At 38.8% G+C, this 72,089-nt stretch overlaps 1 long non-coding RNA gene across 1 annotated transcript; it reads left to right on the forward strand.

Annotated features, from left to right (window-relative positions):
- The first annotated feature begins 29,122 nt into the window (after positions 1–29,122).
- Positions 29,123–30,952, forward strand: LOC136755244 (uncharacterized). The gene is made up of 3 exons (XR_010817645.1): positions 29,123–29,346; positions 30,558–30,725; positions 30,865–30,952. It is a non-coding gene; the product is annotated as an uncharacterized LOC136755244 (long non-coding RNA).
- Positions 30,953–72,089: the final 41,137 nt, after the last annotated feature.

The raw sequence follows: 72,089 nt of genomic DNA on the forward strand, positions 1-72,089 counted from the left end.
GTAGTCAGATGAGATCTGCCCAGGAGACCAGCCGGATAGAAGATTTCCCTCCCGAAACCTGCCGGTTTATCTGGGCTAACGCTACGCACGTTTGCCTCACGAACACGCAGAAAGATGTCTCCTGGATGGCTGTGAGTCGGTGTCTCCCCACCCGAGTGTTTATGCACAGAAGGGGCATAGCTCCTTATGACACCTGCCCCTATAAGGGTTGCTTGGGGAAGGAGACGGAGGCTCACATTTTTAGTGAGTGCCCCTCCGCCCACAGGGTCTGGCTCCTGTTTTCTCCGTTCCTCCACAGGTTCGCCGTTCCTGCGCGGGCGACCGCCCAGCAGATCCTATACGGTCCGGCAAGGGGAATTTCAACATCAACCCTGAGGTGCTGGTGGCGTGTCGTCTGCGCAGTGAAGCAGGCACTGTGGGAGGGACGGAACATCTGTTTGTTCAATAAGCAGGAGCTGGACCCGATCGTCATCGCGCGGAGGGGCATGGTGTTTGTAAAAGACTACGTCAATCTGGAGGTCCATCAGAGGGGCAAGGAGGAAGCCTTTAAGAACTGGCGTATACAAGATCTGGGGGAGCTCAGGATCCCATGATGGGACCCACCTCCGGGGACGGTTAGTTCCCCCTGCTGGAGCCCGAGTCCAAGATCTTTTAAAGATCTTTTAAAGATTTTATGAATGATTGTTTTTAAAAGAAGATTTTAAATAACAAATCTTAATTGTTTTTAAAGACTTAGTTGTTTTTAAATCACAATTGTTTAGGGTTTCTGGTATAGTTTTGTTATATTTTTTTGTCAAATACATTGACCGTTTTGGGTTTAATTTAAAATGCATTAGACTTTTTTGTTTGTTTTTTATTTTTACTTTTTAATTGTTTCTTTATTTTGTCTATTGCATTTTCTGTTATCTTCAATGTATTTGACTTTTTTGTTGGTGTGCAGTTTTTGCTTTTATCACGTTTTGTTTATTTGATTTGAGCACGTTTATTTTAAAGTTTATTGTTTTAGTTTTGTTAAAAAAATCACAAGATTTTAAAAATTTTAAGTGATTTTAAGAACTGATATTTTAAACGATTTTAATCATAAGTATTAAAATTGAAATTGTTCTATTTTAAGAAATGTAAAAATACTAAACCTAATAAACAGTATTTTACTAAAATGTAAACGTTTTTGTTTCATTAAAACCAGTTAAAATACAAGGTTTAAAATACACCAAACAAACACAAACAACCAGCAAACAGTGCAGGCGAGAGGATCAGCAGTGGGGATTATAAAACCAAAGCTTTTCGTCCATTGCCCACTGTCGCTCCCCACTGCCTCTGCTCGCCCGTCCTCTCACCCGCACTGTCCCGGGAGCGGCCACCCCATGACTGGCGGCACAGGGGCTTTAAATACTCCAAATTAATAATTCAATTAAACAGCGCACTGCACGGGGACTGGAGGGGGAGAACAAAATAAAACGTGCAAATACGTGCATTTAATTGAGATCAAAGTGCAAAACGCAGTGGGCTGAGACTGCTACACAAGGAATGTGTAACATGGGACATACATTCTTCAGTTTTATAACGAGTTGAGAGGCAACTTAGTTTCTTTTAAGACGAACAAATCAGCCAGACTCAGAGTCTGTGAGTCATTGAATGAGTTTTGATGGGCAGGTCAATTGCGACGCGATCATCAGTGCTGCTCTCAGCTCGTTGCCATTGTTGACCTGATTGCTGAACACGTTTTACATTTTGTAAACATAAACACTCCCAGATCGGATGCCCATGGCAAACGCCGAGCTAAAACACCATACCTGCGTTTTAATCAGACAATGTCTAAAGTTTACATATGCGTGTCTGAGTCTGGAGCTTATAAGGAAAGGAAAGGTTATATGATGTTCAAATACTGAAGATCCAATAACCGTACAAGATGTAAGATTGATAAAGCGCACTAACTGTTTATATGAAGGACCTCAAAAACACACATATTAACAGCGTTTGTAAACAAGGGATGGCGGCTGAAGTGCATTCATCACATCTGACAAGCACAGAGCATAGTAATATAGACAGAACCCGCAACCAGTGACTGTACCGTGAGTCTCAGGCTGGCTCTCACTGTTTGCTGAGTCTCTCCGAGTCTGTCCAATCAGCGATCTCAGGCTGTTGACCACTAGACCACGACCCTAGCAGAAACGGTGCGTGGTTTTGGCATAACCGCATTAGAAAAAAATTACACTTAACAAATACAGAAACCACCCTACATAGGTCCCGTTTGGTAAAGGAAGAATATTGTTGTGTAATTCAAAAAGATGCCTCAAAGAGCAGTGTAGTCACACAATAGAATACAATTAATAAATAGGTCCATAAAATGAGCAGACAATAACATTAAAAACATTTAAACAAAAACACAACATAATTTCAATATCTCCAATATCAAAGTAGCAAAGTGCATATGCAAGGATGTATCAGTTGATATCAAAACTACTTGCCTAACTAACGTCCTAATATGCACATTTTTGGAATTGCACAGCGAGCAGCAATCTTAATAAAACCAACAAAATAAACAAAAATATAAATACATTTCTTTTTAAGAACAAAACCAAGCAAACTAATAACAAATGAACACCATAGCATGTAAACGTAAGTGAATCAAAAAGCCAGTGCAAACAATACAAAAGAAAACAAATGGAAACCCAATAGTGCAAACAGGCAGGCGACTAATTAAAATAAATGCAACATGTACAACAAAAAAACTTACATTGAGTGACCGCTGTGCGGAAATGTACGGTGGCCCTGAAGTGCAACTGCTGAAAAAATAAAGCAGCTGCTGCAGCATTTTCAGAAGCAATAACGGAAAGGGAGGGACATTGTGAAATATATTTGACTGACGCCATTGGACAGCAAGCAAGTCACGTGGGCCGAGCAGCTTCTCAGAAGAGACAACAGAATCTGAGAAACGGGCTCAACTGCGCGGAGCGAGAAGCGTCATATTAATATCGCTGTGTCTTCTGCTCTCTGTCCACCGTGCTGACATATTAAGAGTTATAGGGCTGTCCTAGCATGTATTAGAATTAATGAAAGCTTAGGTAGGAGACAGAATGGGGTTAAAAGTAGCTATATTTACTAAATTAACAACTGTACTTCATTATTACAAGGCAGTGTGACAGTGCTTTATTTTAATTATTATTCTTAAGCGCTAACAGAAAACATCCGTTAACAATTCCATCAGAAGGAGCCGTTTACTGATTCAATAGACAAGAGCAGGAGATAATTTGGAAATGCAAAATTAGAGAGACGGCTTTAACAAATATGAATATCTCCAAAAAACGAAGAAACAATAATAAACAACACATTAATATAAGATAGTATTTTTATTTTAGGGCGGCGCGGTGGCGCTGGTTCGGGTCTCGGCTCGGTGTCTGTCCATGTCCGTGTCCGTGACCAGACATTGTAATTTACATTGGATCAGGACTGCTTTACTTTTTAAACGTAAAATCTTTCAAATACAGTTAACAGAAAATAAAGCTTCTACAGTAAATTAATAACTGTAACAGAAAAAACACCAACCGAGTACATACTCACTCTAAACATGTATGATTCTTCAGCGGTTCTATCGACCCTTTGGGTTGTTCGTGAGTTAAAGGGTTCGTTTAAGACCCGTGAGCTCCGTGGTAACACAAGAGAGCATTTAAGAACCATTTTCATCATGATCGCGATTGATTTAATATACATTCAAGGTTCTGTAGGATCCTTGTTTGCAGGGAACCTTGGTAAAAGGTTCTAATAAGAACCTTAAGGATCCTCTACTGTATCAACTCTGGGAATCCAAAAAGGTTCTTATTACAACCTTCACTTCTTAGAGTTTACATATACACTCACCTAAAGGATTATTAGGAACACCATACTAATACTGTGTTTGACCCCCTTTCGCCTTCAGAACTGCCTTAATTCTACGTGGCATTGATTCAACAAGGTGCTGAAAGCATTCTTTAGAATTGTTGGCCCATATTGATAGGATAGCATCTTGCAGTTGGTGGAGATTTGTGGGATGCACATCCAGGGCACGAAGCTCCCGTTCCACCACATCCCAAAGATGCTCTATTGGGTTGAGATCTGGTGACTGTGGGGGCCAGTTTAGTACAGTGAACTCATTGTCATGTTCAAGAAACCAATTTGAAATGATTCGACCTTTGTGACATGGTGCTATGTTATCCTGCTGGAAGTAGCCATCAGAGGATGGGTACATGGTGGTCATAAAGGGATGGACATGGTCAGAAACAATGCTCAGGTAGGCCGTGGCATTTAAACGATGCCCAATTGGCACTAAGGGGCCTAAAGTGTGCCAAGAAAACATCCCCCACACCATTACACCACCACCAGCAGCCTGCACAGTGGTAACAAGGCATGATGGATCCATGTTCTCATTCTGTTTACGCCAAATTCTGACTCTACCATCTGAATGTCTCAACAGAAATCGAGACTCATCAGACCAGGCAACATTTTTCCAGTCTTCAACTGTCCAATTTTGGTGAGCTTGTGCAAATTGTAGCCTCTTTTTCCTATTTGTAGTGGAGATGAGTGGTACCCGGTGGGGTCTTCTGCTGTTGTAGCCCATCCGCCTCAAGGTTGTACGTGTTGTGGCTTCACAATTGCTTTGCTGCATACCTCGGTTGTAACGAGTGGTTATTTCAGTCAAAGTTGCTCTTCTATCAGCTTGAATCAGTCGGCCCATTCTCCTCACCTCTAGCATCAACAAGGCATTTTCGCCCACAGGACTGCCGCATACTGGATGTTTTTCCCTTTTCACACCATTCTTTGTAAACCCTAGAAATGGTTGTGCGTGAAAATCCCAGTAACTGAGCAGATTGTGAAATACCGGCCCGTCTGGCACCAACAACCATGCCACGCTCAAAATTGCTTAAATCACCTTTCTTTCCCATTCAGACATTCAGTTTGGGTTCAGGAGATTGTCTTGACCAGGACCACACCCCTAAATGCATTGAAGCAACTGCCATGTGATTGGTTGGTTAGATAATTACATTAATGAGAAATTGAACAGGTGTTCCTAATAATCCTTTAGGTGAGTGTAGGCTGAGTACTGTAATTGTATATGAAAATATACATGTTTAGTTAAATTAGTGATACCATTATCTTTCATTAATTCTAATACATGTTAGGACAGCCCTATAACTCTTAATATGTCAGCACGGTGGACAGAGAGCAGAAGACACAGCAATATTAATATGACGCTTCTCGCTCCGCGCAGTTGAGCCCGTTTCTCAGATTCTGTTGTGTCTTCTGAGAAGCTGCTCGGCCCACGTGACTTGCTTGCTGTCCAATGGCATCAGTCAAATATATTTCACAATGTCCCTCCCTTTCCGTTATTGCTTCTGAAAATGCTGCAGCAGCTGCTTTATTTTTTCAGCACTTCCAAATCTCACAGCCACTGCAAATCTCACAGCCCGCACTTTATTTTTTCAGCAGCTGTTTTATTTTTTCAGCAGTTGCACTTCAGGGCCACCGTAGAAAAGGGACCAGGACCCTTTAAAACATGGCTGCCAGGCCAGCACACTGCATTGTCCAGAATCCACTGCTCTGGCATTAGTGGAGAAGGCGGGGCCAAGCAGTATATAAGGAAGCAGTGCAGAGCAGTCAGGGTGGTGGCTGTTGGGGGAATATGGTACATAACAAAGGACTTCCCCCCAACTTTGCCAGGGGTTGGATACACAACCCCATGTTCACTGTGAGAACATTGTCGGTGAGGAGTAGTTTTGTATTTAGGTAATTGAGTTGTTTGGTGATTGTATTTTATTTTCTTTATTTATGTAAAACTGTGTTTGTCTGTTGGAGACAAGCAGGGGTGCCATTTCCTGTACTCCCCTGCTCAGTCCACACTCTCCAGCAGGGGTGCTACTTCAAATATCTGTCCAATTACCTGGGGGAAAGTACACTGTGGTGGCCCAACTATGTGTGGGTTTGTCATATTCTATTTAAATCAAAAGAGGCTGTGTGTAATTTGTAAGTGAGTATGCAAATTGGTGATGAATATGCAAAGTGGTGATGAACTGTCGCTGGAGATGAAATGCCCATGCTGAACTGTCGCTGGTGATGAACAGTGGATAATGAAAAGACTGGATCACAGCTTAGTTACCTCCTATGACATTTGGGAACTTTTTTTGTATAGTAACTGTGAAGAAAAAAATACATTTTACCTACCTATGTTGCAGTGTGGGTACTCCAAAACTCTGCTTAAGTAATCAAATAAGGTGAAGTTTGAAGTCCCCATTCTCTTTTAAAATATTGGGTTGACATACCCAGCTATAGAGGGTTAGTCATCCCCCATGACATTTGCTTTTGATTTGTTAATTGAGTACATAGTAGCTTCACAAATGTTAAGTCTTTCCAAGACACCTGAGCCTTGAGAGCTTAATTGTTTCTGGAAACAATACTGTCTTGACCCAGGTTGGTGTGGCATGTAAACCATTGTCACAGAAAAAAAAAACTTACAACATGATTAGTGAAAAACTAGGCCACAAATGCTATTGTGCACCAGCTTAATTAATCTAGCATGATTAAAGGCTTCACAGACTGAAATGTGTAAGTAATTTCTTCACCCAGTATGATTCCTTGCAATAGTCATTACTGTGTGTGTAGTTTTGACATTCTATCATGTCAAGAAGTTAATGTTGCATGCTAATTATTTGGGTCCAGCACAAGTTATGGAATGGTGATCAGATATAGTAATAAACACTAGTTACAGTTCTCTGTAACTTTTTGCAATATGTCAGTATTGAAAGCAAACCTGCAATATAAACTTGGAGAGGTAATCTATGGTGACCTGATTATTTTTGGAGCCACAATCAGAAGATATCACGGGGGCGATGGGGCATATGCAGCAGGGCCTACCGTATCTAGGAACCCCACAAGGGGTTCCACGTTCCACGATATATATATATATATATATATATATATATATATACACTCACCTAAAGGATTATTAGGAACACCTGTTCAGTTTATCATTAATGCAATTATCTAACCAACCAATCACATGGCAGTTGCTTCAATGCATTTAGGGGTGTGGTCCTGGTCAAGACAATCTCCTGAACTCCAAACTGAATGTCTGAATGGGAAAGAAAGGTGATTTAAGCAATTTTGAGCGTGGCATGGTTGTTGGTGCCAGACGGGCCGGTCTGAGTATTTCACAATCTGCTCAGTTACTGGGATTTTCACGCACAACCATTTCTAGGGTTTACAAAGAATGGTGTGAAAAGGGAAAATCATCCAGTATGCGGCAGTCCTGTGGGCGAAAATGCCTTGTTGATGCTAGAGGTCAGAGGAGAATGGGCCGACTGATTCAAGCTGATAGAAGAGCAACTTTGACTGAAATAACCACTCGTTACAACCGAGGTATGCAGCAAAGCATTTGTGAAGCCACAACACGTACAACCTTGAGGCGGATGGGCTACAACAGCAGAAGACCCCACCGGGTACCACTCATCTCCACTACAAATAGGAAAAAGAGGCTACAATTTGCACAAGCTCACCAAAATTGGACAGTTGAAGACTGGAAAAATGTTGCCTGGTCTGATGAGTCTCGATTTCTGTTGAGACATTCAGATGGTAGAGTCAGAATTTGGCGTAAACAGAATGAGAACATGGATACATCATGCCTTGTTACCACTGTGCAGGCTGGTGGTGGTGGTGTAATGGTGTGGGGGATGTTTTCTTGGCACACTTTAGGCCCCTTAGTGCCAATTGGGCATCGTTGAAATGCCATGGCCTACCTGAGCATTGTTTCTGACCATGTCCATCCCTTTATGACCACCATGTACCCATCCTCTTATGGCTACTTCCAGCAGGATAATGCACCATGTCACAAAGGTCGAATCATTTCAAATTGGTTTCTTGAACATGACAATGAGTTCTCTGTACTAAACTGGCCCCCACAGTCACCAGATCTCAACCCAATAGAGCATCTTTGGGATGTGGTGGAACGGGAGCTTCGTGCCCTGGATGTGCATCCCACAAATCTCCATCAACTGCAAGATGCTATCCTATCAATATGGGCCAACATTTCTAAAGAATGCTTTCAGCACCTTGTTGAATCAATGCCACATAGAATTAAGGCAGTTCTGAAGGCGAAAGGGGGTCAAACACAGTATTAGTATGGTGTTCCTAATAATCCTTTAGGTGAGTGTATATATATATATATATATATATATATATAAATATTACAATTATATATCAAAGAACAAATATTATTCAACAGTAAAATAATTAAAAATACGTTTTTTAAAATACTTTTGGTAATTTATGTCATACAGAATCAAAAATGATTCTGAAATTGAAAACAGATTGTTTAGTTGTTGTTTTTTCAATAAAATAATGCCCGGGTCTGTTTTAATATTTGATTGATGTGTAACCTATCCTATCAGTTGGAAAGCTCTGTGTCTGGTTTAGACTCTAGTAACTAGCCAACTAGCTATCATTAAGTTAAATATGTAAAACAATGTGATGTGTGTTGTCCTTTGTGGAGTGAGCTTACAGTGTGTTTTTAACTCCATTGCACTGTCAACCCATTTTATATGACTACCTGGAGGACCCCGCAGTTGTAGGCTTTATAGAGGGGTGGTGGATGGGGCCCACAAAGAGTGCCCCGCCCCCTCTGTGCTTAGAGTTAGTTCCGCCGCTGGTCACAATCCTTTCCTGGCAACTACTTCTACAGCCCCTCATTAAAACTAACCCAGGCTGCGCCTTTGAGATATATTTTACTGCCGTTTGCTGCTTGCTGCCTTCTTGTACTCCCAGTGCTCTACTCAGGGCCGGATCTAGGCATGGGCAGGGGTGGGCAGAGCCCACCCAAACGTCTGTCTTGCCCACCCAATCAGAATTTAGGCAAAGACAGCATTAATCTTTTATTTTGTGCAATGTGTGCATTGGTTAAAAGCACTCTGAGGCGGGCTGTGTGTTGAGAAGTCTGAGGGAGGGCTGTAGACTGCCCCAACCAATCAAAAAATAACACCAGAAAATTGCCATATTTTTCGATGCTTTTATTGTCTGAAAGCAACTGCACTCCAGACTCACGACTCGCCTTCAGTAGCGACACAAGCGATAACATTAAACGCAGGAGTATTTGCGCGCAGTGCACATTGTTGGTGCCTGTAAGGAAGTCTGTTAGCGGCTCCGGCAGCAGTGACCGTGATGTGCCCACTGTTGTTTCACAAACTCCCCAGCTCCCACTTCAGAAATAAACCCCTCTCCCTCCACCTCAGCCCCCCAAAATCACGATGCCGGTGGCAGAGCAATACTGTACCTAAATTTAAACGCACCGTCCCAGCCAATACAAATAGCTCCCCCAAACGTGCAGTTGGGTCCATATCACGGTCATTTAATGCTGGATGATACCGTTCGCATCCATGGCTACAGCGTTATGCGGGACGCATGCTTCTGTAGCACCAAAAAAAAAAAAAATCTATAAAATCTATCTATCTATCTATCTATCTATCTATCTATAAATACTACATTGTTACACCAGTAACTGTTAAACAAGTGACTGTTAAAAATGTATTTGCCATTTAATTATTCAATCAAGGGATTTGTTCAAAAATATGGTGGCTCGTTGAGGACATGAAAAAAAAAAAAAAAAGCCCCTCTGGTTATCTCATGATCACGACATAACGAGTTGTTTTGTCATGATCACAAGATAAATTACCTTGCGTTAAATCGGCTCATTATGTCGTGATCACGAGATAACATTACCTCTCGCTATCAGAGAAAGCGGAAGTGATGTCATTTTAATGAGACAGTGCTGAGACTGGGGCGGTGCTGTGTCAACACATTCGGGTTTATTTTCAATAAAGCTAATGCAGACACATTGTTTTATGCCTTTCAATAATGAAGCGATCCTGAAACTGTCGCGAACTCCATTACAACACAACTTCTTGGTTGATGTATAGGCTACCCACTGGACTGAAATTTGCGTAATGCATTTAAGCTTCTGTGAAGTTTGCTTATTCTCTCCGTATCTCGCTTCTTTTCTAAGTGTATTCTGGTTTCCTCCCATTTCCACCCAGTGCAAAGACATGCGGTTCAGGTTAATTGTCACTCAAAAGTGCCATTTGTGAGTGTGTGTCCACGGTGCCACCAGCGGTTCGGCCGAGTGGGACCACCGCGCACTGCTCTAGAGCAAACTGAATGCGCTGGCATTTGTTTTAGTTTTCTTGACACAACTCATAAAAACTATCCAAACTACAATTATAATAATCATACACATGTTCATATTAGCATATTTTACGTGTGCCTATTCGTAAATACACTCATTCTACATAATGAAAACATTACAAATGAGGTAACCCCTCAGAACAGCTTTAAAACTCCTTTATAGGAAGGTTTTATGTCGTGGTGTAGTGGACTGAACACAGTGCTGTAGAGGTGAAGATGCTCAATGAATGAGGTTTGAATCCCGAGTGGGATACCCATCATATGTGTATTTATTGTTATTACTATAATACTTATGCTTTTCCTGTCATTATTATTCCGTACAATAGTGGAGTTAAGTCTGTTCCATTGAGTATAGTTATGCCTGCTTGAAATTATATATTTTGAGCCTTCATCTGTGTACACTTGCTGAGGTCCAGACCACATGGACCGCGTAGTCTGAATCACCACTCATCTCTTTTGATAAGCATGACATTGATTGTGTATGGTTTTATACAGTTTTAACTGTTACGGTCTCAGTCCACTGTACGTTTTTCACTTTTATTACTTTGATTAAATACACCTATTTCACATTTGTACGTTTTGTGTTCTCCCCCTCCAGTCCCCGTGCAGTTCGATGTTTAATTGAATAATTGAATAGAGTATTTAAAGCCCCTATGTCGCCAGTTAAGGGGTGGCCACTCCTTTGATGTGTAGTCCTTCAATTAACCCGAATGTGTTGACAGCACTGCCCCAGTCTCAGCATTGTCTCAAGAAAATGACAACACTTCCGCTTTCTCTGATAGTGAGAGATAACGTTAACTCGTGATCACAACATAACGGCTCGTTATGTCGTGATCACGAGTTAACGCAAGGTAATTTATCTCGTGATCACGACAAAACAATTTGTTATGTTGTGATCACGAGATAACCAGAGGGGCCTTTTTTTTTGTTTTCATGTCCTCAACCAGCCACCGTACAAAAACACTGATTTATCCAGTAACGAAACCAGTGAAGTCTTTATGAGAAAGTCATTGATTCATTCATTCAAAACCGATTAAAAAAAAAATCAAATTATTGAAATATTCTTAAATAGACTGCAACAATTAACATTTTTTCAGAAACTCTAGTAAATGACATGTTTTGATTAGTTGTCTATCCAAAATAATGGGAGAATCGTGATCTGTATTAAAAAACAAAACAAAAAAAAACTCAATTTATCCCCACAATTGCCCACCCAGGATATCTGCCAGCCCACCCTTCCATAGCTGGCAAGAACCGGGCCTGGCTCTACTGCAACTAAATCAAGAAAAATAAAAGAGAACGCAGGAAGTGTCTGAAAAGAAACTGAAATACTGATTACTTGCAGACACCTGACAAAGGCTTGTGCCTGAGGGTGATGGTCCTGGGTTGAGTGCTCCTGATCAGTCTCCAATGCGGATGCCGCTGTGTCATTTGTGGGTTTTCCAGGATATCCAGGATATCCAGCCAAACTGATTTCTAGCTAAACATGAACTAAGCAAAACAAATTACAATGAATAATTATATTTAACTCATTGTCCTTATCTTGAAGAAGCAAATGCTTGAAGACTATTAATTAAGTAATTGATTACATTACCATTTTAAATGGTGATTTGCTTATCATCTTTGTCAGTGAAGATAAACTCTGAGTGTGCCGACAATAAGACTTCTAAAACCCATTAAAAAACGTTAATTGTAGACCCTGCAAATCTACCATGCTTCTGACTGCTATACCCTTTTTTAAACTGATGCTTTCCCTGTATGGGTCCTGATTCACTTGCATTTATAGACGATTAATATACATTAATATAGGCACTTAATTTACTGTATTGTTTTCCAAATATTCCAGCAGTATTGACCTATGTTGTAAATATAGTATTGTTTTTTCAATTATATTAGTGTACTCTGGAAAATAAGTCAAATTGAATAAAAGCATTTGGCAAATGCCAAATCATACAAATTAATTAAATCAATCTGTAATTCAACTGCAATTGAAGGCTTATTCACAGAGAAGGTAGCTTGTCTTGGAGATAAACATGTGCATTGTGAATTTATTTTTCTTTCAGCTTTTTAAAGTCTTTTAATGGGTGTTTTTTGTGTTGATTGTTGATTGTTCAATCTGCAAAGTACGAAAGTGTATTGCTGCCACAGAAGAAAAAAATATTTTTTGTGGGGTGTGTTGTTGCCATGAAAAAACCAAAACAAATTAGTTCAAGACCATTTGTACTTCTTATGGGTAATCTTGCAATATGACAGAACTGCACAGGAATGATAGAAACTTGCTCCTGGGAAATGTAAAAATGCTTTTAAATGTAATTCTTTATGCTTGTAAACATGTAAAAATCTCTTTAGTTGTTTGTTGTATTTCATTGTGTTGTGTTTTTCGTAAAACAAAAACAGATTGCTGCCACAAAATATACTAATTCAGTAGTTTCACAACACCAATTTGCGTTGAGGCGGGGGAATGTGATTTTATTTGATTTTGGCTTATTCTCTTGACTACGGGCATGACGGTCCAGACCCGGCTCCGGACTGTCAAACCCCCAAATGTGTGATACGGCGCAGATTTTTAAGAGCAAAATCTAGCTTGGTTAGTTGAATCTCCCGGATGTCGGATGGGATGTGATTTTGTAAGCTTTGGATGACTGAAGTCTGTGAGACTTTATCAGGTGATCTGGTATTCCTTTGTGTGCTGCAGAAGAAGATGGATATTTGATTAAATGATGAACAGATGACAAGTTATTATGCATCTGTTTTACCATTGAACAGAGTGTCAATAGGCATGACCCATGGAAGTAACAGAGTTGCGTGACAGGGTGAGAGTTCATGGGAATGAGGCAAGTTACTTTGAAATAATTTCCTGAAGGGTCCGTTGTATTTGTTTAATGGCAAATTGTTAATCTGTAGGGTGAGGAAGGAAGCCTGGAACATAGAAGCAGAGGAAGGGGTTGAAATGCGATCGAGCACTGAAAGGGGAATCTGAGAGGTGGGAGCAGTGCAGAGACATGCTGCAAGCCTTGGAGACATGAGGAATGGAGCATCCTGGATGGGGGAGGGTGTGGGGACAAGGACACTGGAGAGATGTCAGGGGCACGACAAGTGACAGGACAAATGCAGCGGGGGGGTTGGAAGACTGAGGAAGCCAAACGGTGCTGCTGGCGAAGGAAAGAGAAAGAGGGCCGTGGCAAAGAGGGTTGTGACTGTGAGGGCCACTGGCAGGGAGTGCCCCAATGGCTGCTGGAGAAGAGGGCTGCACGAGGGCTGCAAACTATGAGGACCGCAGATGAAGAGGGTTGCACGAGGGCCCCTGGTAATTAGTGGCGCTGGTGATGTGGGCTGCACGAGGGCTGCAGGCGATGAGGGCAGCATGAGGGCCATGGGTGATGGCAGGCAATGCGGTGGGGGTGTAAGAGCACCATGCAGGGCTGCAGGAGGGTAGGGAGACAGCGGGAGCCAAACAGGACTGCAGGCGAGGAGAAGATAGAGGGCTGCATGGGGGCTGCAGGATGGCGGCAATGGTCTGCATGGGGCCACAGGCGAAGAGCGCCATGGGTGAGGAGGCCACAGGTAATGAGGGCCCCTGGCGATGACGGCCCCTGGTGCTAACAGGTGGGGGGGTGCCGGTAGGTGGAATAATGCCAGCAGAGGAAAGCCAGAATAAGGATGGAGAACAGGAACAAAGAAATTATGTGAACAGCAGCAGTGGGGCACAGTGGGCAGGAGTTGCCGTGGGAGGAGGGGTGGGGAGTTTGTTGTGCTTTTGTTTGATAGGGTGTTTTTTTTTTTTTTTTTTATATTATTAAGCAAGCTGGGTGAGGCCGAAGGAATGACTGAGACATCATCAGGAGGGGACGGCTGGCGTCCTGGTGGCGGGGGGGAGGGGGGCGCAGGCTGAGCATCACTGAGTGTACCTGTGTGGAGGAAAAGACCTGAGACAGGGGAAGACGGCCAGAATGAAGAACCGCAAAACCTGGTCAGGCGAGCGACAGTCAAGTCCCCTGGAGCTGAGGAAGCAGAAGCCGGAGGGAGACAGCAGAGGTCCGAGGGCAGGAGAAAGAAGCCGGGACCAGAGCCGGACGGCGGGGAAGAACCAGGAAATAGGGCTCGTGGCGCCAAGGGATCCGGAGGCAGAGACATGCAGGGGAGTGAGGCAGAGGATTGAGGGCACAGCAAGGCGAGAAGGCGATGGAGGAACGCAGGTTCCAGGTGGAGAAAGGTGACAAATCTATGATGAAGAATCCATTGGCGTAAGCAATCGTCCGGATGAAAGACAGGAGAACAAAAGATACAACACAGGTAAGCAGAGCGATACGTTGACAGGTGTGCAGAGGAACACTTGAATGATGCAAGAGAATGAAGTGCTGGGGGTGTGTGTTGATGACGGGGTATTTATACTCTTTGACCGGAAACAAGTGTGATGACATCGGAGTTGTTTACTATTTATAAATACCACTTAGAAACATGTACAAGACAAAATACTAGTTGTAAGCAAACAATCTAAGTGAAGTACCTTGCTCAAGTGTACAACAACACTGCCCCACCCAAGAGTCCAGAGCCTTAACCACTACTCCATAGTGCTGCCCACTTATCCATAAGAACTAAAAATGCTCTTGGACTAATTGTATTTTAGTTAGTTTTCATGGCAACAACATGCCCCACAACTTGAGTTTATTTATGTTTCCTGTGGCAGCAATATGCTTCTGTAGCAAACATTTTTGTTTTAAGGTAAACGTTTTTGTTTCTAGATTCCAGTAGAATGTATTTTCATACAGATAGAATTTAATTAAATCACACCTTAACTGATTTTCATGTTGACTAACCTGTGATTTACAAATGCTGTATAGGATTGATGTTTATATTTACCTACTGTTATTTATAATGCCCTGTTTCTCAAGTAGTTTCGAAATAAGCAATTTCAACTTTCATACTGACATGTATTAGACTATCATAAACATAGTCCTCACTGATAGCAGTGGGATTTTTTTTCCCCAGATCTCTCCATTTCTCCTGAGGGAATAAATAACACTTTTGTGAAGGTGGCATCGAAATAGTGCATCCTCAAGATAAATCGATTAATAAAAATGACAGTGTTGTCAGAATAACCCACTAATCTTTCTTAATGAGTGACTTTCCATTTTACCTGCTATCTTCATGTCCTTTTTGTCATTTTAATTGAAAAATATTTCTGAAGATGAAAAGCTTTCCTTTTGCAGAGTTAATTGGTACCTCATTAACTCCAACATTAATGATGAGTTAGGTTCTTTACAGAACAAGGGAACATTTGTTTAATAGTGCACACTGCGGGGTTTTTCTTGGATTTTATTTATGTTTGTACTGTATTACAGTTTGAAATTCACGGCTGAGATGTACAGATGTACAGATGTTTCAGTCAGCTATCATAATCAGAGGTCGTTGAGCCCATGTCATACTTAATATGATTAAAAGGGAAATTATCATTTCTTCACCCACTACTACCTATATATTTCAAACTTTCTATTGTTTTATTATTATTATTATATTTCTTAGCAGATTCCCTTTTCCATGGTTGCTTACAATTGTTACAATATATCACAATTTTACAACTTTCTATTCATGTTGAAAAATAACTTTGTGAATGACAATAAGCCAATTTGATATTTATGAGTAGGCCATTTTAAAAATACTTCTGAATCCTTAAGCAGAATAATAAAAAGAATATACAGAGTTTTAGCAGTGGGAATCTCCCACTGAAGAAGATAGTTTTTCAAACTATTGCCAAAGAAAGTCACAAGACCAACATCTGACCTGATTGGACAGATCCAATCTGTCATCCACACACAGGGACAGAGCTATGTATGCACTTTACAAGACATGATAGAAACGTCCAGGCATTGCGTTTTGTTATTTCATTTGTGATATTTTGAATTAGTCTTTATATAATTTATTTAGGGATAAGGCCATTAGCTGTGGCATTATCAAAACTGTTTCAGCTTCGTTGGGCTTGCAGCAAATTCAAAAGTCCTTGAATTGAAAACCTTTGTTGTGCCTCCCATTTTATAATTATTCTGTATTCCTCTTAATTGTTGTTCACCGCTGGGGAGTGGTATGTGAATAATTTAAATTACATGTAGTTTTTTAAGTTGACCTATCTGTGTTTCACACATGTATATATCACCTCTTCAGATAGTGTTAACATGTATGATAATTAGTACAATACATTTGTGTTTTTTCACTTGTACCTGTTTTGACTGATACATTCACAGCATTCTAGTTAAACAATAAATAAATAAAAATACTTCTGAAGCTATAAGAAGAATAATAACATGAATAGAGTTTTAACAGTAGGAATCTTCTGCAGACGAGGCTATTTTTTCAAACTATAGTCAGTGAGGCTATTTTTCAAACTATAGTCAATGAAAAATAGAAAGTCACAGAGCAACATCTGTGCATTGGTAGGACATTGCAATCTCAGCAAAGGAAAAATGCTGCATAAATATTCACGTGCGTCTGATTTAGCAGCTGCAAAAGCAGGTATGGCTATTTTTGTAAAATGAAAGAAAAAGATGAATGATGTACTGATGATGAAGAACAATGATTCTGTGGCCTTTTCAGATTTCTACTGGAAGTAAGTCTGAATATATCTAACAGAACACATAACATTGTTGGTAGTTTACCATTATAACAAAAAAATGTTCAAAATGATGCCAACATTTTCCCAATTGATACAAATTTGGAAATAGTATAGCAGCAGCAGTTGAATAATATTTCACTTTGTAGTGAGAACTAGATATATTTATTGGTTGTCACATATCTGTAGAGGCCATTGTTGAGTTAATGTATTTATTTCAAGGAAGTCTTTTCTAACACCATGGTGTATGTGTGTCCTTAAAATATTAATATTGTCCATGAAATTATAACATGAAAGAGCATTGCATGTAGAAGAGAACATAATTTACATTATCAAATGTTGCTAAATACAAATAATTTAAAAAATATTACACTCTATAAAGATTAGTATGCAGCAGGTGGCCTTAGATCTTATGTATTCTGCCTGTATTCATTTGTGCTATGGAAATTAAATGGACAATAAATCAGTAATTAGAGAGGTTTTCAATTGCTGTCTAGATCCCACGGTCAATGCTTAGCTGACTGTGGCTAGATTTGTATTAAAACCGATCACATGGTGGAAAATTAACAATTAGCTACTTCCTTGTACTTTAAGTCATTCCAAGGACAAATCTTGGTCTGAGTGGGTGAGTTCTGTTGCTGCAATCATTCTAAAACATCAATTAGAATTCAGAAAAATATTGATAATGTTTGCATAACTCTTCTCAGTGTTTGAGGAACAAAGCAATCCAAGATATTTTAGGAAACAGAGAATTTGCAGGACACAGGAGAAGATATTGCATTAATAGACATTTGTACCTTTTGGTTTTTCAAAACCTTGGGATAATATGACATGACCAAAATGCATTATTTTTACAGTCAAATGACCAAAAACTTTCTGAAACTCACATTTTAATCAACCTCAAGAAAGGAATATGGTGTTTTTTCTAATCGCACAGCAAGTGATGGAAAGCAAGTGATGATTACAGTGGAAAGAACCTTTAACACAGCTTGCTATGATGTCCCTTCATGAAGCAAAAGCTACATATATTGAAAGGTTTTTCTGTCCTCCTCAGTGGTTCTGGAAAAGTGAAAATTAACTTTGCCTGAAAACCTGCCCAGTTCAGTGCACACAAGTTAAAGCCATACCATTTGTAAAAAATGTCAAAAGTTCCAAATGACTAGTTTATCCAAACAAACGTCAAACTTTTGATCTTTACAAGAAAAGGACTTTGATGAACTGCACTATAGTGAACCCTTCAGCAAGACCACAGGGATTAGTTCTGCATTAACTGGTGCCGAAAATGTAGTGGTAAAACAATTTGGTATTAGTTAAAGCTAATTGTTCTGAGCCTATACAAGTACATTTGTTCAACAATTTGAGAAATAATAGGTGCTCTGTATATAGTTAACGAAGGGAATGTAGTTGTGTTACCTATATTTAAGTTCACTGTACCTAGCTAACTACAGACTCATCCATCTTTGCATTGCCTCCAGACTGCTCTGGTCCTCCTGTACCAGAAGACTTGCTTTACCCACCCTCTGCTACCTTTCCTCCAGAGCCATCTCCTTTTCCACATTTGCCTCTAAGTGGCGACCTTACCACCGAGATCAGGATCACACAGTCCCTGATCACCTTTTCGCGTTTTTTACAGACACATACACTGCTCAAAAAAATTAAGGGAACACATAATCATCACAGTATAACACCAAGTCAGTTAAACTTCAGGGATATCAATCTGTCCAGTTAGGAAGCCTAAGGGATTGTGAATCAATGTCACCTGTTTTGGTGCAAATGAAAGTGACAACAGGTGCACTGGAGAGGCAACAGCAAGACAACCCCCAAAAGGGAATGGTTGTGGCCACAGACAATTGCTCTCTCCTTATCCTTCCTGACTGATTCTTCTCTAGTTTTGCATTTTGCTAGAGTCCTTGTCACTACTGGTAGCATGAGGCGGTACCTGCAGCCCATTCAGGTTGCACAGGTATTCCAGCTCCTCCAGGATGGCAAATCCATACATGCCGTCACAAGAAGGTTTGCTGTGTCTCCCAGTACAGTCTCAAGAGCATGGAGGAGATACCAAGAGACGGGCCGTTACACAAGGAGAGCTGGACAGGGCCGTAGAAGGGCATGAACCCAGCAGCAGGACTGGTATCTGCTCCTTTGTGCGAGGAGGAACAAGAGGAGTACTGCCACAGATGAAAGCAGGTTCACACTGAGCACATGTGACAGATGTGAAAGAGTCTGGAGATGCCGTGGTGAACGTTGTGCTGCCTGCAACATCATCCAGCATGACCGGTTTGGTGGTGGGTCAGTGATGGTCTGTGGAGGCATATCCTTGGAGGGTCGCACAGACCTCCACATGCTAGCCAACGGTACCCTGACTGTTGTTAGGTACCGGGATGAAATCCTCAGACCCATCGTCAGACGTTATGCTGGTGCAGTGAGCCCTGGGTTCCTCCTGGTGCAGGACAATGCCCGGCCTCATGTGGCCAGAGTGTGTAGCCAGTTCCTGGATGACGAAGGCATTGATGCCATTGACTGGCCCTCACGTTCCCCAGACCTGAATCCAATTGAGAACCTTTTCGACATTATGTATCGGTGCATCCAACGCCGCCAAGTAGCACCACAGACTGTCCAGGAGCTCACTGATGCCCTGATCCAGGTCTGGGAGGAGATCCCCCAGGACACCATCTGCCGTCTCATCAGGGGCATGCCCAGATGGTGTCAGGATTGCTTACAGGCATGTGGGGGCCATGCACACTACTGAGTCACATTATGAGTTGCCATGATGAAATTCACACAAGTTGGAACAGCCTGTGATTTCAATTGTTTACTTTGATTTTCGGTGTGAGTTTAAATCCAGCCCTCAATCGGTTGGTGATTTTGGTTTCCATTGACCGTTGTTACGTCATTTTGTTCTCAACAAATTACACAATGTACAGTAAAGATTTAGATCTTTAATATATTTCGTTCATCGAGATCCAATGTGTGATTTAAGTGTTCCCTTCATTTTTTTGAGCAGTGTATATTCCCGTTTTACCTGTAATACATCAGCTTCTGTGTAGCAAAACTATGCTTCCTTATGTTCCTGTGTACTTATTTATTGATAGTACTTCCATTATTTTACCATTACTTCTCCTATGTCCCCCTCCCTTTAGCACGTAACTAGGATTTAACTATGTGTGCACTTGTTAGCTCATTGTACTAGGATGTATGTTTATTGTATTTTGTACTGTGTATATTACTGCACTAATGAAATGCTATAAAATGTATTTTGTACTAATTGTATTACTGCATTTTTGTAATCCTTTAAAATTTTGAAATATTTTGCTTAAAATCACCATATTTTTTCTATTTACTACTTTTGTTTTAACCATTTTTTTCAATTCTACATCACTTTAGTGAGAGGAAAATTATTTATTGTTTTTTTAATATATTGAGGCTGATTGGAGAGTCAGCTTAATTAACTGCTCAGCAGTTCAATGTTGCAGGCTTGTTGGTGACTGTGTTTAGTGGTTGTTATATTTCAGTATGTATGTGGAGAGTTATCAGGGTAGTCTAGAATAAGTATTAATTTAAGTAATACACCTGTAGTCTGGAGCAGTGGTGTTGTGTAATGTGTGTTAAATAAAAAGGAATGAGTTATGAAACCCATTTTTCTGAGCTAAGGTCAATTCATGAATGCTTATTTTTACCGTATAGTAATTCTGTTAAACAGGAACATTGTCAGAACAGTCTTTGGTTCTGAAAATTCATTTGTAATTCAAAGTGATTGCACGGATGGGAAAGCAAATGGGATATACAAATACCACCTAAAACCTTGGGATATTAATTATAGGGTGTGTTTTTTAAAATATAGTCTCACTTAATACCTCAGTGCACAGATTCAACCACCAACAAACTGCAGTGAACTATTAATCAACTTAAAACATAATACTAGGAAATAGGAAAACATTTTAAGGCTTTAACATACCAAATCCAGGGGACATTTCACATACTGTCACACATTTAAAGCTTAACTTAAAAATTGGGAAACAACTATAGTAGTGTTCTGCAAAGCAGTATAAAAAATGGTGGACAAAGTTCTGCTTCACATTTTATAGAAAACTAGGAATGCAAGCATTACTATTTTTAGGTTAATGTCATGTTGCTCATTTCCTGGCTCTGTTATGTTTTTTTTTTGTAAAACATATATATATATATATATATATATATATATATATATATATATATATATATATATATATATTATTATTATTATTAATTATTATTATTATTATTATTATTATTTTATTTTTTATTATTTATTTATTTTTTTAATTTAGAATCGCCAATCCTTTTTTTTGGTGTTTTCTTCCCCTAAGTTGTAGAGTATCCAATTATGCTAATGCATAAAAGTAAGATATCAATGGGAAAATACTTCTATTAGATTTGGTTAAGAATCTCATAAGAATTTCTAGGGCTGCCAATAATTGTGACACACATGCTTTTGAGAAGATTGATTTTTACTACTTGATTTTTTCATAGCCTTTTTGCAATTTTTTGCAAAGGGTGCCAATAATTCTTAATTCTTAACCCAATATGTGTTATAAGAGAGTAAACGGATTCTCCACCATTTATGTCAACTTCAACAGAATACACCTGCTTCCCTTGTGCTACTAAGTACTGACCATTACATCTACACAAAACAACATAGCGTATTCCACAATACTACAGACTCCTCATCTTCAGAACTACTATTACTCATACCCCCAGGTATCCTGTTCGATCAAAGTGTGTTTGCGATAGGGGATGTGATCGATTGTGAAAAGATCAGATCAGAAAAATACCATGGTTGTTTTCATCTCAACCATTGATTTAGTCATTTTTTTGTTTAGGAATTAAAAAAAGACGTGCTGGGGCGTGAGCTCTCCCAGTACAGACAGCTTGTCTGCCCAATCAAGTGGACCCCCTCACAAGTAAATCCCCACAGATGAAGCATTTTACCTCTTTCCTTAGACACACATACATTAAGATCAACAATGAACATCTCAACCTTGTGTTCCGCTTCAAAATTTTAAATTGTTATTATGCAATATATATCACAATGTAAAGGATGAAGTCATTAATCTATGGGAATAAAAAACATATTATACAGAACTGCCCTGAGCCAGCAGCAGAACTGAGATCATGGGGAAGCTGCTGGCACCTGGGAGCAGAGCAGCTGCGGCTGACATACAGACTGGAGAGGCTGAGGGGTCGGAGAATTGAGCTCAGGGAGGCGCAGTGGGAGATGGCAGAGAAGAGGAGCCAGGAGACCCCAACACCATGACATTCAGGTTACAGAGAAGTGGGAGGGTATGATCATGATTAATCTGTTTTATTCTTGATTGAAGCTCCTTTTAAGATATGTACAATATATTTTAAAGGTTTCGATCGTTTTTTTAACAATTATTGATTAATTTATAGTGCATGCTGCAACAAGAAAATGAAGGACAAAAAAAGGCCAATTACAAAGCAACGATAGAAAAGTACAGACCAGTGAGGCATAGGACTGATTCAGGACAGAGTTGTGATAGACTTCACAATATATAGTGTCTCTAGTGTGGACACTTTTCACACTTTATGATGCTTTATATTGTGATTTAGTTATTTATTACTTATTTACCTGTTTCCCCCTCCTCTGATATTTTTGTGATTTTGGTCTTGATTTTTGTTCAATAATGTACTTTGTAAAAATCAAGAATCACACCTTTCTCTCTCTCTCTCTCTATCTCTCTTTCAACAAGGAAATGTCCTGCTTCCTGTCACCTGATTAATCCTGTCAGGTCTCCTGGTCAGGTGATTCCTTTCCTAGGGCTCCTATAAATATATCATTTATTGTGGCTCTGTAATTTTAAAATTACAATCACTATTATTACATATTCTCATTATCATTAATACTTGTTCAAATATATGTATTTAGCTGCAAATTATCAGTCATCATCATCATCACTGTAAAGATGGAGTCAAAGCCTCTCCAAGCTACTCTGGCCTCCTATTTTCTCTTTTCTTGAGATTCACTCATCCAGTACACTAACAACAACTGTGTGATATCACTTCTCCATCACTCCTTTGTCTGCCTGGGTTTGCATTTCATGGTCTCCATTATTTTATTGCTCTTGTCTTGCAAGGGGTTTTGACAAGAATCAGACATCTGCAAGCTTATACATTTCCATGCAAGTTTTTGGGACCATACTTCAGCTGTCAGATAGGTGCAGATAGTAGTACACATAGATTGAAGCACTTCATACATATCAGCATGTTACTTCTTTATAAGATGACTATGTTTTTAAACAGCTCCCCAAACTGCTCTCACTCAGCGCTTTCCTTAATTCGGATTGTCATGAATAAATTTTGCAACCTGGTAATGGTAGAGCCATTCATCCAAGTTGTCAAATATCTGCTAGTAAACACTTGTCATACGATTCTAAAATTAACCATGTGCAAAGCAGGATGTAAACAATCTACTTTTAGAATTCATAATATATTAATCAATAGAGCTGTCCTGTTCATGTAAAATGATTACAAGACAAAGATTTATTAGAATATTGCATAACAGTGATGGACATTTCTTTCATCACTGCGTCCTCCTTTTAATTACCTGTTCTGTTGGTCTGAATTAGGAGGTCAAAGATGATTGCTAGGAGTATATTGAATTTTACTGTACTATGTTAATGGTTTTGACTTGTCATCATCTCATTCTTCATGGAGAAAAAGCTAGGGCAAAGATATAATTGATGTCTTTCATCTCAAAAACTACATTATTATTAATGGCACAAGGAATTGTTGATTTGAAAGGCACTAGATCATTCTGATAACAGAACTAAAAAAGTGGAGACATATGAGGTAGATTCTGGAAGAAAAGAAGAATAGACTGTCTGTAGTCTATAAGCAGGGTGTCATCAGTTTTCATCTAATTTTAATGACACATGAGAGTGCATGTACTGTTAAAGCCATTACATGCAAATGTTTAAGCTAGTTTCTTAAACAGTTCATATTTTAAATAGTTGAGCACACTTTTTTAACATTAATGAGAAAATGCTTTATGCTAATCCTAAAATAAACAGTTTTGCAGATTTCTGATTTTACTGCGCATATATTTGTACCATACCAATACCATAGACATACAAACACTAATCTGCTGTCTGTCCGATATTAAAACTTGGATGACAAGTAATTTTCATATGCTTAATTCTGATAAGACCGATGTCCTAATTTTAGGGGACAAAATGTTCATCATACACTGACAAAACTTTAATTTCACACCTAAGGAGATGCCAAGAAACCTGGGTGTCATCTGTGACCATACTTTGAATCACACATTCAGAATGTGTCGAGATCTTTCTTCCTACAGTTTAGAAACAATGCTAAATTAAGACATTCCTTTCATTACATGACACCGAGAAATTGATGCACACATTTGTTACATCTAGATTGGATTATTGTAATGCCATTCTGCCAGGTAGCACAAACAGAGCTATATCCGCATGTCAGTTCAAAATGCTGCTGCAATAATCTTAACTAAAAAAACAAAACATGAACACATCACTCCAGTATTAGCTTCTCTTCACTGGCTCCCCTTGCACTACAGGATAGATTTCAAAGTTCTCTTATTAGCATTTAAAGCACTAAAGGGACTGGCACATCCTTAAAAGATCCCCTTATCGAATACACTCCAGGTTGGCTGTTAAGATCCCAGGAAGCTGGTTACTTAGTGGAAAAGAAAACCACAGGTGGTTGAAGCACTTAGTTATAGGACCCCAAAACTGTGGAACATTGTGTCTCAGCCTTTAAATCATGGCTGAAGACTCATCTTTTTAGTCTCTGTTTTTCTCGCCCATGGTGCCACTGGTATGCCATGGACATGCAATGCACAATTGTATTTGTCTGGCAAGAGATGTCCTGCATTGTATGACCAGTACCTGAGCGCTACTGTATTTTTGCATTCCAGCAATAAGACAAAAGGGCCCCCCTCTCTGATGGACCGACAAGGCACCTTGTCCCCCACCGTGGAAGCCTGACAAGGCACATACCACCCCAGAGGGCTGATGAGGCATACCCTGCGAAGGGTGCTATACAAATACAAATTGATTGATTGATTGATAGCCACAAAAAACTAATTCAAGACAGCACAAAGAATCCATATGTTTAGGTTTCAGATAGGTAGGAATCAACCTTCTCCTTAACAACATGTCCACATAAGGCACATTCTGTCTGCTTTCAATTTGTAAACTGAATTAGGCTAGTGTTTAAAAAGGTGGCTTGTATTTATAGTTACTTTCTTTCTCAGTGCTACAGTAAGTTAACTAGGGTTCTGATTTTCATGTTTTAGTCAATTTAACAAGAATTAAACCCTTGAATGCTTATTTCGACATTCAGATTAAAACCTGAATACTCCCAGAAAATGCAGAATAATCCACCTATTAAAATGATATCTATTAAAAATGTTATTTTCAGCTTTAGAGCATTTGAACTTTGTAACTTATGATTTTTGTTTCAAATAGTATTTATTGGGATCATGTGTTTTAGAGAGCATTAGATGCAACCAGATTAATTGTTCTTATTTATAATTATGATTACATGGGTGTTCTCTTTTCCATATATTCTACCTGCAGTTATACTTGAAACTTTTACGTTTATTTTTATTTTTATAAAGGAACAATATGCTTTCTTTGGTTCAGAATTATTCAGCCATCATCAATTAATCTAAACAGTTAATTATTTAAAACACAGTTAAAGTTTGATAAAATATAAGGGTTGTAATCACTAATTTTTAAAAAAAAGTTAATTCGCCTCAAATTTTCTTTGCCATGTGCACTGATTTGCCATTTTAAGTTTACAGTGCTCAATCACTTCAATTAATTTTCCTGTCTGAAGTCACGCACGTACGTACGTGGTCCATCTCCACCAAGCCCTCGAATTCCGTCATTTGTGCTCTGCTCGCCTCGGAACAGTATGCAGAGAAAAGTTTGCAGGTACAAATTAGTTATATTTACAAGTTGTTGCAAAAAAAGTCGACATTTCTCTCTGAAATTCGCCGTGGGATTGCTTTGTGAAGAAATTTGAGGTGAAACGCGCTGTGGAAAGCTGACATTTTCTAAACCTGATCGGCTAACGTTGACTACCGTTATATTGATTTTTTCTTTAGGCGTGCTAATCTGGTGAGCTATGTTTATTTAGCACCGTATTTTACTATTTGTATGTAATTGTCTGCATCAAATGTATTTAGTGTTTTAGCAGTTAATGTATGTCATGCATTTGAAAAATGAATGTGATTTGTGCCAATTTGGTCTTTTCTCTAAATGAATAGTTGAAGTCAGTGTATTTAGCCTAGATTTGTTTGAGCTCAAAAAGTTAGTCTCGTTGCGTCAGTTCTAAAAGTTTTCTGGTAGCCTAACTAGAAATGTTATTACCTCAACATAGCGGGTTGTGACTCACTAAATTGGCATGATGCACGTTTGGGAATTAGGGGCTGGTTTGCATCAGTGATGGCAGTTCGATTCCTTTTTTTGACTCGATTCATTTGATTCAGTTCAGTTTGGTGAATCAATTAATTTTGTTCATTTCGTTGACTGATTCAGTGACTCGGACCAATGCAGCCCGAATCAGGACTGGTTAGATAGACTGAACCGGAAAGAACGAGTCATTCACTAAAACTGCACACCAGAAAAGCTAGGAAAAGTCTATATTTGACTGGGTTAAATGACATACAGTTGTGACAAATATATATGTAATATCCCGAAGATAACAACAGTTTGAAGCATTAACATTATTTAGCCAACACAATTAATCTAATTAAATGTAATATCTTGTTTGGACAAGGGCATCTGCTAAGAAATAATAATAATAATAATAATAATATCGTTATTATAGGTAATTTTGTTGATTTACCTCAAGATGACTTGCAAGTATTAATAATAATTTGTGCAAAATTGTTTCATGTGTATAAAACATTACAAAAACAGATTTATTATTATTATTATTTTGGCAGACGTACCCAATGAATACAAACTATAAAACACACACGCACATTATGTACAGTATATAATATTGCATAAACGTCTAATCTCATTTTCTGACAGTAGTCTATACTTGGTCTGGATGATGTAACTGACGCCATTTTGGCTCATACAGGATTCTTTATTATGCACTAAGCAAGAGGGAATTTGGAAGCAACATGGCACGTACAGTCTTCAGTTTCATAACTCATAACTCGTCAGGACGAACGAATCCGCTGCACTGAGTCAGTGAGTCACTGAACGAGAGTCGACCGGCGGGTCTGCGGCTCCTGAGCGCCGCTGCTCTCAGTGAATCGAAAGAGCCGATTCAATGCGTCACTGATCCGATTCCCATCGTCCACCAAAATGATTAGTTCAAAAATAACGAATCGTTCCCAAACTACACATCACTAGTTTGCATAGCGGTTTGACAATTTCATGCAATAACGTTGTTCCACGTATTCTACATATTTGCCTTGTTGCATCAGTTGTGCACATGCCTACATTAAAGCAGTTTTCGGGTAGCCTAACATTATTTATTTTTATGGCCTGTAAATGGAAGGTTGTGACTCATTAATTGGCATGCATGTTTGGACATGAGTTTGCATAGAGGTTTAACAGTCATTTGATGCAAAAAAAAAGTTGTTCCACGTGTTACAGGCTTACATTTGTGTAAGGAGAGTTATCTATGAAATGTAGGCTCTTTGGAAAATGGCTAACTTTTCAATCTTCCTCTCTTCAGGCTAAAACAGAAGTGGCAGGCTGATGAACAGCATTTTCAGTTTGGTATGTTGATGGTCAGCAGTTAACTTTAATAGACATACTAGCATACTTAGCCTACTAAAATCTGAATGAATATTGAGTGCACAACACATATGTGCCACTTGTTTATGTCCCATGAAGATGGAACACACTTCAAAGAAAATCAGTTATTGCCAGCAGCAGGAGAGCTGAAATTGTCACTGATTTTGTATGTGTATTACATTGAACTAGCTAATCCTTTAGGCACATCTAGAAAGATCCACAAGCTTTGTGCAGTATATTGGTTACTTGCCAATATACCCAGTAAGTATAGGTCCAGTCTACACATCATACAGCTAGCTTTATTATGCAAAGTACCTGAGTACACACATAAGTGTGGTTATGAAAGTGTTCTGTCACCTTTGTTGAAAGACTTTGCACATTCTTGAGCAGGAAGGCATTTTCATTGAAAGTCTCAGTCAGTGTATCAGGGGCACTGTGTTGTGTGTGGCAGTTGATAATTTGGCTGCTCATGGTCTTGTAGGCTTTGTGCAGTCTTTCCAAGGAGGCTGTCTGCCGATTCTGTTGCTGTACTGCAGACCAAAGACAGTCCAGTGAAGTTTCTGAAGCAGAGTATAGCATGAGAACGAAGGCCTGCCATGATGTTCATGTGCAAAATGCTGTGCAAGGAGAAAATGTAATCCATTTCGGTGTTAAGGGGGAGTACCTTTCAGCAAGGCATTGCAGCATTTTCATCCCATTACTGGTTTCCCGCCTGATATACTGCATCTGTTTGAGGGGATTGTGCCTGTTGAGTTGGCCTTGTGCATCCGTGAAATGATTCGACTGAAGTATTTCACTCTTGAATATCTAAACACAAAAATGTGCACATTTCCATATCAGCACTCAGATAAACTTGATAAACCAAAACTAATACCAAATAATTTTTCTGCCAAACTAAGCATTGGTGGGAATGGGCATGAAAATTCAACTTTGCTGAGGTTATTACCACTTATGGTAGGAAGTAAAGTTCCTGAAGGAGATTTAGCATGGGTCATATTGATGGACCTTAAAGAAATTGTGCAGCTAGCGTTGTCCACGTCTTTCACATAGGAATCCATCCAGTACATGCAAACTAAAATAAGTGATCACAGACAGGGTCTTAAAGCAGCGTTTCCAGACTTTAAGCTTCGACCCAAGCATCATTATGTTGAACATTATCCAGAACTGACAAAGTGTTTTGGGCCTCTGGTTCACCTATGGACCATGAGGTTAGAAGGAAAACATCGTTTTTTCAAAAGGGCAATACGGGATATAGAGAATTTCAAGAATATCTTGATAACTCTTGCTACCAGGCATCAGCACATGATGGCCTATCACCTCAATGTGCCATTTTTTTTCAGACCCTACATACAAGCCTCAATTGTTACCTCAGTCCAAGTTGCTACTCTTACTCAAGTGACAAAAGACTTCATAGAGACCAAGACAGATAGCCAAAACATTTACAGTACATCAAATGTCTCCATAAATGGCAGAGTATGCAAATTGAATGTTTGTTTCTGCAGGCCAGGCAGGAGGACTTCCAAAATTCAGCAGGATTGAACAAATACTGCTTGTGAACAACTCTGTTTCCTTTCTTTGCACGGACTACGAGTGCTGGTACAGAGAGCATTTAAGTTCATTTGAGCTGACAACGTCATCAGACAACTTCTGTGTGCATCAGCTGTCAGAAGTAAATGACACAGTCAGTCTCACAACATACACTATCGATGGACATTTGCTGTTAACACAGAAAAGGTACGTATTGATCAGAGACTTGGAGGATTAAAAGGCATTCAGAAATGGGGACCTATAAAGTCTTTTGGAACAGTGTGGAGAAAATTTATATTCACACATTAACATTCCATTAATGCATTATTTCTTGTCTTTTTAACAACATGAAATGGCAGCTCAAAACTTTCTACTTCATGTCCATACCTCCACAGACATTGTGAGGAAGATGACTTTATCTTTACATCCAGAATCTGTGGATGAGCTAAAAACAATGATTAAAGAAAAGTTCAAGCTAGACTTTGATTTTAGCCTATCATACCAAAATCCAGACTTTGACGGGCAGCTATGTTCCCTTGTAGACATTGAGGATATGATATGAGAGTGATGCCAGTTCAGTAGCATCAGATGACACAATAATATTGCCCCATGCCATGACTCCAGACAGGACTGAAAGGTGGCCTGTTTTTCCAGTGCCCACTTTTTCCTATGAGGTAGAACACATACTTGGTGAGGGAAATGCTACATATGAGAGAATGACATCCTTGAGACCCTTGGAGGCAAAATGCATAGCTTCAAAGCATACCCTACTGATCAGGAAGTTTCAGTGATAGCAGAATCACTTGTCACAAAGCATCCTTGTCTTAAAGAGCCAGGATCTCAGACAGGGTGGTATGGTTGAAAAAATTGTCTAAAGTTTAAGATGGGGAACTACCACACTAAGCTGAGTCGCGCTGGGTTGCATGAGGTAGCTGTCAATTCTGGGAAGAGGAATAGAAACAACCCAGACAAACAAGCTCCTCGCTCTAACATCAAAAGACCCAAGAGGGCAGAAGTGAACTTCCTCCCTAATTTCCCAAGAGGTGAAGATGCTGCCAGCCTTGAACAACCGCAAATTGTAGATGAAGTAAAGATGAGAGACAAAAATCTTGTCTTGATTACAAATGTAATGCAGAGCACCTTTGCTCTGCGAAAACAAAGAGGTCATCAGTGATGACCTACCTGTTGTTGAGATCCTGGAACGCTGGCCAGCCCTTAAAAAAGAGTCACAGGTAAAATGTTTTCCTTACTACACCTATTTGAGATGTATTACATTGTTTCTTTTTGTGGTTGTGTCAGTGAGAACCCAGTCAAGTATAGTTATTATTTAACATTTTTTTGAAATGTTATTTTCCTACAGGGCCATATATACATTATACATAGACTCTGGCTTAAACACTTTTTTTATATGTGTGCAGGTCTATGCCGAGTTTCATAGAATTACAAACTTGAACCTGAAGAACCACTTCTATGCTGTGTTGGACCAACATGCCCCCCGTCTTCTGAGCTTGTTCAGGAAGAGAGCTGCTCGCACAGGGAAAGTGTCTGAAGTTCTGGGTCGGCTCTTCAGGATGTATGACCTCCAGGTCAGTTGGTTACACTCGTTGCCTTATGAGGATTACTTGAACTCTCATTTATAAAGACAAGTGTAGGGTGATGCATATTAATGTGTGGCTGTGCTGATTAGCATCCACAGTGAATCAAGAATATGTTCTCACACTTAAGGAACAAGTTGACGTTCATGCCAGACGTGCTGCTGTCCTCTGTGCTCTCCCTGCATGAGGATGACTCCAGCTTTCTGAAGACTTGTGACGTAAGCATGTTTAGAATTTATGCGACCGTTAATCATGGCATAAAATTAATACTTTTGGTCAGTTACAGTGTTTACATGTATGGATTTTGATTGTTTGACTTTGACTGTCTCCTGTCACTGATGCATTGTTTAGCAGTCAGCTGTTCGAAATTTGGAGTAACAGTTGTCTGTTGTCTTCAGGAGGTGCAGTCTGATGAACCAGACATCAGTGACATACCAGTTGGGTCTTAAAAAATATATTAAATTCTTTAAAAAGTCTTAAGAATTTCTAGAAATCTACTTGTATTATTGTCCTGAGGACCTAAGTTCAAATACCTCTTCAAGCAGTGACCTTGTTAACTGAAAAGTTGTGCTGAAATGTAACTATGCATTCATCATCCAAGTACAAGGTTAACTGTTGAAAGATGAGGTGGAAGTTATTTCTGGCCCTATATATTGCTTTTAAAGTCTTAGGATTCGATTAAAAAAAAGCACTGTGAATCATTCACAGGGGCATTAGAGTGGTATTACATAAAATACTTCTCACACCACCACACATTCATGGTAATAAAACAAAAACTAAGTCCAGTGAATAAGCTTCCCATGGCTCCTGTTTCGCACAAAAATGCAGTAGGAGTGGTCACATTCTCACTGTATTAAAACCAAAATGAACATGTGAGGAAAAGCCTGTTATTGCTTTCACACTCCTTTGTTCAGAAAACTTCAAATCTAATACCATTCAATTTTTTTTGCCAAAAGGTAAAAATCACCAAATAAAAATTAAATGTATCAAATCAAAAAGGTTGAACTTTGAACAAAAAAATATTTTTTATCCATTCTCATTTTTACTGTGTATACAATTTGAGTTCTTCAAATCATAGGTTCAATGTTTAGTTTAAAAATCAAAGTAACCTTAGTTGTTTCGCATCTTGTTTTTGAAATCAGCTGATGGAGCAGACATTGTTTTTAATGCTAAGAACTCTACATTACAGTGCAGGAAAGATTTAAAAACCACCAACAGAATTCGGCAACAAAGGTTTTTATTACCAAGGCCCCGGGAGAGAAGAATCAGATCATTAAAGCAGTTCTCACAACACCAACTTCTTTGAGATTTACATTGATACTCACACAGTATATATGTTGTGGATACCCCTGACTTGGCAAACTCCAAAATTGAACAATCTGTGTTACAAGGAAGTAATAAACATAGTTAAAAAGATAAACTATAAATTATGTTTTTATCCTGTCCCAGGTCATAAGGTCAACCTCCAGTTACTATCTACCTTATACATACATTTTAGTCGTTTCCATCAGAATACAACCACAGAAGTGTCAGCTCTTGTCAGGTAAATTCAGTTTACCTAGATTTTTGTTGACTCCTATATACCAATTCTACAACAGTTATGCTCTGTGCACCTGATGGCAGTAGCACGTACACAGGCACGTTTGCATGCATTTGCAAGGCATGGGTTTATTTTCTTAACAGTCCAAGTGGTGCCACTGCAAAGACATTACATACTTTGTGTACTCATGTAGTGATTTTGATATGGTGCACACAAGTAAATAACTCTTGTTGAATTTACTGCTACTTGCTTCTGATTTAAACACACCATTTAGACATGGAACATATAATGTAGAGTGAAAACACTCATGCTACACTCATGTTAATTTTTGTTTATTTTTTTCTGAAAGTAACACATGTACTCATTACATTTCTAACTTGATATATTAATGTGTTACAGTAGTGCAACTCTGTTTATAATGTATTTGTTTGTTTTAGTTTGAGTCCTAGTCCCTTTGAGTGCACCGGCAGGTGAACAAGGTGTTGCTTGGTAACAGCTTCCCTGAGCTGGTAGCCACACCTGATTCCATGTTGCCATTATTAGAAGCTGGGGCTTTAAAAGCAACCAGCTTTGAGAGAAAAGCAGATCACCCCAGCAGAGAAGCAGACAGAGGAGTCAGGCAACTGGGAGCTGAATACCAGGAGCTGGAGAGAGTTGGGGTTACAGCTTTACAAGTGAACTGCACACTGGGAATTAGAAGCTGATGGACAGGTTGCCTTTCAAGTACCAGCTGCAGGGGAATCCAAATGGACTTGGATGATTTAAAGGAAAGCTAAGTATTCAGGTGTTGCTGAGCAATTCTAAAGAAGTGTGAAGATACTTTTTGAGACTGATTTAAATAAGACTTGTAACCCAGAGTGACATTGAAGTGTTTTTTCATTGCTACATCTGATGTTGCTTTTTCACGCCGTTGTTTCCTGTATTTTCACACCTGACAGAGAAATTCAGTCTGGTATTCATTTATTGAATAAAGACACCACATTGCTCTTCCCAGCAGATATGTTCTTGTCTCTGGCTCCTGTCCAGTGGTGTAGTCTGGATAGGGGAGACCTGACATGATGTGCCAGACTATACAGCCAGCCAGCCAGAATTTTGGTGTTTTATCCTGTGTGAACATGTGAACCTAAAAGAAAAATAAAAGAAAAATTTGATCCACTTCATTGTGGGAGCTCTGGTGTGTACTGCCATTATCACTGTGTGGAAGCTTTAAAGGGAGAAAATAAAAATAAAGGGGTGGCTGTCTGTTTGTTAGGGGGTTGAGTATTATATTCACTTGTGACATGTTCGCTACATGAACCCTATTGGTTTCTCAGAACCACCTCCTATTCAGTGGAACATAATAGCATTGATGCTATGTGCTGATGTGTCACAAGAATAATTCCCTGTCTTTGTGAGTAGTGAAATAGCACATCTGCATATTGTAGTAACTCTTTGGGATGCACAAAGCTATTTTTAAGCTTTAGTCCACTTTCACTTCATATCCTTTCTTAGCAACTGGTGTAGCATAGGTAGATATGGCAGGGATTTGTCATCATAAAGCAAGCTCAGGTATGCCTTCAGCTCAGTTACATTAGTTGGGGCTGCAGCATCAGTAATAGCTCTTAACTTTCCTTGGAGTGTATTGTAGCCCATTGGCATGTTCACAGTGTCCTGTACTCCAGCAGTTTGCTCAGTTCTTCCTCCAGGTTCTGCAAGTGTTCATCAGTCATTGCCCCAGTGACCAGGTTTTCATCCACTGTGACATTTGGAGTGTTCTGTAATAGCTGCTCCATGTGTATGTTCACTGTTACATACTTTTTAGACTGCTTCTTTGGCACTATTTGATGATATGCATGACTCGTATCCAATGTACTGAACGGTTTCCTCCCAGACAGCGCTGCAAACAAATCCTCAAATCTTGGAAAAGGATACTGTTCCAGGGTTGAGACTCTATTACTGGTTGGTGAATTTGTAATCTCCACAAATTCTTATGAATCCATCAGGCTTTAACACTGGCCTTTAAATTTCCACCTCTATTTTTGGCTTCATAGTGTAAAGAATCTTGGTGGGGTGTCAGGAGCTACATTAATTCTGGCTCGTATGCCCTTCAGTGTACCCAGTTCATCTTTAAAAACTTTGTCAATGCCTCTCTAGTACAAATGGTAATGGTCTCAGGATCAGCTGGCTTAATTTTATGGATCCTTCTCCAAACCAAAGAAATCTCTTCCAGCCAGCCCCTTCCCAAAAAATGGGTGCTTTCATCACCTTTCTTAAAAAATTATCTTAGTTTAAAAAATAACTGAATTTCAAGAAACAATTTCGGTAACACTTTATATTAAAGTGTCATTAATAAATGACTGGTAAATAGTTTATCATAATTCTATGTATAAATTATCAATAAACCTTTATACGATATGATTGATAATTTATAATAAAAATGTGAAACACAATAGTGTCTTGGCAGCTCCCAAAACACAATTTTGTTAAAAACATTTGAGAAGCTATTTTTTTGTTTGTTTGTAGTTAACTTCCCTGGATTTGGAGTGGGTGGACTGTCAGTGTAACAATTTAAAAATCAGCATAAAATAACAAGAAGGGTGAATTTTTGGCATACCAGAAAAGTCCCAAAGTAAATTAGTTTAATGTATGCAACACTGAGCTCTGAATGCTCTTTTTTCAGAATGAAATTGAACTGAATTTAATTGGAATTGAATTGAGTCTATGTAATAAACACTTCAAATTATAAAACAGAATGAATATGGCTTTAAATATTAAATATATATAATAATATATAAAATATAAACTTATTTATTAGCAAAATGTTAATTGTATGCTGGTTTAAATTATAAATGGTCAAATTAGCAGTAGGTTCATACATTTAGCTTGTTCAAGATTTACAGCTATACTTGGTACATATGGATAAAGTATACTTTATCAGACTATTGCAATTAAATTGCACGTTACATGGTGTTAATGTTATGTTAATACATATGCCCCTTGATTTTACCCAACCCCACCATCCAGCTAAAAAAATATTATCACAATAAAACATCACTTGACTGATACATTTTCCAAGTAGTATCCAAACAGTTGCAATTACACTCACTATCTTTTTCAATTCCTGATCTGAAAATCCACTATATTGGAGAGTAATTTCTGTAGCCTATAATCAACAGATACCCAACCTCATGCTCAGAATGCATTATACATGGATTACTTAATCTTGTCAGTAAAAGTTAGGTTACATGGTTCTTTGGGCTTTTAAAAAATGTTCCACGTTGTGATTTTTCTCCAAATACTATTAATGCACTTTTACTATGGAAAAGGGGACTCTGCCCTTTTGCTTAGTACCAGAAGCAAAAAACTGTGCTCTTGAAGTCACACTCTGATCCCACTTCTAAAAAAAAAAATCACTGTTAATTGTCAGGGGAAATGTTCACCTCAGTGTGAGTAACTAGATAGTGCAGACAAGGTGACCCTGTTATAACGATTCTCTGCCTGTCCTGGACTGGCTTTCAGCTTCAACCTCTTTCTGCACTATGCATTCCTCTGTTACACCAACTCCAACAGAAACATAGCATTTGTGTTTAAATCAATTCAGTTGATACCTCATATTTAGCCTATGCTTTCAGACTTCCTCACCAATGTTTGTTGTTTCTCTCTATGTGTAAGTATCATCAATAGTATTTGTTTATCAATATTGCTGCCTATATCGTATTTAATATCCATTACATTTTAAATTTTGTAATGTTTTAAAATAATAATTAATTAATGATATACACATACAGTTAGGTCCATAAATATTTGGATAAGGACAGAATTTTCATCATTTTGGCTCTGTACACCACCACAATGGATTTGAAAGGAAACAATCAATATATTCTTTAAGTGAAGACTTTCATGTTTAATTTGAGGGTAGTTACATCCAAATTGGGTAAACAGTGTAGGAATTGCACCCATTTTTATATGTGGTCCCCCCAATTTTAGGGGCTCAAAAGTAATTTGACAAACTAACATAATCATGAATTAAATTGTGATTTTCTATACTTGGTGGCAAATCCTTTTCAGTCAATGACTGCCTGAAGTCTGGAACCCATAGACATCACCAGATGCTGGGTTTCTTCCCTGTTGATGCTCTGCCAGGCCTGTACTATCTTTAGTTCCTGCTTGTTCTTGGGGTGTTTTGCCTTCAGTTTAACGGGGTCTGGGGAGGGGCAGCGTATTTTGGGGTGGTCTCACTACAGCTCGCCTTGCATGGCATCATAGGTGTTAAAACATGCATTTATCTGTTAAAGAAGGTTAAGAATCAGTCTATGATGTGTTGTGTTGTGTTGTGTATGTGTTGTTATCTATCATATATTAGTAATATTTAAACAGTTTATAGATACAACCTGTGAAAGATTACCTTTATTTTACTACCATTCTGTGCTCATGTTAATGTTTTATAGCTAATTAGTGTATGTCATCTAAATATCATGACAGATAATTTTCAGAATGAGGAATTCTGAATAATTTAGTTATTGTAATTGATATAATTTTTTGGGAAAAAGTGTTTTGGATGTGAAGGGGTTAAAAAAAGAACACTGACAACAGCTTTATGACATTTAAAGAACAGTAGTATTATACTGTTAAACTTTGGTGCATATCAATGTTACCTTGTGGCAGGTCTTTAAAATTAAAAGTGAATTTTCCATCTTTTCAGAAATGTATTGACTTTTATTGAAGTGAAGCCACTAAGACTTGAGGAAGGCAATGTAAATGGTGAGGACCACATTTGGGTCGATGAAGTTGCATGAGGATATGCCAAAAAAAAAAGCGAAAATAATTATTATTTGCAAAATCTTGAAGTAACCAAAACAGTATAATGCAACATACAGTTTTCAAAACTTTTCAAAACACAGCAGCGGTAAGGCTCTTGTGTCTTGGTGAAAAGGCAAAGAGGGCATTTCTCCTGTGTCTAGTGTACTTGGGCTGGAGCAGGGGTGGGCCAAATGCACACAGGGGCCTATAGGAGACTTTGAATTAGGGCTTTTTCAAGTGTTTCTGTGTGGAAAGGTCATTCCCAACACCCTCTAGGAAACTGTTTCTTAATTCCAAATAACCAAGGCAGCTTCCACAACCCAACATTTTTCACAAAATGTATTAACTTATCACTCATTGTTCACTTGCTAGTGGACCCCCCTGGTGAATGTGGTTAATATTGTGCCTGCTTTATAAAAAGTGAGGTATTAGACTGTCATTTGGTTTGATTGTGCTATTTACATTAATGCAAATATGTATTTGATATAAATAAAACCTTGTACAAATCAGACTGCACCTCTGCCTTTGAATCATGTAATTGAAGGGACTCTAGGGTTTAAATTAACAGATGCTCCCCCTCCTCTCTATCAACTCAGGTTGGCATTGTGACTTCAGTTGAGGTCATGCCACACAAGGGGTATTATATTTCCTTTGTGACAATTAGGACACATCCTAGGCAGTGTTATTGAAGCATATTAAAATGCCCAAAGGCGCTTGTGAACTAATTATGTGCCACTTTGCTAGTTAGCTGCATACACTCTTTGTATATTTCTTGACTGTAATTATGACCTTGTAGCACATTTGAGTGTTAAAGATATCCTACTGTCAGTCACTGGGTAACAACACAATACCAGATTGTGCATCACATTTTAATAGAAGCTGGAGATTATGTGGTGCTTTATGTTGTTACCTTCATATAATGAATAACATGCTGGACATATTAGTAAACTGTAGATTGAGAATAGAGACAAAGTAATGTATTGCTATCACCATTTGGACTTTCGGTTCCATTCCTTTTCTCCTGGTTTAAGATGAAAACATCCTATAAAAATGTCTTAAGCTATGAATAACCTTGGCAAAGCACACAGACTGAAAAGGTCATGGCTGAGCATGTAATGATATTTTCTTCTTATTTAAAGGACGATAATACCCTGTAATCTAGCTGTAGTGATGCATGCACTAGTCCAGTCAGTCAAGGCAATCAGTCTGTCACAAAAGGGAATCAGACAGAGAGAACAAAAGAGAACAAAAGAGATTGCTATTCACTGCAATGAATGTGTGGTGTTTATGCAAATCCTTACTTGCAAATTAATTCTGTAACCTGTAGATTTCACAAGTCTGCCATTAGCTGGTGTGCTACACATCTTTAGAACAGGGTAATGTCAAGATGATACCTACCTCTTGTACTGCAATTATATAGTAATTATAGTATATATAATATAGTAATTTCTGCAAGGAAATAACTCTTGTAAGACATTCAAACAGTAGAGCTCTATTCATTAGAATACATCAGACCCAAATAAAACTTCAAAATATACAAACAACTCTTTATTATAAAACAAAGCTACACTGAATATGCTTAATTAGCAAGAAATTGCTAATCAAGAATGGAAAATAGACATTTCACGCCTTATGGTTGGTGACATCCTGACCCAGAAAGAGCAGTGGTCTGTCGTCCGTGAACATGTTTCTTCATCATGACATGACCCAAAACTCATCAGAAATGCAAATAATGATGAAATGGAGAAAGCGCTCTACCTGTTTACTCAAATGAGAGACAGAAATGGTGTCATTACAGATGCAATATTGACTGAGAAGGAATGCTATTTTGGTGACCAGATGGATGTCGATAACTTTTCATACTCTTCGGGATAGATGACCGTTTCAAGTGGTGATACAACATCTCCATGACGGCAGTTTTTGGAGATGGGTGAAGGTGTTGATGCAGTTACTGTAGCTGTTGGTCATTTTAAAACTATGATCCAAACAATGTCTATAACTGTGATGAAAGTGCTTTAAAAGCAGCCACCATGTTGCTGCCATTATCTGTGATGATAGTGAGAACCTTCTCTGTAGGAATTTCCCATTCATCCAAGTATTTGTCTACATATTCTCTAATGGACTGGGCAGTGTGATGATATGGAATGAAGTGACAGGATGATATATCTGGCCTTGTTTTCTTTTGGACAAAAGAAACAAATGCTTATTCACAGTCATGCATTTTTTAGTCCAAATGTCCATCCCAATGCTCACTTTGCATGCATTGCAGATTTTCTACAATGGTGCTGATCATAGATTTTTTGGGGACAGCAAACATCCAATCAAAAACACGTGTCATGTAAATGAGGTCGTCATCCACTATGGTTCTGGTTGGTAAGTTAGAGTACATCCAATCCACTTAGCAACTGCAATTTCTCTGATGCATTTGTAATTTGAGTCAGCTTTGTAGACAGTCACAGCAGAGAAAGCATTTAGAATTGTAGACTGCATCCTGCTCTCCTCTCTTGACTGAGGTTTATCTGATTCACTTGCAGGCTATGTGGAAAAACAGACAATGCATGCCATCAGAAAACAATATTCTTATATGCTGCTTTACCATGTGCAAAACCTCTTATGTTTTAACATTTCAGTACAAACTATGCCATGCCATTTACCCTGTTCAAATGCTCTAATGAAGACTTCTTACTTCAATAAATATAATTATAAATATCAACATTCAATATCAATAAAGTTTGTTTATTTTAGTACAACCACCTAGTGATATGTCATGAAATATATGTAAAATTATATGGGAGACATCTCCAGGACAGCCAGATAATCACAATTTAATTTTCAAGTTAGCAAGGTAACTGTTAGCTGTCAATTAAATTTAACACTGGGGCTGATCTCTACTAACTACACATTTCATTCAGCGGGAAAAAAACAAGCTACCCACCTTATTAGGAGCAAACAAGTGACATATTTAAACTGTAGGGCTATCTTATGCCATGTTTCCACTGGCCCTAGACACTTAAACGGGTGTTTCCACTGGCTTAAGCATCTGGATGCGTCCAGGTTTTGTGGACGGTTTAGTGCCAGTAAAAACTGAGGAAAAACGAAAAAAGCAATGACATGCTGAAACATGCTCTGCTTTTTAACAGCTGATTAGCTAGCACGGTGAACTATCTTTACTAAGGATCACACAGAAACCCTTACATTATACATTACATTTACCAATGGTGGTAAAACAAAAGTAGCTTAGGAATGTTAGCCTAATACACACAGCTAATTACTGGTTCTTAACTTTGAGAAAATGTCTGGGTGGCAGACTTGTGCCTTTTGCAGGCAGTTCTTTCATTAGATTCGTCATATTTAAATAACTGCCACTTTTCACTTTTTTTCTGCCTACACAGGACAACCTAATTAATGCTAATTATTATTTTTTGTACAAATATGGACCCTCAGGACAATTTACAACAATTGGGGTGGGACGCACAAGGAAGGCATAAAAAGTATATCAGATTTGAGTTCCTAAGGGACACATTTATTTTCTTTAATATGATTAATCAAGGGGACAAGATGATAGCAAAGAATCAGGGTCAATTGAGTAGTATTAATGCAGTACATCTGTTGAAGGCTTCAGTCCAAAAAGACTACAATTATGGTTCTGGTCGAGTAGTCCATACAAAACACCCACCAATCAGAACATCCTTATTATCCAATCGAAACAAATGTTAGTCTTGACATATTTTAGTCTTGTCTCATCATAGACTAACGTTATTAATTCATTAGTCATCGTTATCATCCCTATACTGCAATTTTGTTATCGTAATCAAACATGTTGTCTGTGAATTTTAGTCGATGTAAACAACACTGTTTGGGAAGAGCTGTTTCAGGTTTTGTCTGCTTATTATAAAGCACTGCATATAATACAAGCACCACCTTTCTGTAACCAGTTCCCATTATTAACCCTTTGCTAACCTACCTTAGGTGTGGTGGGACACTACAGTATGCTTGATAAGTCTACACATAAACTTAACAGAGACATTATTATTATTATTATTATTATTATTATTATTATTATTATTGTGCACATTTAACAAAATGTAATACATCTTTAAATTAACTACAGATTATGTTTACATTAGACAGATACTCAATCAGTAAGCGTGAAGTGTGCGTCTGTTTCTCTGCAGACAGTTTAACAATGTGTGGGTAGATTTTCGAAACTGACACTCTGAGGTTGTCTTCCATCTCTGTCTTTAGCACAGCCAGAGCAGAGAATTCAATCTCACACTTTGCAAAGCTGAGTCAACACTTGATAGTTCAGATTCTGTTTGATCAATAGTGTCAGTTAGCAATGGGAATGAAACGCTTGAACCAGTTTCAATCTTTGTTTTCCAAAGATTTATATTTCTTTTGAAGGCTGATATTTTGTTGTGCAGGTCAAAAAACAATAATTCTTGCTCCTTGCAATAAGACATCTTTTAGAGGATTCAGTTTGTTAAAAATATTAGCAGGGTAAGAGAAACGCACAAGCCCGCTGGGATCACCAGCTCTTATATTTTGTCACCTTGGACAAGGGCGTCTGCTAATAAATAAATAAATAAATAATAATCACACTGTCTTTGTATTCCTAAAATTCAAATCCAGTAGCATATGTTGAACTTTGTTTCTCATTTCAAAAACGCATTGCAACACTTTCCCCCTGGATATTTAAGATTTCGGTGCAAACTTGTTTTCCTCCCCAAAGCTGAGGCGCTGCTCCCTGACAATTTTTGAATTATTCTGGATTATACATATACTTTACTGTTTGCATACTTACCTGATACTGCTTCCTTTCCTCCATTCCATCTGAACAGTGACATCATAGACCTGCAAAGAAACATAATTAATGGACCTATTTAGTAGAGACATCTGCTACAGAGAAAGAGTATTTTAGTTTTTATTTTATTTTATGACCATTTGCCAATGTTTATTAAAGGCATTTTAGTTTAGGTTTTATTACAATTGCTCTTACTCTAACATCGATATTTTGTATGTATTGATGGTCTTCAGGCAGCTACACACCCTGTCACTTTGCCTGCTTTTGCACTGTGCTTTCTGTACATTTTGTGCATAATTATAAAAAACTGTTTTTGAAACTTGCCTGTGGTCTTATTGATGTGCTCAGATCCAAAGGTCCTGTGCAGGGAGGGTGTGTGCATTTTCTCGACTCTATTAAATCGAGGTGGCGTAGTCAGTGTCCTGAACTATATACACCTGGTAGAGCGGGACATCTGTTTCGAGTGTTTCACCCCAGGCAGGCACCTGCCATGGTGCCATGGCGAAACACTGCTGTCTTGAGCAGTGGTTGGTCTACCAATTCAGCATCCAGAACGAGCTACTCCCAAATCCCCCAAAAAGTACACTAAATTGAACAGTTACATGCAGTTAAAGTTATTTTTAATTAAACAATACTGTTTAAACTCGTTTCTGGTTTGGTTTGATTAAAATAAAAATAAAAAACTACTGTTTTGCAGCAGGAAAGTACATTTGACAGTTTCCTACTGATCTGTAAATCTGAATGCCAGAAATATATTTAATATTACATTTTACATGCTTCCACATCAGAATGCTGTAATACAATTATAATTAGTGCTAATACACAATTTTGTGCTGTAAAGAATGCTTTCAAAAATAGACATGTTAATATTATATTATATTAAATCAATTAACAAAATGCAAAATGAGTGAACAGAAGAAAAATCTACATCAAATCCATATTTGGTGTGACCACCTTTTGCCTTCAAAACAGCATCAATTCTTCTAGATACACTTGCACATAGTTTTTGAAGGAACTCGGCAGGTAGGTTGGAGAACTAACCACAGTTCTTCTGTGGATTTAGGCAGCCTCAGTTGCTTCTCTCTCTTCATGTAATCCCAGACAGACTCGATGATGTTGAGATCAGGGCTCTGGGGAAGGCCGGGCATACCATCACTTCCAGGACTCCTTGTTTTTCTTTACGCTGAAGATAGTTCTTAATGACTTTCACTGTATGTTTGGGGTTGTTGTCATGCTGCAGAATAAATTTGGGGCCAATCAGATGTCTCCCTGATGGTACTGCATGATGGATAAATATCTGACTGTACTTCTCAGCATTGAGGAGACCATTAATTCTGACCAAATCCCCAACTCCATTTGCAGAAGTGCAGCCCCAAACTTGCAAGGAACCTCCATCATGCTTCACTGTTGCCTGCAGACACTCATTCGTGTACCGCTCTCCAGCCCTTCGGCGAACAAACTGCCTTCTGCTACAGACAAATATTTCAAATTTTGACTCATCAGTCCAGAGCACCTGCTGCCATTTTTCTGCACCCCAGTTCCTGTGTTTTCGTGCATAGTTGAGTGGCTTGGCCTTGTTGCCACGTTGGAGGTATGGCATTTTGGCCGAAAGTCTTCCATGAAGGCCACTTCTGACCAGACTTCCCACTGTTTTCTGCCAATTCTGAGTTGATGGCACTGCTGGACATCTTCTGATTGCGAAGGGAAGTAAGCAGATGTGTCTTTCATTTGCTGCAGTAAGTTTCCTTGGCCGACCACTGCGTCTACGGTCCTCAACATTGCCCGTTTGTTTGTGCTTCTTCAAAACAGCTTGGACAGTACATCTGGAAACCCCTGTCTGCCTTGAAATTTCTGCCTGGGAGAGACCTTGCTGATGCAGTATAACTACCTTGTGTCTTGTTGCTGTGCTCAGTCTTTCCTTGAGTTTGGCTGTTCATCACACAGTTTTATTCCTCCTACACAGCTGTTTCTGTTTCAATTAATGATTGTGTTTCAACTTACATATTGAATTGATGATCATTAGCACCTGCAAGACCTGAGGTCTTGTCCAATTTAAATACAATACATGACTTATCAGCTCTGCATAAATATTCAAATGTATATGAATATGTATATATATTTCTTTGAATGGAATATGTAAAATGTTGTTGTATAGTTCTGTCTGTCTATCTTTCTCCCCCTGCACGCCCACTGTTCTGGTTCCACGTGTAAAACATGTTGAACCACTCTCCCCTTTCCCTGCAGCCACTTTTCTCTTTATCTGGTTCCCCCACAGTCCTTTGCATATCCTAGAATGCTATGCGGAGGAAGCGGTGATGTCGCCCCGATGCTAGGTAACTCCATCCTCCAAAGGAGGAAGAGGAAGTAGAGAAGCGAGGGCAGAACCAATCCACATGCATATCCGGGACACTGCCCTCTGCTGATTGGACATTATGCACCTTTTGTTAAGAACTGTATAAAAATGCAAACCCGGAAGATATCTGTAAGAAAAGCTGTTTGAACCCGAGACCGCCTCGTGTTCGCTCTGTTCTTCTTCCGGGCCAGCCTGATTAAAAGACTTCTTTTTTATTTGCAACACTCCTGCACTGCCGTTTTCATCAATTTAAGAGGGTTTCTTCAGCACCTGTTTGGTATAATTGTTTAATCATACACCTGTCTATATGCCTACAAAATCCCTGACTTTGTGCAAGTGTACCTAGAAGAATTGATGTTATTGTGAAGGCAAAGGGTGGTCACACCAAATATGGATTTGATTTAGATTTTTCTTCTGTTCACTCACTTTGCATTTTGTTAATTGATAAATGTAATCTATTAACATTTCTATTTTTGAAAGCATTCTTACTTTACAGCATTTTTTCACACCTGCCTAAAACGTTTGCACAGTACTGTATATTATAGGGTAAAACAAATATGTTAATATTTCTTAATGCAAAACATATTTAAAAAATGTTTTTTAAATGTTTGAACTGAGATGTATGGTTAGGTCATATCATGACACTACAGACATTTAGACTACATTGAATTTGAAAGCATCCATGTGGAAAAATATAGTAAGCAAATATTTGCTTAATAATAATAATAATAATAGGTACTCAATGAAGGCTACTATAATTTAGAAGACACCACCTACTGTGCTAACTTATGAAAATCTGAACATTGTGATTATTAGCCTATTATTGTTATTATTATTAAAAATAACAATACATATCTCTATTTTCCACATGGATGACTTTTATTTTTTAACCAGTTATTCAACTTGTTTGAATAAACTTTTCTGGATACGTCTTCCTAATGTTGCACTATATGAACATATTCAAAAAAATACATGTAATATATATGTATATGTAAGTAAATACAGTATAAGGAATTTAAAAATGACACATTGTATTAAAAAAACATTATTTTAATTGTACCATGTCCAAATATAATTAGAAATATTTGCTAAATAATAATCAAATGTCGTATTAACAAAAAAGGTTATATTCTAGATACGAAATCAATTCCCTGGATATAATTTGTTACTTTTCATGGGACACAGAAATTTAATTGCCTACCGTTGCCTCGACCAGTCTACAGCTAGCTACCTATAGACTCCCATCTCGTGTTTCACTCAGTGCAGACCGCTCCAGTCCTCTGGTGCCAGAACTCACTGCAGCCCACTGCTTTTCCCCCCTTAAAGAACGACCTTCCCACCGAGGTCAGGACCGCAGAGTCCCTGACCACTTTCCGGTGATTACTCAAGACACATCTGTTCAAACTCTACCTGTTATACAGCAGCCTGATCGCCTGGGCTCTTCAGCACTCTTACTTTTATGCACTTTCTTTTTAACATAACATTGTAGTGAGTAAGGTTTAATTTTTACTCCATAGTAGGTTGCTTCTCCAACAAAAGATCTGTTGGAAGGAATCTATTTTAAAGACTATTATAAATATTGCAAGGGGGGAATTATAATTGTAATAATGTGATTACTCTTACTGAAAATCCCTCAAACTCCTCTACTTTGTCGACCACCTGGTTGTGTTGTGGGAATTATTTTTATTAGGATTGATCCCTCATAATGATTCCTTGATTCTTCTCCAGATTCTCCAATTTGTATTTTATTTTTCTCTAAGAATGACAAATGGAATATCAATATTTGCTGCAAGACAAAAAGGTAGAGAACAATTATAGCATCATTTGGAAGAATGAAAATACAAAATACATAATTTTAATGAGAATCCATATTATTACAAATGCATGACTTCAAGTTAACAGACAATGATTAAATATTTTTCATTACAAATGAAGACCATACCTGATGTCAAGGGAGCAGACGTGGCCTTCTCTGGATACACTAAAGAAAAATAAAGTGATTATTATTTAATCTTATAATATTGGCAAAAAATGTGACATTAACAAATGTAGTCATAAAAAACGATAGGTTGTGTATGCAACCAAGGTTATCTGGAAAAGGAAGCACTGCCCAAGGGGGAGGGGTTTCTGCGCACTTCTGCAGGAACCTGATCGAAACATCACTCTATCAAAGCTGCCATTGGCCCCTGCGCTCGTCACTCAGAACAGGTCCCTTCCCACATCCTGTTCCATAAAATGTGACATCAGCGCAGGTTCATCCTCTTTTGCCACTTCGCCTGGACCGAGAACATGAGCTCTCTGTGTCTTGTCCATGCATTAGACTTTATTATTATTGTTTTACAATAATAATTATTATTATCCGGTTGGTTGGTTTCACGGCTGTGCTGTCACCACCGTTTACTTCTGTGTCTATTTGTATTGTTTGGTTATTATTATTTATTATTATCTGTTCCGTCAGCGCTCTGCGGCTCTGGTGCGCTTCGGTTTCAGTTTCGGCTACAAATAGTACAATTTAAAAATAATTGTCGTGTTTATATAGTGCCTTATATATTCTGACTGCTTGCTGTCTTTTTCCTCCACAGCAGGAGCGCTAGCAGCGGCAGTAAAATCCAAGGCCCGGCTGCACAGCCTGAGCCTCAGTGTGTCGTAAGAGATCTCACCCCCGCGTCTTTTGCCCACACTACAGTCCACAACTACAGCTGTGCAGTTTTTAAATGGAGCTCAACGACTGCGGCCATCTCGCACCCCTTCACTTCCCACATGGCATCTTGATGTAGTGCTGGACGCACTTTCCCAAGCCCCATTTGAGCCACTAACTCAGCTGAGCTGAGGTGCAAAACGCATGAGCGAGTTACATGCCCTGTCCGTACACCCATTGTGTGTCTGTTTTGCGGGAGATGGCTCCAGCCTAACCCTGCGTTCCTCCCGAAAGTGCTGTCTCCATTCCATGTCAACAGGCCTATTGAGTTGATGGCTTTTCAGCCTCCTCCCTTCGCTGCAGAGCAAGAGAGTCGGTTTCATCTGCTCTGCCCTGTGCAGGCCCTCAGGTGCTATTTGGAATGCACTAAGGTCATTCGGCACTCAGACCAACTGTTTGCGTCTTATGGAGCGCGGACACAGGGCCAGGCGCTTCCAAAGCAGCACCCCCCGCATCGGATTGCGGACATCATTACCATGGCCTACGAGTCCACCGGGACCCCGGTGCCGGAACACCTGATGGCCCAGTCGACTCGAGGCATTGCCACATCTTGGGCCCTTTTTCAAGGCGCCCCCTTGGCAGACATTTGTGCGGCTGCAGCTTGGGCAAAGTCTTTGAGGAAAGCAGGGCCCTGTTTGGTTCCAAGGGTCAAGTTTCTTAAGACTCAAATAGCTATTTAAATGATTGACACTTTCGTATTCAGTCGACTTAGTCAATTGTCCAGCTGTAAATCTCCACTGATCAGGTGGGCACAGGCGGGCATGCGCAGTCTGTAAAGTTCTTTATTTAATAAAGTCCTTTAAAAGAATTCTTCATACGGCTCAATCTTCTTCTCCCAGTTTAACTCTTCTGTTGCTGGCAAAGACTTAGTTTGTTTCTGGTTCTGGTTCTGGCAACAGAGCTACAGGTTGAGCTGTGGCAGCGAGTTTCTGGTTCAGGTGAGAGAGAGAGAGAGAGAAAGAGAGACCGTGCACTGTTCTTTATAGGCCTGTCAGATCAATAGGTGATTGGTTCTTGAGTTTGTGAGATTGGATTTCGGTTTCAGCCCCCAGTGTCCTATTGGAGGGGGGCTTGATTTATGACTGATGTCAATCCATGCCATCTTTTGGAAATGCCGGTTGGCCCGGGTTCCTAGCTCTGTGTCTGGATTTTGGCTCTCGTCCATTTCAAAGAGTTTTTATTACCTACAGGCCCCCTTCCCCAGACATTTCACAGCAGGATTCCAAACTATTTGGCCTATTCTCGGTGCCATCCTCCCAAAACTGTCACTTTGATGTAAACCAGTTCCACACTTTAAGGAAATCTGATAACTTTGGGGGGAGAGGTCTTCTTTAGATCAGTGCTTCAGCTCAGAGCTAAAATGCTCTTATCAAAATACACCCAACATAATGCTACATGACAAATAGAAATAAATAAGTGGTAATATATTGAATTTCTCTTGAAAACCCGAAGCATTCAAATGGCACCACTTCATTGTCAGGTCTATAGTAAACCGAAGAAATACAAGATGCCATCATGAAAAAGTGTGAAAGCAATTCACAATAATGTATACTTTGATTACAGGTAACCTAGCAAATTATCCGAAATCTATATAATATAACTTCAAATACTTTTGGAACTGTTATTGTTCAAGCAAAAGGTGCAATTTCAAATCTTGTGCTCAATACAAAACATTAGTTAAGTGCTATAGAAAAACAGTGAACAATTCAGTGAAAAGGGGAACAATAGAATAATCATTATTGATAACTAAGTGGATACAATAATAATGAAACAAATTTATAGATCTAATTTGTGACATGATCTGTAATATGTCTTCCTGTCCTGCCTTTCCTCTAACTTCTTTATTTAAGATATCGATGGACAGTCACACTCTAAGAATTATTTGGAGGCATCTATGGTTGAACACACATATCTTCCTTCCAGTCTATTTTTCTGTTTTCAACAGATTAATCCATAGAGCAACACAGAATTTACATTGGTATAGAAGTGCTGCAGTTTAGTCTTGAGACACCTTGTTGGATATGCATAGTGGTTTAACTTGTGCAAATGCATGCTGATGTGTTGATCTGTGCATTCACATCAGCATCTGTTCCCTCCCTGCTCATCAGCTATGCTGCCTAAGTACATAAAGACTTCAATATCTTGCCCATGTACTTGTAGCTAGATCTGTGACCTTGCATATATCACAACTTTTTTTGTTAACTTTCAGACCAGTCCTCAGGTTGCTTTTCATCCTCACTGTTTTCTCTTTCATCTGGAAGAAGGCACTGGGTATGAAGCTGAGGTTGTCAACATTGTCCAGATCTTTTAGAAGGGAAGTAAGTCTTCACCTGATGGCTTTGTCCATGTTCCTTTTGGACTCCTTCATTGACCAGCTGAAACTAAGTTAGAAACTAAATTACAAGTTGCAAAAGTATTTAGACCCTCTCAGTTTTCTCAGTTTGTTGCTTTAAAGCTTGCAGTAATGACAATGAACTAGGAATTGATATGTTCTATACACAACCTACTCCACACATTCTAAGCAAAAAAATGGTAAAGTAGAAAATTAAGATAATGAATGAGAACACCATTTTTTTTATTTATTTTTTTGTTCCTGGGTAGTAAGTGTTATTTCCTAATTGCTTATGCCTCAAAAGTATAGAAAATGGCTATTATTCCCCACAAACTTTGCTTTTGTGACCAGGACAGTGATATTTTGAAATTGACATATTTCCAAAGAGGACAGGTGAATTTGTGTCTTTTCGATCACATAAAGTCAGAAAAAAACAACATATGAATCCAAATTAACATGTATTTATACTAAAGTAATACAAAAATTACTACAAAAGATTTAGAAGTGAGTAGTTGTTTGAGATTTCTGATTATACTGTATTTATAGTATAATCATAAATCTTGAAAAACTACTCACTTCTAAAACTTTTGTAGTCATTTCTCATTGGAAATAGGTACATTTCAAAATATCACTGTCCTGGTCACAAAAACAAAGTTTGTAGGGAATAATAGCCATTTTATATACTTTTGAGGCATAAGCAATTAGGAAATAACATTTAGTACCCAGGAACAAAAATTTTGTTACATACCGTAATATGAAATAAAAGTGGAAAATTCATGATTGCATAAGTGTTTAAACCCTTTGGCAAACCTAAATCAATTCAGGTGCATAAAATGACTGGAGCCACACAATTAGTTGAATGGTCTCTGTTTGTGTGCAATAGTAGTGGTTCTCATAATTTCAGAATACAAACACCTGTCTCTGTGAGTTTCTTTGGTCAAGTATTGAATTTCAAGTACACACTCAAGAATCATGATATGGGGTACTTCTCCCCTCAGGGACTTGAAAACTTCTAAAGCCTGGGACACACCAGTGCGTTGTTGTTTCACCTCTCATCAATTTTTTTTATATAATGGATGTCTATGGACCCAGACACACAAGTGTGTTGTGCTGCATCCTCAGGTGTTTCTCCCAGAGCAATTTTTGACGCGATGCTTGATGCATGGCTCTCGACTAATGGCAGTCCAATCCTGAGTGATGTCACCACTATATGTTGTACATTATGGCACAGATGTATAAAGTAGTTAAAAAAAAAAAAAAAAAATAATAATAATAAAAAAAAAAAAATAATAATAATAATAATAATAATAATAATAATAATAATAATAATAATAATAATAATAATAATGCTAAAGTTCCTAGAGAAACTTTGTCTGCATGTGAAAGTATGTTTGAGTATACTAAGCAGTATGTTTCACTGTACATGTAGTACTGTAATAAGTACAAGATACTACACTATACAACAGTGTACTATAGTATATAACTAGTTACTACAGTATACTATAGTATAAAAGTGTAATATGGTATTGTAGTGTAAGGTACACTTCAAAGAAGTGAATTTAAGTATCACCTTATCAAGAATCCTAGAATCTTGTAGAACTCAATTTCTGCAATAATTGGACGCAGACACCAATTCCAAAGATATAAATTCTCAGATTTATTAAAAACAAAGATAAAATGTAGCACTACACTAGTTATACAAAAAGTGAAAAACTAATAAAAATTCACTCAAGATCACCAAATCAAAGACCATGGAATCGCATATGATAACACACAAACCGTTACACATAATTATAAACACATTGACTACAATACCGGTTAGTAAGACGAAGGTGAGTCTCTCATTAGCATTGTTAGTTGGACATTAAATAACTAATGCAGGTTAGTATTTAAGTCAAATAACTTCTCATTACATATATCAGTCTCATTTACATTTGGGTGCCGAGAAAGATTATATCATTTCTTGTTACCACAATTCTCCCTAATTGATTATTGTTCAATGATTAAGGATAGGCAGGGTCACCTATAATCTAGTGTCTATTAACTTGTGTCAATTTCAGACTAAACAGTTAAACAGGAATGAGAAGATATTTCTCGGTGTTGACAGATTTTATTTCAAAAATTGTCAAACAAAACAGTTTAATGCAGCACTCATTATATTACACAATCTAAAGTTTATGACTCACAGAATAACATTTCTAATTGATTTCTCAAATGTCATGAATAATAAACTCCAAACTGTTAAACTTATCTGAACTTCGTCGCAGAGAGGCCTCTCTGTCTTCGGGCTCAAATAAAAACACACGGCACGAGGTCCGTGTGGTTTGGAACGAAGGCAGACCGGTTCGGCTTTGTCCAATAACTTCCACTTCAGTCGATGCTCCTGGAAGTTGGGGTTTCGCGAAAGTAGAGTCTTTTCCAAACAGATTTTCCACTGGTTTGAAGGCTCCAAGGTTGCAATCTTTGCAATCTGAGGAAAGCAGGGCCCTGTTCGTTTCCAAGGGTCAAGTTTCTTAAGACTCAATAGCTATTTAAATGACTGAACACTTTCATATTGAAGTCGACTTAGTCGATTGTCCAGCTGTAAAACTCCACTGATCAGGTGGGTACAGGCGGGCATGTGCAGTTTCTAAAGTTCTTTACTTGATAAAGTCCTTTAAAAGAATTCTTCGTACGGCTCAATCTCCTTCTCCCAGTTTAACTCTTCTGTTGCTGGCAAAGACTTAGTTGGTTTCCAGTTCCGTTTCTGGTGACAGAGCTACAGGTTGAGCTGTGGCAGCGAGTTACTGGTTCAGGTGAGAGAGAGAGATGCCGTGCGCTAGCTTTTATATGTCAGATCAATAGACGATTTGTTCTTGAGTTTGTGAGATTGGATTTCGCTTTCAGCCCCCAGTGTCCTATTGGAGGAGGCTAGATTTACGACTGACTGATGTCAATCCATGGCATCTTTTGGAAATGCCGGTTGGCCTGGGTTTGTAGCTCTGTTTCGGGATTTTGGCTCTTGCCCACTTCAAATAGTTTTATGACCTCCATGCCATATTCCCCAGACATTTTCACAGCAGGGATTCCAAGCCATTTGGCCCATTCTCAGTGCCATCCTCCCAAGATTGCCATTTTGATATAGAACAGTTCATGGGCCGATGAGCTCAGGAATTCTGGTAACACCTTCTTTAGATCAGAGCTCCAGCTCAGGGCTAGGATGCTCTATCAAAATACACCCCCCCTTAATGCTACATGGTAAACCCTCTGTATTTACTCCGGTGAAGTCTTCTCTTGATTGTTGACTTTGACACAGATACACCTGGCCAACTGTTGTGAAGGGGTTTTTCTTCACCTGGGAAAGAATTCTTCTGTCATCCACCACAGTTGTTTTCTGTGGTCTTACGGGCCTTTTGGAGTTCCTGAGCTCACCAGTGCGTTCTTTCTTTTTAAGAATGTACCAAATAGTTGATTTGGCAACACCTAATGTTTTTGCTATCTCTGATTGGTTTGTTTTGATTTATAATGCAAAACTGAAGGCAAAACTCCCAAAGAACAATCAGGAACTAAAGACGGCTGCAGTACAGGCCTGGCAGAGCATCACCGGGGAAGAAACCCAGCATCTTGTGATGTCTATGGGTTCCAGACTTCAGGCAGTCATTGACTGCAAAGTATTTGCCACCAAGTATTGAAACTCACAATTTAATTCATGATTATGTTAGTTTGTCCAAATACTGTTGAGACCCTAAAACTGGGGGGAACACATATACAAATGGGTATAATTCCTACACCGTTCACCCAATTTGGATGTAACTACCCTCAACTTAAAGATGAAAGTCTACACTTAAAGCATATATGTATTGTTTCCTTTCAAATTAATTGTGGTGGTGTACAGAGCCAAAATGATGAACATTGTGTCCTTGTCCAAATATTTATGGACCTAACTGTATGTGTGTGTATATATATATATATTGTGACAACTAACAAACCAAGGTATACCATCACAAATCCAATTGTATATTCGGGAGTCGGACACATCTGATTGGACAGGAACATGCGGAATCAGCAGAGTATGAGTGACAGCTGGACAACTGCATATAAGAGGGAAAGAGAAAACACAAAGCAAAGAACACAACTGCAAGAACAAGTACACACATATGTAATGCTACGTAACATGTAGGATAAAGGGGTTGTCCTTTTCAGCAACACTTAAATACATAGCATTCATCCACCCCTCTAAGATCTGTGGCATAGTGAAGGGTAATGCTCCAGTGGCCACATGTAAAGGAAGCTGTGTCTACCGACCAAACATTACAAACAATGGCTAGTAACCGGTTGCCTAATGCACAACGTTGTTATAGGTGTGGGTTAACTCGGGGAGCTGATTGGGCCATTTACTCTGTTCAGCCTCCCCCAAAGCCCCCAGAAGGGAGAGCAGGGTCTGATTTAGCCATTTGCAGGCTCCATGGCCTTGGGGATGGTAGGAAGTGGTCCTGCTCTTCCTTATCCTATATATGTTTGCGAGGTCAGCCATTAGTTTGGACTCAAAACTGTCTCCTTGGTCACTGTGGAGGTGTTCAGGGCAGCCAAAAAAAGCCTTCCACAGCACCTTTACCGGGGTGGGGGCCGATTGGTCCTGCACCGGTACTGCCCAGGTGAATGGCAAGAATAGATCCACTATAACTAACACATTGATATTAATTGTCTGGGTGTCCCAAGGACAGATGGTCAAAGCGACTACCTCTAAGAGGTACAAGGTCTTGATGGGAACTGTGGGGGCCCCCATTTCTGGCCACGTCTTTGCCCAGGAGCACCGGGGGCACTCCCCAGCCCAGGGTTTTCGAATCCTCACCCATTCCGTACATCTCACGTATTACTGGCAAAGTCCGGGCACTGCTTGCATGACCGGTGGCCTCATGGTACTAGACCATGGGTGGGGAGCGTCCGGCCTCCGGGCCGTATACGGTCTGTTTGAGTCTGTTTGCTCCGGCCCTAGAGTCCATTTGAAAAAAATAATTTCTGTGACATACACTTAACACTAGAAGCGCCAAGCTTATGTAATAAACATCTCTACTGCGTTTTAACTGAATAAACACAAAAATAAATAAGTTATAACCACATTTACCTAGAATAGCCAAAACGGGGTTATTTTCATCGGTCATTAAAATACATAATAACTCAAATATAACCCATAATCCTGCCTGCCCTTTACAATAGAGTCAGTCTGGCGCTCAAGTGGCGATCTCTACCTGTCTACAGTTTTTCATGTGCTTGAAAAACACACGCATTGTACAGCATTACAGGTGTTTTCTTACAACTGTATTCAGATTGAGTGGATACAATGATTTCCCGCAAATAAACATGGATTGGAAATGGAGATTGAAGAGAGCTCATTTTGGACATGCCGTGTATATGAATATGACTGATTCAGGGGCATCAGTGATACTGGCAATGACAGATCATTCGTGGGTTTGTGCCAGTGCTGTGAAAACATTGCGAGTGAAACGACACGGAGTCCTTTTACTCTACTGATCTACTGCACATAGTACATAGTGCAATAGTGCAGCCACATCGCACGCAAAATGATTCATGGACATTATCAGTGGAGGAGCATTTATTGTGACGCTATATATTCATGGAGTGAAAGCGTTCACCTGGAGAGGGCTTTCAAAATGCAGTGTGAGGTATGAGCTCATGCAGGGAAAGCAGAGAAACGTGTCCTGTGTGGACTGTCCCGAGCTGTCAGGTATGCAGGCAAAATATATAATAAACAGTTTATTGAAATACACTGATCTTATTCACTGTAGCTTTGTATATTGAAAACAAAGTTTACACAGTGTTGAAAATGTTTACTTTAGTGTACAATTATGTTTTGATAAATGCAATAGTTATTTTTGAACTATAAAATATTGCTTTTGAGCATTATTCCAATATTTACGTTTACACTTGTTTCATTATCATATTGTATGCCGTTTTTGAGCTTTTTGCTTATTGTAGGCTATATGGTTACTCATGTTTTGACTGCAGTGTGTGTGTTTAGAAAAAAGTGATTTGTTCTTGCATTAGAATGTAAGTTTCATCTGTATTAATGTTTTAATGTATGTGTATTAATTAAGGTTGTGGCCTGTGAACACTTGAATGGCCTTACATGTAATGCTGGCTGAAGCTGCCAAATCTACCCTGAGGTGGCTAGAGGAGGTACATTTCTCTTGTGCTGGCGGTTGGGCAATTTTCCCATGGTCGGACTTGTGTTTAGCACCACTGATGTTCTTGGCTTTGTATTGGCATCGCATCATAGTAGACCTGGCCCCTGACTTCCCCTATCTGAGTACTGGGGAAGTGGCAGACCATCTCCAGGTTCTCGATACTCCTTAACCGGATCCGGCACTGCCACACTCACCCCCATAACTTGTCTTTATCCAACACCTTCCACATTCTAGTCGAGAGTTCACTGAACCTCCAGAGCCAAACCACCATGGCCTTTGTCAGAGACAGACTCATCGAGAAACTGCACAGTTACAATCCTGTACCTGATGTCCAACAAGATGCCCATAACATCTCTCCTATAGAAACACTCCTCTAGCAGGTTGTGTAGCAAAGCTAATCTCAAAGATATCTTTCTCTTTATGTGTCAGCTTCACCAGACAGTTCAAGTCTGCAAAACTGCAATCTTGACATCCGCTGGTCTCCTCCGACTTCCCTGGTGAACTGGACTATGTTGATTTGCAGTCTACAATGAGTGTGGAACTTCATCATGATCCGTTGTCTCCAGGGAGTGGGTAAAGTACAGATGGAGCTGTTTAAAGCAGGACTGATTGGCCCCTTCTGCTTCCTAGCCTCTCCCAGATAGCTCCTCCAATGCAGGACTCCTGTAGAGAGGCAGGATTAAGGCAGAGAAACAAAAGAAACAAAAACAGGAAACAAAGAACTTGTGGCCCAAGGAGAGACTCTCAAGGAGCACCTCCTCGGGTCACCTATCCTTCCCTGGAGGCAGGTTGGGCCACTCCTTGCCTGATCCAGTTGATGGAAGGCTGGTGTTCTCAGAGTCCAAGGTTGAAGGAGGCCAACTCAGTTCGCTCACCGAGGCCTGTATCTCCTGCTGGTAGTGGAGATTCCGGTGGGCTCCTGAAGCCTGCTCGCAAATCAAGGTCCTCCTCGGTTTACAATCCCATTGGTCCAGGCAGGTATCTGTCCTCTGCTGCTCCCCACAGATGGATCTTCTACAGCTGGGCCTCCCTTGTACTGGAACTGGAACTCCACTGGATCAATAGCATCTCTACACTGCCTCTGTCACAGCAAGAATCAAACATAAGCAAAAGGTCACTTCAAAAACAGGATCTTCTCCAGGTCCCCCTTATGGTGATGGAGGGAAACCAGAGACCAAGATAATAGTTTAAAGCTGGCTCACTCATTCATCGACAAGGACTGCGTTGCTGCATATGTCCTTCTTGGCTGTAGACTGTAGACTGTAGACAGATGGGCTACCCTCGCTCCATCCAGCAGGGTTCTACATGGGTCTGGTATCTCTTCTTTTAACAGGCATCCCAGCTCATTCATCTGATTTTGCAGGTCCTCCTGCAACTCAGCCCGTAATGTAGCTCTCCAGGCAGAGGGCTCTCTAATGTAGGGCTCTCTCAGAGACAGCTAATGCCACAGCCTGGGTGGTCACATATTCAGTCTCTCCCAAGCCTTCTGCCTCCAATGCTTGTGCCTCTTTTCACACCTGTGTGAAGGTTATGGCTGGTTCCCGCCACACCTGTTGCAGCAGCTCCTTTTTGAGGGGCCACATCATCAGTCTGGAAATATACTGGTCACGCAGCATCTCTTCTTCCTGGGCCAACCCCCATGACTCCTTCCGACACCACCTGGAAAACAACTTGCACAGTCATAAAGTGAAAGCCCCCAGAGTCTACCCTTTGTTTTGTTTAGTCTGGAGAAACTGAGCATGCAGCACAGCCTACGAACCTCACGATTGATACAGGCACATCTATCAACCCCAAAACCTGTTGACTGGTGGCCCTTTCCTGAAAATTTCTCTTTTGGCAAGACCTTCTAGGGCTCCACACAAAAAATCCAATGTTGGCTATTCCCACAACATTGCTTGAACCTGCTCCTTCCATTCATTTCACTCAACAGGCCGCAACTACGTCACATGTTTACATAACCTAATTTTGAAACCCAAAACAGCGCTGCCCATCAGGAGAAGAAGTGGGCCAAAACAATATGTTGAATTTCTTTAAAGCTGAACATATTCTGGGCCAGATGCATATATGTAGTATATATTTGTAATATACAGCTATCAGGATTTTAAATAAAAACTGTTGGGTTGCAGTTCTCCTTTAAGAGGGTGAGTGTGTACACATGCACAAATATGCCACCTCAATTTATCGCGAGAGAGGAACTCGCTACAACCCTTCCCTCTTTCTCCCCGGGCAGGCTCTGTGAGACCCCAATACCCCTTTTCCACTTGCATATGCGAGCCATGCCGGAACCAAGCCGAGCTGGCCTGGCATGGCTCGGGTGTGTATCCACTGAGTGAATGACGTCAGACCCTGTGAATATCGGGAGTTGTGTGCCTGATGTTGAAAGATAAGTGGATTTTTCAAATTACAACAATGGAGGAGCTTGAGAGTGTGGTTGTGCTTGTAATTTTTGGTTTTTATTTTTTACTAAATGAAAATGAAAAACAACGATGTGCTGACTACAAGAAGACGTGAGACAATCTTCTTGGAGAGACTACAAATTTGCATCTCGTGAGAAATCTACTCCACATAAAACACCTTCGTTAAAAAATAAGGTAAGTTTAAGCAATTATTAAACTTAGCGGTTTCAAAAGCTGTGTTGCAACATGCAAATGTTTGGATTAAAACTTTTTACCATGGCTTAAGTTATCATCTTTTACTGTTATAGCCTACATAAATTAATATATATATCGAGTAAGCAAGTTAACAAAAGTTATCAGACATAGAGGTGAAAGTCCTAAGACCTGTAAAAACTTATTTTATTTAAACTCTTTGTGTAGAACAATCCTACGACTTTGTATGTATGTAAATAGCAGCATTAGTTTTAAGTATACGTAGTGTATTTAAACCTAGTAATAGGGTTATTAGTAGTGTATTTAATTTATAATTGTGATTCAATTTCTAATGTAAATGAAAAACATTTACAATTATTATTTAAAGCTGTGCAGAACTGATCTTTTTTCTTTCTGTCTACCCAGATTCTTCAGTACTGCATTTCAAAGCAAGAAAGGAACGACATTATGGACACACATCAGGTCATCAGATATTGGAATAATGCTCAAAAGCAATATTTTATAGTTCAAAAATAACTATTGCATTTTTCAAAACATAATTGTACACTAAAGTAAACATATTCAACACTGTGTAACCTTTGTTTTCAACATACAAAGCTACAGTGAATATAATCAGTGTATTTCAATAAACTATTTATTATATATTTTGCCTGCATACCTGACAGCTCGGGACAGTCCACACAGGACACGTTTCTCTGCTTTCCCTGCATGAGCTTATACCTCACACTGCATTTTGAAACCCCTCTCCAGGTGAACACTTTCACTCCACGAATATATAGCATCACAATAAATGCTCCTCCACTGAAGACTCTGTATAGGATGTTGAAGAAAGTGTTTTGTGATAATTATATAATGTTTTATATTAATACTAGCATTAGAAGTAGTTTGTATACAGACTGAGCAGATTAGATTTAGCAGGACAAGTAAAGGGTCAACAAGGTCGATTTGTTAGAGACTCCTGTCAGTAATGAAAGATTACACAGTGCTGAAATAGCCTACAGATGTCTGGTGTGAATTTGTTTATGACTTAATCGTTTCTCAAGATAGGCAGAAATTGTTTCTGTTAATGGGCGATTGACACTAGGTAAATGACGACCGTGGGATCGCATCTTCCTAGTGCACATCAAAGACAGACATCTGCTTTTTGTATCTTCTGATTGGATGAACAGCCATAAGATGTTACATCATTTTTCCTATAAATTTGTACTCATGTTTGTAAACATTAAGTCTCACTGAAGGAATTATTCCTGACGTGGGGCTTCCGTGCGGCTTGATTAAAGTTCTATTTGCTTTATCTCCGCGACTTCTCCACTTATTTCTGAGACGGTTCTACATCCACTGATAATGTCCATGAATCATTTTGCATTTGATGTGCTGCACTATTGCACTCTGTACTATGTGCAGTAGCAATCGCGTATTGATCATTGGAGTAAAAGCACTCGGTGCCATTTGGACCATTTCCATCGCAGTTTTTTTACAGCACTGGCACAAACACACGAATGATCCATCATTGCTATTATCACTGATGCCCCTGAATCAGTCATGTTCATATACACGGCATGTCCAAAATGAGCATTCTTCAATCTCCGTTTCCAATCCATCTTTATTTGTGGGTAATCACTGTATCCACTCAATGTGAATACAGCTATAAGAAAACACCTGTAATGCTGTAAAATGCGTGTGTTTTTCAAGCACATGAAAGACTGTAGACAGGTAGAGATCGCCACTTGAGCGCCAGACTGACTCTATTGTAAAGGGAAGGCAAGATTATACGTTATATTTCAGTTATTATGTATGTAAATGACAAATAACCTGATTTTGGCTATTCTAGGTAAATGTGTTTATATCTTATTTATTTTTGCGTTTATATAGCTAAAACGCTATAGGCATGTTTAATACATATATTTAGGAAAAGTCACGAACGGGTATGCGCAGTGTAATTAGGAACACATAGTAATTCAAATTTTAATAACCAAATCGGTCAAATTGACCGGCTCGGACCTTTTTGTGTTAAATAAGAGGGTGGCTATAGCTTTATGGAAACTTGCAACCAATGCAGAATACAGAAGTGTGGGACACTTATTTGGAGTTGGTGTTAGCTGTTTGTCACTGTGTGCAAGAATTTTGCATAGCAGTCACCCAGATACTGCTACCCGAACACCTGCCAGTTCCAAAGCCAGAGCAGATTGCAGAAATGGCTTTGAACAGAGTACTTTGAACAGAGATTCGGGTGCCACAATGTGTTGGTGCGATTGATGGCTCCCATATCCCCATCATAGCCCCACAAAAGAATTACCATGACTATTTCAACTGCCAAGGCTGGCACTCAATAATCCTGCAAGAGGTGGTGGACGGAAAGGGACAGTTGTGGGACTTGTGTGTAGGGTAGGGTATGCAGGTAGTGTACATGATGCTAGAGTCCTGAGACAGTCAACATTGTGGACATTATCATCCAGTGGGCATCTCTTCCCAGATCACCCAAGGAACATTTGTGTACATGACATGGGCTATTATATTATTGGTGACTAAGCCTACCCTCTACAGAAGTGGCTTATGAAGCCATTGTCCAACACTGGCAGATTAGGTGTGCAGCAACGCCAGTACAACTACAAAGTCAGCTGTGCTAGATCAGTGGTGGAAAATGCATTCGGAAGGTTAAAAGGCAGATGAGGTGTCTTATGAAAATAAATGATTGTCATGTGGACCATGGTGAAGAATCCCCTTTTTAATTGCTTTCAGAAATCAGACTGTAGAGTAGATTGAATCAAATAGAGTCTTTATTCAAGCCGCTTGGAGAAAAGTAATACACACAGACACGCAGGTCTCTGTCCTTACTTCCCTAAAATCATAGAGCTTACATGATGTTATATACATACTGCGATATCCTGGACAGGGTGAGTTTGAACCAATAAGGGGGAGACAACTCCCTATCTTATGATATCCTCACTATCTTTCTGATTAAGCTTAAACACAATGTTTTCTATTTTATGCCCAAATATGGAGACATATGTAACCATTTTGTTATTTATATTCCACAACACGTATCTAACGCATGTCTAGATAGGCAAAGGGAGGTTGTGTTCCCACTTCCCCATCTTCTTGTGGTTTTACTAGAACTGCTTCTAGAACTGCTTCTACATTACTGCCTGTTTAGCCCCGCCCACCGATTAACACATATAGTAGGTAAATAACAAGAGAGGTAAATGCAGGTCTATGCAGAAACCAAATGATAAAGTTGGCTCCGAAGACAACAATTGACAAGTTTTTGACTTTAATGAAAATGATGGATGATTAATATAAGAACGACAGCTTGACAAATGATGGTACATTCGTTTATACTTCGTTTACATGAAGCAGAGCGAATTATCCTTTGTCAGATATAACTGTATCTAAACTTTATGTGCAACAACCAATGAAACATAAAACGTGTAATATGCATAAATGTTAACAACATGACGACACAATCCGCTTTCTGTAGCGTCTTCAGCTAAACTCTAATATAATGTAATAGGCTAACTACCTCACAAATACATAAAGTATAAATATAAATAAAGATAATTATTTACCACGATGGCTGTAGTATCCTTGCCATTTGAGTTGCAGGTTCATTGTCTTCTGATTTGGGATCAGACTCATGTATGGCTGAATTTCACCGGCTGCCATTTCTCAACATCGGAAGTTTTCAAAACAATTCCACACGTGTACTGACGGGGGAGTTGAAAATGTTGAAATATGCAAAACTGTTAGCCAATCATACCAGTGGTCGTTTACTTCCGAGTCTACAATCCACTAAGCCTATTCCAACGGTGTGTTCCGATGAGGGGGGTCAAAACAGGACAGAAAATAGCCTATTACTTCTAAATTATGATGTTTTTTGATGTACAAATCTTGATAACATTATAAGTGGACCTCAGAGAACAGTACAAAATAAAAAAAGGCAGTTCATGACTTAGTTCTTGAAATAGTTTGAGAAGTACAAACTGTATGTAACCTTTTTATTCAAATAATTGTATTACCTTGCTTCAGAAAACAAATATCTGTATATATACCTGTTAGTTACTGGTTTCCTTTGTACAATAAATACATTACTACCATTTTTTTTAAGAAACACAAATGTTGGGGAAACAAAATTAAATTGTATTACATTATTTAGATACAAAAATATGACTATTAATAAGTATTATTAAGCTATATATAAAACAAACTTTAAAGTGCAATACAAGTATACACAAAATAACTTTAAAGTACAACAGAACCACAAACAAAACTTTAGAGTGCAATAGAACTTTAGACAATACAATATATCTTCAAAGTGCAATACAACCACATACAAAACAAAAATATTTAGTCGAGTGGAATGGGTTCATCTTTATTCAGGGAGGCAGAAATTGCAGCATCGCATTCCCTTTTCTGTCTGTCCATATTAAATTATCTTTCTTTGAGTTCTTGGTATGCCTGTATTTCCTGATGTAGAAATTGCAGGTATTTGTCCGAATATCCGAATCTTGAATAGCCTCCACAAATTATTTCGCCAAACTAGAGAGTTCTGATCATTTTTGTTTGACTGAAAATAAAATGTTAAAAAGTAATTTCAATAATAAAGAAAACCAGTGATAATGTAAATCAGTGTACACATCTATGAAAAACAAGAAAGCAAAGTAATAAACAGTAATTGCATAATAATATTAGTGATTAAGGCCATCCATGCACCTCTTGTGACACTTACTCTTGCCCCGAAAATTCTCTGCCTGGTTCAGGGTCAGCTTATCAAATTTGCCAGTGGGTAATGTTTTTTCAATGTGCCAGCATGGTTTCCGGTTTGGGTCAGATATGCAAGTGGAAAAAGGGTTCAAGTCAATCAAGTTACACATCTGTTGTCATGCAAATCAGCCATCACCCATTGGCTGGACACTTGACCAATCCACAATAGTTGGCTGTCCTCTGACTAGAAATACCAATGAGGAACCACCACATGGCCTTAGATTTGAACTATCCAATCACCACAGATAAGTGAAAGTGAAATTATTTAGTGCACCCAGCTTCACAAACTGAAGGAAGCACAATAGAAAAAGCCGATCCTCTGACATCAAGTCTGGAAAACCCCACAAATGTGCTCAGTGCAGCACAGACATCCAACAAACAGGCTCTTAGAACTGAACTGGTCAAGTGCGCCACCAGTTGCTCACATAATGGGAGGCGAATTAAATTGAAAACAAGCTATTTAATGCAAATATAAAGTCACAGAAAAATATAGAAATGGAGCTCTGCACTATAATAACAAATAATAAACCAAGATTTTATGTTTGTTTATAGTAACTAGACACTTTGCAGTCTCAAAAGGAGCAGCTGCCAATGTTCCAGTCACAAGACTTTTGGCCTGTGAAAAGCTAATGAGTTTTTATTTTGCTAGCAATGCAAAATGTGAACAGTATTCACCTTCCTGAAGGATGAACAACAAAAGAGGAAGTGTATCTGTAAACTGTATATATAAGCAGAGTGACTACACATCGGCAGCTATGTTGAGTTTTCCACCACTTCCCAGTGTGTGTGCAATATCTCATAGTCCTCTTTGGGAGCTATTTTCAACTTGAAAGATAACTCCATTTGTGTCTTCGTTAACAAATTCATATGGCAAGCCAAATTGTCATTTAGAGACATCTCAAAATACAATTCAAGATATCTTAAATTGAATTGCAGATATCTCAAACTAACTCCATTTCAAGTTATCTCGAAAGTGATGATTCTGCCAGAAACGTGTGGAAACTTCATCCGCAATCTTTTCTACTAATATTACTACATCCATAGATATCCATAGACTATTCTGCCATGCGAATTTGCATAAAGACTACTAAAGTTGTAACAACTGATGAGAAGTTTTGAATGCATATATGTAAACAAACCCAGGAGAGGTTGCGTGTATGATGTTGCATTCGTAGAATTCCAGAGTATTCTGCATATTATGAGAAGCAGTTGAATCACATTTTATTCAACAGAAAATTGTATACAGGTATTATAATTATATCTTTGTGTTTTTGTTAGCAATATAATGTCATTTGCAATAGTTTGGGATATATTGTGGGAATTTTAAGAGTGCATGGAAAACCATTACATTTATCCTTTAAATAAAAAAGCTTCTTAGAATCTTAGATCTCTGGATCTCTGGTGAAATCCATTACTGATGGATGGAAATTTATCCTATTACATATAATCATACTATGTTATGGGGAGGGGGGTAAAGGAAAGTCTGTACTTTACCAGGATTTCTACCTACTCTCTCAACAACTGATGTTCAAAATAAAACATGTTCTCACCTACCCACACCACAGGGCACTGAAATTCAGGCAGCCTTACCATGCGTCCCTTGTCCAGGAGCATTGCCATTTATAGATTTATTTATTTATTTATTTATTTATTCATTTATTTATTTGTCCTTGTTTATTCAATACAGATGTTACTGTAGATTCTTTAGCACACTGTTTATTTTTTAAGAGCTATTTCAAACAAGGTTCTTATTTTTCATGACAATTTCAAATAGCACCGAAATTGAAGAGCATACCTTCATTGTATTTTTCCTTTGACAAATTATTTTCAGTATCCCCTCTAGCCCTGCTTGCAACCTGTCTCTACCTGCATTATTAAACAACTGCCAGCACATTTAAAGTATAAGGCCAAGGGCCAACAGAAGTAATGGATTCTTTGTTATCTGGCTCCAACACTGAATACATTATTTTATTTATTCTATCAGCAGTGGCTGTCTCCTCTCTGGATTATTTTGTGAAAACATATATTGCTTCTATTATTTTTTGACACGTTTCAAGTAATGGAAGTGCACAAAAAGTAATGTATCATCTGGTTTTAAGAGGCACAGGTGCATTTACATAGTTGAAAGAACATGTCTTTTTGATAGTTATGTTAGTTTGATCTGACCGAAATATAATTTGCATCCCTATGTAATATTGCCTCATGTTAGCAACAATCATGGAACATTTGAACTAATTAAGCACTCCACCTTGCAGCTTCTCTGTATCAATTTGATCATCATGAAACACTTTGGCAGGGACATATAGGCAAACATAAGACTATAATCATTAATTGTTACAGAAAAAAAGACCCCATGGTGAGTTGGATGATATCGATTTACCTATCTCTATACCTAAACATAATCCTATCCCTGAATGTTAAAACTAAACTCTAACCTTATTAATTGCCCTCTCAAAGTCTTCAGCCCAGACATAACCTATCCAAAACCTCTCGTAACCCTAAGCTTAACCTGAAAATGTTGAACTATACATACACCGATCAGCCATAACATTATGACCACCTGCCTAATATTGTGCAGGTCCCCCTGCGGCTACGCAGCCCCATACGCAACAAACTGCGATGCACTGTGTGTTCTGACGCCTTTCTATAAGAACCAGCATTAACTTTTTCAGCAATTTCAGCTAAGGTAGCTCGTCTGTTGGATTGGACCACATGGGCCAGCCTTTGCTCCCCACGTGCATCAATGAGCCTTGGCCGCCCATGACCCTGTCACCGGTTCTCCGCTTTTCCTTCCTTGGACCACTTTTGATAGGTACTGACCACTGCAGACCGGGAACACCCCACAAGAGCTGCAGTTTTGGAGATGCTCTGACCCAGTCGTCTAGCCATCACAATTTGGCCCTTGTCAAAGTCGCTCAGATCCTGACGCTTGCCCATTTTTCCTGCTTCTAACAAATCAACTTTGAGGACAAAATGTTCACTTGCTGCCTAATATATCCCACCCACTGACAGGTACCATGATAATGAGATCATCAGTGTTATTCACTTCACCTGTCAGTGGTCATAATGTTATGGCTGATCGGTGTATAGCTCTAATCATTCTGAATTTGAACATAAATATAACCATAATCCTAAATTTTAACTATCATAGAACATTAAATATAATTCCAACAATAAACCTTTTCCTAACTGAGATTTTAATCTTAATCTGACCTCTTTATGAGACCCCATTTAGATTTTGGCTTTGAGTGCCACATAAAGAGCAGAATGGCCAAGATGCCAGGGAAGTGTGGCATAGCCAGACTTCAGTGAAAATGAAAAAAGCAAGGATATTAGAGAGAAAAGAGATTGTTGGGTAGTAAAGCTGAAGAGAAATACGTCTGTTAAATCTGAGTTGAAAGGATGGACAGCCTGTTCATGAAGTAATGTGCTGTGCAGGAAGTTTCTGTAATGATTACTTTTTGTCAAAACCAGTGCAAAATCATTACACAAAGCCACATAGCACTGAAGCAGGTGTCAGTAAAGCACTAGATTGCTTATAAAAAGAAAGTCTTTGGATTCCTTGAATAGACTGAACTCTCAGTGCATCCTGGCTCATGCCATGTATGTGTAATTTATTTCTCTGCACATTGCAGTGTCTGGCTGATGTCAATGTGCATTATTTCATGCCCTTTACCACTAAGGTTTCTTGATTAAGCATGCAACTCAATATTTTTTCTTTATCTTCCTCTGCAATGCAATTTTGATGACCTCCCCTGAGGATTATATTCCCACCCCCATCTTATTTACAATGTTCATTTTATTCATGTTCTCTTCTCCATTAACCTTGATGTAGAGAATAATTTAGACAGTTTTACAAGGTTCATTGTGTACCTGAGCCTGCTATGATGTCACTCCCCTAGACCTTGAAAAGTGTACAAATGTCCTACTCCTGGAAACCAGTCTTAAACACCATTCACGCTGAAATACCGGAAAATTGCAGGCAACGTTTGCCTGCTTTTTTCCTGTTGCACCCCATTCACATAGGCTTTGAAAGCTGGAAAATTTCTGGCAAGGATCCTTTCACATAGAAAACAGAGACTGCCAGCAACAGCGCAGTAGCCATGGCAACAAGATGCTACAGAAGCATGTGGATTCGAGAGAGGAGACACGGGCCCATATTCTGTATGTGTTTGTATAAGTTTGATAATTTCAGGGCGCCGGTTCGGTTCAGACTCACTAGCAAGAACTAGTCAGGAGGGAAAGGCAAACGATATGTCAATCTAGGTGCGTTGTGTATTTTTTGCATTGTGGTCACTGGACCCAGCGATCACAGAGCATTTGAACCAGTGATCCCAGTATGAGACTCGGCTCTCGGTTCATGGTTGCGTGACTAGAGGCATTATGTGGGGTCTTGACAAACTGCAGCAAAGTTAAATCAACTAAAATAAATAAGATAAAAAGCATGACATTACATTGTGTGTATATCTATATCTCCTAAAAGTTTAGGTTTGCAGATCTGTGATTGATTGATTGCTCAAAGCAACTTATTTTTTATTTTAATGCAGTAATGTCAATTAAATAACTTGAAATAAACTACCATCAGTGTCACTGTAATGTAGTCTAAAGTCTTGTTCATACTAGATGTTTGAAATTTTGTATTCTGTGTTTGGTTTGGTTTGGTTTGGTTATTTTGGAGAAGAGTGTGAACAACATATTTCGATTGGCAAATGAACCAAAACAAACTGAAAACACAGAAAGAGGTAGTCTCGTAAAGTAACTGTGTTTGGTTCGCTTGGAAAACTTGAATGTGACACTAGGAGGTCTCTCAAAAAGAAAAGTAGTTTTGACTGTACAGTACCAGTTAAGATAACATGTGCATTTATTTATTTATTTATTTATTTATTTATTCATTCATTCATCTACTTATTGTTAACGGTAACATCAGTAATCTGACAACAGTTGGATATTGGGCTATATTCATCAAGGGTGTTACAAAAGGTATTTCTCATTTTTTCTAAATGGAATATAATGTAAATTAAAGTTAACGTATACATTAGAGTGTACAATTTTATCTAAAGATGCTACGTGTGAGCCAGTCATTTTTCAATCATTTTGCGGCTTATTTGTACTTTTGTTTGTGTCAGAAATAACGAATTGCTATAAAAACCATTCATTTAATGTATTATGTAAAGTAGCACTATATGTTTGGTATGGCAGCAGCAGTGAAATGCTCCTAGATGGATATTTAGGGGATGTCACACTGCTGTGTTATTGTATATTTGTACATTATGCTGCCATTTCTTATGCATTAATCATGTAAAATGTAAATATGTTTATTAATACAAAACAAACTGAACTCACTTGATTATTGCAATATGAACACAAGTGAAGAACCCAGTCTGGATGCATAGATGGTAAATGTATTTATTTAACATGCCAGGCCTGGAAGGGGCCCGACATGGAAGCACTCTACCTCAGCAGAGACTTATTGAACAGCATGAGTGGTCAGCCTTATATACATTGCATGACATGTTGGTCTGTGGGCAGGGGCACAGGCAGATTTCCCAAAGTGTTGTCTTGAGATCAGGTTTCTGAATGTTTGTGGTGGTCTTCCTGGGCAGTGGAGGTCATCATGGAAGCAGGTGTTTTCCTGTTTGGCATACAAACTGCCCAATTTCTTTAACAATGCACAATGAGGTAATCAATCACTATAATGTAGCATCTTCAGCCTTGAGATAAGAACAGGAAACCCCAAACAAACTGGTATCTGTGGGCTATTGATCTTTTTGGGTGTTCCTCTTATCATAATGAACAGAAGTCAAAGTGGAGAGGAGAATGTCCAGAGCATATCCTCTGGACAGCTGCCTGTTGCTAGCTTGACAAATCTACTTTGCTCAGTCTGCATATTATTATTATTTCTAATATAAAACATAATACAGTTTATATAAAACATTAATAATGGCTCTACAACAAGTGATCTGAAAACACGGAAGTGAACCACAAAAACAAACCCAAGTAACCCATTCACACAGACCTTACCTGCAATCGTTTCAGTTTGAATGGGGTTTTATACTCTGGATGTTTTAAAGCAAAACACTTGAACAATAGCAGATATCAAAATGCTTTACATTACCATGATCTTTAAATGTTATTGAAATCATGCCTTTTATTAATGTCAAATCCTCTCCAATTTTTTAAAAATTGTTATATAATGTAGTACTCTGAGTTGCCTCTAGTAATGTGATGTCTTTCAGACAACTGCAATTCAAACTGTGTTCCTGAAGCTATTATGCCCCTACAGACACAAGTGATATTTTTTTTCCAGCAAAGGGTTCCTCTAACTTATCCCTGCACAGATACTGGAGCTCAATGAATATGTGCTAGGACAGTGAACCTTGCCAAGTATCCTCCTCCCCTATACATGAAGGAATTTCTTCAGAGAAAATTATCACAACAAAGCTGTCTGTTGAGTTGTGCTGAAATGGAAATTGTCAGCTTACCATGTTAAAAATGACAGCTGAAAGAATCCCCATCTAAAAGCCCTCAGCATGACATAAGCAAACAGTGTTTGGATGTTGTTGTTGTTTTTATGTACATTAATACCATTAGGAAAGACCCAGGGACTTAAACATTTAAATGCAGTTACAAAGGTAAAACTGCAAATTGCAATTTCAATGAAAATAATTCATTCTAGATGTGCCCATTTTGGCCCCGTTTGGCTCCACATGCCTACTGACTTCCAAGTAAGGCTCTATGGGGTGTTCAGTCATATCAATAACAACAATTTAAATTAATTATGTTGCAATAATTCAGTTTACCCAGTATTTCCTCACACAGATGGGGGATTACAGAATTAATACAAACTGGAGTTTTTCATAAACAGCTTATGCGTTCATTTGATGATTAGATTAGATTAAAGCTTTAAAGTGAAAAATCAATGTATTCAATTATAATGGCACAAATTGGTTTTGTTTCATTTGTTTTATTCTATTTTTCTGGCTATTGTTATTGTATAATTAAGAAAGCACACCATCATGTCTCTTCTATTGTACATTGACACATTTTGTTTATTATTATTATTGCAGCTCTGTCCTTTTGTAAATTAAAGTTATTTGATTAATATAGTACAAAAAGCCAATGAACAATCTGATCTACAAAAATATACATATGACCTACCAAAGATTGAAAAAAGTGAATCTGTTCACACTGAATTGTCGGGTTTTGTATTGCTGATACAACAAACTGCACTCAGGCATATTAATGATGTACAAGATTAATTTACTGGAGGCAGCACCAATAGTCCTCTCAAGTAATTATTTCATACTTCAGGAAACCAAAACATCCAATGACTGAATACAAAGGCATGTTTTCACTTACTTTACCAATAAAATCATGTTGTGCATTAACTCCTTCCTTTCTAACCTCTACCTATTTTTGGGCTTCATACCCATGGACATCAGGTCTGCACAGTCTCTTGACACCTTCTGACACCTCCAGTAAAATTATTCATGTAGATGGTGCTTGCAGACCCTGTAAAATGTACCCTATGCTTCCGCCGAAGGACTTTATTTAAGGTCACTGTGGTCTGCTCCATGCTTCATTTGTTTAAATCAAACTATATGGTTTATATCCACACAAATGAATTTGTCATGTAAATGATTAATACATTATTGATTTGATTGTACTCCTTACATCTTGTAAGTCGCCTTGGGCAAAGGTGTCTGCCAGATTAATAAATAACAAAATAATAATTGAAAGGGGACTACAAGCTATAAGGATTACTGCTGGTAAAGTAGGGTAAGCATAAACATGTGACTCTCCTTCAATGTTGTAGTAGCAAAATAATAGCATCTAACATTGAAAACTAAAACAATTATTTTATTAAATAAAAGGAATCCATAACTGTCTGAGCTTCAAATAAAACAATTTAAAAAAATAGCTGTCTGCAACTTTCACATTTATACTTTGCATTTCTTGTGGATTTTGTCTGCATTGCTTATTAGCTGTCATAGATATTGTTCATAAGAAAGTTAACTTTTGGATTGTTGGGTAATTCCTTAGATTTCTGCTAGGTCTGAGCTTCTTTGGAAATTTTGACAAGTGTGATTTTAGTTGATTCTTTCTTTTCTTAATACAACTTTTCCCCTTGCCTTTGTGACACTCTTAGGTATTGTCAAAGTATGTTAATAGAGAAAAATAATAAACAATGTGATCAAGTGCAAGAATATTTTTAATCTGGCATTTCTGGCATTCCTGTGACATAAGGATTTTATCATCTACAGTAATTATGTGCAAAGTCTGCTAAATTTAGTCAGCCAATGCAATTATACAATAAGTAATTTGACCTCTTAAAATATAGTTCACATTGATGTTTCAATCAGTGTCTAATTTTTAAGTTTATTTTTGCAATAAAAAACACTATAACCTTAATGTTTTACTTTTTATGTTTGCAGATTACTTTCTAATGTAAAATTATATATACACCTGTCATATATATCATGTTTAAATTTGTAGGGGAATGGTATTTTCCCCCAAATGATAGATTTATGATATTATTATGATATTATGATGTTATTTATATATTTGATCTTATCCAGGTCTCTAAACGCCAAATATAATCACAGTATATTGAGTGAGGAAGGGGAGAAATGGGCTAACAAAGAAAAGTAGACCAGAACTACATTTAGTCCACCATTGAGCAGGTTTATTTTAAGGTCAATATCCTATTTAGTGATCCCTGTGAAAATCACTGATCAGGGACGGGTCCAGGACATCAGCGGCTGAACCCATGACAGTTCCTCTGGACGATACCCCTCCCAATCCACAAGGTACATATTGCCCTGGACAAGGGCATCTGCTAAGAAATAAATAATAAAAATAATAAAAGATTTGTGACAAAGTCAATAGCTATGTGAGACCATGGTCGAGATGGAGTAGGAAGTGGTTCCAGGAGACCTGCTGATGGCCGTGACGTTTTTGACTGTGCACATGATGAACTACGATGAACTCCTGGATGTCCGGAAGCAGGAGAAGAATGTAGCCAGTATAGTAATTGTGGACGTACAGAAGCAGGGACATAGGTCAGGCTCGGAGGGCAGTCCGAGTCCGGGCAGTCTCTCGGCGAGGGACAATTTACTGGAGAAAAAGGCACGTGGAAAGAGTTTGAAGTTGGCCGTGGCGTTGCGACAACACTGCCCCAACTCCGGATTTCAAAGCGTCCACCTCCACAACAAAGGGCAGCGATGAGGGATGCAGGTGCTTTAATATGGATGCCGTAATGAAGAGGGTCTTCAGATGTATGAAGGCTGCCAA

The sequence above is a fragment of the Amia ocellicauda genome, chromosome 8 (genome assembly GCF_036373705.1).
Source record: "Amia ocellicauda isolate fAmiCal2 chromosome 8, fAmiCal2.hap1, whole genome shotgun sequence".
In the NCBI taxonomy this organism is placed as follows: Eukaryota; Metazoa; Chordata; class Actinopteri; order Amiiformes; family Amiidae; genus Amia; species Amia ocellicauda.